Raw genomic sequence first — 72,089 nt, 5'->3', positions numbered from 1 at the left:
TCTTGTGTTCAGAATACTTTTTTCTTGGTGCACATATGAACGTTAACTGACTTTTAAATTCAGCCAGCTTGTCTTTTATCAGAGTGCATCCTATTTGCTCAGACAGTGGAGCTGGAGTTTAGCCAAGGACATCCGTCCGCTCCAACAAGCTCCAGTCGCAGTACAAGTCTAACTCCCACAGGACAAAAACAACCCCTGTTGTTCTTATTGCTCCGAGTGTGAAATGACCTTGGACTTTCAGTGCACGGAGAATTGGAAACAAAGCTTTTTAATGCTTGCTGTCAACATTCAGGTGTAGCAAAGACTCCTCAGAGAGCCCGACATCCACCGTCTTTTTCAGCTTTAACTTTTGAGATGCAGGTGTGGTGTTTAGTACTTGGGTGAAACAGCTGCTCCATTAGCTGCCAATCATGCTCCCTAACGACATCATTATCAGCTTAACAGATAATGGGAGGCAGGTGATAGTTAATAATGGCGTCAGCTCTGTCTCTGTCCATGGTGCTGAAGCGTCTCAGAAATCTGCTTAGACTCACAACCCCCAGAGTATGTGTAAGTGACAATGGCGCAGTTAAACTATATTAAAATATATGCAGTTTCATTCTGGGAATTTACATAGAGTTTGGAATGAAATCAAAAAAGGAAAGCATGCAAAAACATACACAGAAGACCATTTTCTGGTATAATACTATAAAGTTTAGGTATTTTCCAAAAAAGACTATGAAAGGGGGGGTCCAGACTGTTGCCTTTGTAACAGCCAGCAGTGCATTGACCCTCATTTGTTGAATAGGCATGAATCTTAAACGCTTTAGCGTCCTGTCCACTCTACTGTTGCACAGCTTTAATTATTAGCAATGCCCATATGTAGCATCACTTTAAGCAAAGCTTTGTACAATACAGCTCCCCAAGTCACCGCATGCTGGACACAAATATTTAAATGCTGAAAAAGATGATAAAATAATACTGCTAAATTTTCCAATTTATTCAAAACGATTTGGCCCAGGTCAGTCAACAGATTCATCTTCTGACCCACCACTTTCCATGACACAACCTTTCGACACCATGTTTTATCACATCCCTTTATGGCCAGGGCCTTTGGAATTATTTTATCCTGGCTTCACCTTCATCCATTTGCCTTGCATAACTGCCACCTATTACTGCCTGCTTCCTGGAGTCATACGTTTTGTGCTACAAAAATCTCAACTTTTATCATATCACTATTAAATGAGTGTATTACCATTGTATTTGATGTCACCCACATATTAATAACACCACAGCCTGCGATCGAACCACCAACCTTCCAGTTAGTGCACTACCATGTTTCCAAAAGTCTCCTGAGTTAGCCATACATGCACTGTAGTTGACCTTTGACCTTAATACAGTTAGAAACAGCATTCTAAGAGCTGCTGGGAGGAAATGATAAGCTTTCTGGTCTTCTTTTTTTATTTGTTTGGTGTCTTTGTGTCCAGCTGACATATGTAAGCCCTAAACCTTTAAACCCTCCCTTTTAACACTTTGTTTGGTCTCTAGCCATGTGAGAAATGTGTCTCTATAATGGCTTTTATTCGCCAGTTGGCCCCTGATAGTGTCTGTCTGACATTTGATACTGAGCAGGTTGTATTTTAGGGCTTTTACTCTAAAAGCAGCTGCCTGCTGGGGCAGCAATACGACATGAGCAAAAACTGTTGCGTTTCCACACAGCTGAAACGTGGGGAGGAGCGGATTTAGGTAATAATTACGCCGGTAGGTGACTTCACACAACATCGTTACACTGTCATTTTATAGGGTATTGTAAAAAATATTTATTAAAGCCACTTTAAAAGGCCACCATCTCAAGAATCCTTACAGGTACAACCCTCAAAAGCTGCGAACCTAAAATCACAAATACTTGTCAAAAAATACCTGCTGAGCTTGTTCAGCACGCTCTCACTTTGATTGCCCAGAGTGACTGTGACTGTAGAGTGAGATAAAAAGTGTAAAACTGATTTACTTGAGGATCAGAGAGAGTTTATTAGTTGCCATTAATTATCCTAAATTACACTCTTAATGAGCTCATATTATTTTAGCCTCTACACTGCGGGAGTGGCAGCTTTGATCCAATCAGCCTATACTCACACCCAACTGGGTGGGTTGCTAATAGTCTCTCTGTGTTGGATAATAAGAGCCTTCTGTCTGTCCTCTGAAGTGATTCACTGACTTTCCCCGGCTGAGAAGTTTCTAAGCTTCTCCACGTGGGGTCTGAAATCTGCACATTTATGTTTCTGTGGATGTATTCCTGCAGAAAATGAGGAGTGGCTCTGCAACACATGGAGCATATCTTTATTCAGATTAGTATTATACAAGAATGCCTTTTGAGTTTCTTGAGAGTTTTGGAGGAAACATCAAATTGATACACTATGACTGTAAAGACACAAAATGGCAAAAAGAAAAGAAAATCTCATTAAACATCCAGCCTTCTCCTTTAGAGCCTGAGGCAACTTTTAGGCATCCACCTCTGCCTCATTTTGGATCTCATTTCTTCTTCTTAAATCTGAATGTTGTTTTTAGTTTAATTTGTATTTTAAATGCTTGCTTATACATTATGTAGACCACATAAAACTGCCTTTGGGTAAGTAATGTGTGATTCATTCTTTCCATGTGTTTGTGTATAGACTAATTCTCTGTTTTGTCTCATTGAGCTGCATCAACTTTAAATACCGTGAGCAAATCCTCTTAGATCATATTTCTGAAAACTTTATTTCATTGTGTAATTAGGAGCCTTTCAAATCTCTTTGGTCCTTTGGAGTAATTATAAGTATTCATCTGGAAATGGCTTAACGCCACCAAGTCATCAAAGTACATGGTCCTCTGCACAATGCCTGAGTAAACTGAACTTATTTGGTCAGGAGGATTTTCTTTTAAAACCACTGATTAAAGCATGTTGGATTAAAGAAATGACTGAAGAGGAGACTCTGAGGATGCTGTGGTTCACTGTTCAGTGTGAATTAAATACAGGTTAATTAACTTTCTTTCATTAACGTTTTCAATTTGTTTGAGCTAGGTTTATTATGCACATTAGAGCATGCAAGTCCCTCAATGTGAACATTTGGCCTTGCTTCTATATATACTACATATGTACATATAACAAGAACAAGAGAAACACCTTCTACATTAGTGAAAGCAACGATGGCAGAACGCAGCCTTAGCTGGACCTGGGCTTTCTGATTTTCCCTCAACCAGAGAAACCAAATTCTTTAGTTATAAAGACCTTTGACAAAGACATGTACCAGCGACGGGAGCATTTCCAAGTCAACTCTGGTTATGGCATTGTGTGTTTTGGTCAGGTTGTCAATGTTCTCCAGTAGTTCAGAATGCTTTCAATAGCCAACCTGTTCTTATCTTGGGGCACTTCTCTTTCATAAGACGCATTGGCTGTGGTTAAACGGTTGGAGGTTGCAGGTTTGGTATCTATCCTGTCGAGACCTCTGTGTTTTTTTACTTTGTTTTGCTTTTTTACCACTTGCTCATGTTACGGGTCCCAAAACTGGTTGTATCACAGTAAAATTTCCTCATATTACAAAGACTCATAAAAACTAAATGAATGCACAAATATTCCCTTTCCCTGTGTTTTCACTTGCTGTACGTCAATGACAGGTTTTACTCGTCTTCAGTTTCAAACTGTATGAATTAAATGATCATTGACATCAATTCAGGTGAGTCAAAACTTCAAGGTATCATGGCTTCAGTCACACAAAACAATTCAGCCAGTTAGAAATTATTTATCTCACTTAAAGGCATAAATCACACCCTCGCAAACTGGAGATATTTTGGTAACCTATTACTTTTCTAATCAGAGATTATTAACCACATCACAACAAGACTGCTTATGAATTTAGACATTACAAAGATCTGAATCACATGTTAAACCTTGGGCCTCAACACATTTCAAAGCCTAGAAAAAAAAATGCATTGTTCATAACACAGTGATGATGATGCCAAAACTAAACTAAAATAAACAATCATGTCCATAAAAGTGAAACTGAAATAGTGGTGTTCGAAATTTAGCATACACTGATAGATTTTTGTGTAGTTTCATAGTGTACTAACCTGAAATCACAGATGAAACAGAAGACATGAAACACTTATGTTGCTTCCCAAATTTCATCTGAGGGGAGGGCGGGGTCCTTCACCTTAAGAAGTCCAGGTGCAACACTTTAGAGTACTTTGGTTCCACTTGGTTGGCTCCACTCAAGATTTGCATCATGAATTACAAGATTTACCTTCTGTTATCACTACAGGTATAATTGGCACTTCCCTTTAATAACTTCAAAAATACAGTTTTTCACTACATGCATGTTTTACTAATGTTAAACAACCTATACAACATAATTATTTGTCCACATTTTGACACATTTGGGAGCCAAACGTTAGGTAGCTTTATTAGCAGATTATGGTTATGGTTGTTATGGTCTCAGTCCATAAACATACTGCCCATGGTTGACACTGGGATAAAAAACCATCAACGTTGCATCCACCTGAGATTTCAACCATGTGAACTTTAAGGATTTTTTGTTTTGTTTATATATTTCATTTATCGTATCATCTAAAATGTTCCAGAACGACACTGTAAGAATAAATAAGGATTCATTAGCATTTCTAAATATATATATTTGTAACATTTACATTTTGTAAACACAATGACGGCAGGTCACTTTTTAGAAGACCAGATGGCCAAACTTTGAGGACTCTGCATGGACTGAAACTGCCTCAGTAGTCCACTTTAAATGTCACATTGTTCTTCGTTGTATATGATAAATTCTCTAATTAGGTCATAATGATGTAAGGCTCACTTTCACCTATGATCACTGCGTGGGGGCAAAAGGGACCACTTAAACTAAAATCATAACCGGTGACAAGGCAGCAGTCATCATTTTGTCTCTCTCTTGGCAAATTTCAGGCGTGATTGTCGAGTTTAATGACACTTAAAAAAATTATGTTCTTTGGCAGACAAATAAATGTGTTTTCATTGCCATGCCTCCTTAGATTCCAAAAACACATACTTACTTACATAAATATGCTGGAAATAAGGCTACTGTATTTAAATAAAATATTGCAGAAGTAACGATAGTGATGGAAAACATCCATGCACAGAACATGATGATGCAATATGCAAATACTCATTTTAAATTAAAACAGGAAAATTATTCAATAAGTAAACATACAAAGACATTTTTGTTTTTCTAACTTTTTAAAATTAATTAAACTTTTCCATAAAATATTATTATTTGGAGCTCTGGACTCGTGAATCAGTGGACAGCTGCTATAAAAAATGATTTAAAAATGCAGTTCTGACAGATGAACTTCATTGGTGAGAGTTTCTCCCAAACTCCCGACCGCTGAGTGGACAAAGATTGTATGCACATAATGGGCATAAAGAAGCTGCTATTTGTTAATGCTTGTACAGATACTGTTCGTGCTTTATTGATCCCATTTCAAAGGTTTCTTTCAATAAATCTTAGAAAATCTTTTTGGTTTCGATGCTTGGTTTATTTTTCCACAACAATCGTGGGGACGAGGATGGGTTTTCTCAAGTTATTTCTTCTCTGCTTTCATGTTGATTCAGGAAAACCTGCAGGTAGACCCACTGAGTCTGAAAGAGTGGTTACCTAAAAGTAAATTATTGAAGAGACAAGTGCCTGACAACTGAGAGCAGATAGATTCACAGCTGAAATCCAGATTAATAAAGAGCCCCGAATGGAGAGCAGCTAAGACCAACGTGAATTTCTAATTGTATTGTATATTTTTAGGGACACGTTTTAGGAATTTGAAATAATTCTGTTTTCACCATTCTCAGAAAATTTCTGTGAGCACAGTTGGTTTGGACTGACAGCCAGAAGGCAGACGAAAATCAGCACTGTTAACTGGAGCTGATCGCCACCGGCAGACACAAATTAAGACAGTTAGTTTAGACTGATCACCACAGGCAGACACAGGTTATTGTGGGTTACATAAGTGATGACTTACTGAGTCTGAATTCACAAATACACATTGGTTGTCAGTGAGAATATTAGAAATAACTGGGTCTCTAAGATTAAACGTCATTACCAGCAGGAACTAATATGAGGAGGTCAAGTCCAAAACAGAAAGCTGTTTAAAATTAACGATCTAAAAAAGTCAAAATGTCCAGTTTATTTGAAAAACATAGCAGCCTTAAAATCTGTGAATAAATGAACTTATATTTCCAAAAAAGTGTGTATTTCTGTATGTATAAGAGAAATTAATGTGAAAAGAAAAAGAAAGTGTTGACAGGCAGGGATGAAAAGTGATACTAATCAAATTTCTCAGTGTGTCAAAAGCAGGTAGAACAACAGCCTCCATGAGCACAGAGGCCAGAGCAAAGTGCCTAACACTATCAAAATCATCAGCCCTATATCCAGGGCCAGTATTGGCTAAATATTACAAAGCTTCACCTTCACCCTACTCTGACCCTGAAAAAAATGCTTCATCAAGCAACCTCCTCCAGCCTGCACAAGACGCTTCCAGAGAAACTGCCTTGACATTAATATCCCAGACTGGGACTGTCTACCTGTGTGGAATAGGAAAATGAGACAGACATGGACTATTTAAACTGTCTGATAGAAAATAGAGTCAAAGCATGGATGAGGAGATGCCTCTCAAATCACCAAACTTGGAAGTTCAACTTCAAGAAAGAGCAGTGAAAGGGCTTCCACGCTGGAAAAATAACAGACAAAACTGAAGCAAAACTCCCCATGGCACAGCTGACAATGTACGTGTCACAAACATTAACTACTGCAGGATGTGAGAGAGGAAGACAGCAGGACAGGTGGAGGGAGAAGTGAACATGGAGGGACAATGAATGAAGGCTGTTTTTAGTTTAGGACACAGAACACTGAGTAATAATTGTCCTGAAAAAGCAAAAAACTGAGGCTGTCTGACTCAGGGCAGAGGTCGAGAAGCGGTAAAAGAACAGAGACACACAGACAGAGAGGGGATTAACCAGCCTACTAGCACACACACAAACAGGCAATGAAGGCCATTTTGACAAAACACGCACACACCAGCCTGGCTGTTGTCTGCGTTTCATCTTTGATTCCTCATGGGTGACACAGAGCCTCACTCTGCCGTCACTTAGTCGAGGGTTGGCACGCTCTTTTTGGAGGAGGGTGCTTTTTCACCCTCACTCTTCCGTTCCAACGCAGCTGTAGGTTGAAAGGACAGAGCACGCCGTACACCTTTGTTGTCTCCCTCAGTGTCAACTTTTTTTTCCTCTTGTAATGGCTGGCATGAATCTAAGTGATGTGACCTTTGATCTTAACCTCTGTCTTAGGTGTTAGTAGGAGCTGGCATTGTCACTCACTAGTTGCATTACATCAAATATAGCATACAACTCTTGAGCAATGTGCGAATGATAGGGATGGGTATCGCTTAGGTTTTATCTGATACCAGTACCAAACCGGCACTTTTGAAACGGTGCCGGTGCTTAAAGAATGGAGAACACAAAATTGGTCCAAAAACCTCCCATGTTTAGCTGTTTTTTTGTAAAAAGATAACAATTTTAGCCTTTTCTGCAGCTATAGGGGATTTATGGTATCACTCTTGGCTGGAAGCAGTGCTTAAACAATGGAAAAAACAAACTTTGTCCAAAAACCTCTCATGTTTAACTGTTTTCCACTTTTTTCTTTGGTCATTTTAGCCTTTTTGGCCAGGGTGAAGGGAGCATCTGCCATCAAACAAGAAGACAGCCGCATGTAGCTATGATGGTGTTTGCTAGTTCACCTTACATGTAATAACGTGGTTAGCCTACTCAACGTAAATTACACACGAACAACATTAAGCTACTCACGCAGAGAAGAACGGCTGCTGCTGCATCATCATCCGTCATCATTTCTGCTACACTGGCAGGGCTAGGGGCCAGGACTCTCCTGTTCGGGTTTTTGGGGGATGTTGCTAACTCCGGGTCCGATAACAGGAAACCCACGCGCAGTAGATGTGCACGGTGTGAGGTCTCGCAGCAAGCTATCAAATACGGCGCATTTCTCGGCTTTTAACAAAATGCTATACGTCGCCAGGTGTTTCATCGGATTCGAGGAGTTACCTCCTTTGCACAGTATCACCTTAAAGCACTTGTTGCAGGCTGCGGAGTTTGCATCTTTTGCTGTGAAGTACAGCCAGACTTTGACCGCTTCGCCTTGGGCATTTTTAATCTGTAGTTCTGCTCCAAAAGAACTACGAACCTGGGCCCGCCTACTACGCTCGCAAAGGTAAAACGATTGGCTGGAATCCAAAGTGTGTGACATCTCAGGGAAAAAAAAAGCACCGAAATATGCGCTGCTTTTCGGTCTGGTTAACCAGACAGATTAACAAGGATATAATTAAACCTGGAATGCAGGATTCTTCTATAACCATAAATGATAAATGATAAACCATAAGTGATGCAAGAGCAATAATACTGAGTGTGAATAATACCACAGAGACACTGAAATAATATTCCACCTGATACTACCGTTTATGTCAGATACCGGTACCCATCCCTAGCGCATGATGTTGCATAAAAATCCGTTATAAGATTTGTTTTGTTTTTTCCTACAGGGAGCAATGCAACAAGTTTTAATTATAAAACTGGCAAATTTTACAAAGTTGATGGCAAAACATTCTGGAAACTGCTTGTAAGACATCAAACGGATATAGAGCAACATCAGAATTCACATCTCTCCAGGTAATCTGCCTTTCTCACGTAGTCCAAAGACATATGTAACCAACTTTAAGGTATAAAGGTGAATTACAGCGCAATAATTACTTGGGCTCGTAATAAGACCCTGGCCAGAATCAGAAGACACCAAATTCGTATGGAGCCAAAGTATTGAGCAGCAATAATGACCTGGACACAATGTTAACTTTTGAGTAGCCACTCTTGTATTGTTACAAAGTATAACAGGTATTTGTCCAATTTGTACAGATAAAAGTATAAAATAAAATAAATAGTGTGCACACTCAACAAAATAAAAGTACTCGTTGGGGCCCTTTAAGAATTTAGAGTTAAGCTGGCAATAGCCAACTTCAAAGGTCCTTGTGAGTGTAACTGGAATGTATGAGTGTGTGGTATGTATCTTCTTTGGGGTAGATCGTCCTCAAAGTGGTTGGCTCGCCATCTATCACAACCAGAATATCGTCCTGGTCCTTGGACTTTTCCGTCCTCTCCAAAAAACCTGACCGTTACTCTGTTTCACAAAAGCCCAACACACACTGGCGTTGGAATTGCAGCAGCTCTCCGGATGAAAGGTGAGTGGTTAGCCGACGTTGCCTCTCTCCTTCATCCAGCCACTCGACTCCGGACTTCCAGCAGGTAAGTAGGCTGGCTTTCCTTCCTCTCAATCCTGAGTTTTCCTCTCTTTTGTCCGTGGATTTCTCGGTTTGAGTAGCAGATGCCTCCACTCCTCTTGCTGAGATAAGAAAAACCCGGGACACCATGCACCTCCACCTCACTTCCTGGCTGACAGGGTCAATGCGGCCTGGGTAGGCTCTGATTGGTTGCTGAGCTAGGTGCCCTCACGTGGGGTGAACTGAGAGGTGCATTCAATGGTCATAGGAAATACGACGCTTGTTGATGTGGACAGTTAATATAAAGAGAATAAGTATGATTTTTTTCATCTGGGCTACACATACATCGGATTAATTTAATTGATTTAAAGGTGTGAATGTGAGTTCGAATGGTCATCTGTCACTTTGTGTTATGCCATTGCTGAGGGAAATATCCAGCTTATATGCATGAAATAGCTAATAATGAGAAGAATTTCAATGAATTGTTAGTTATTATAGTTTCATATATAATAAATACATTTAAATTTTGTCCCAACTTTGCCTCTTCTATCTCCTCAGTGTTGATGAGTGACTGCTGGGCAAACTGTCAAAAAAGTTTTTGACGTGGCTACGGACAGCAGAGAAACACAAACAGAAGTCCTGCGAAGTTCATCGAGTGGAGAAGCTGCTCCACAGTCAGTGGTTTTATTTCCACTGGGACCATTCAAAGTGAGAGGCTGTGCACTCTCAGCACTGCCAGCTGCAGCAGATAAGAGCGTCCAGCGAGCTGCATGTGCATATGATGACACGGAGGTGTCGATGTTCGTCTCCGTCTGCTGCTTCTGTCTTCTCTTTACATGCTGCATCATTTTCCTGTTGCTGAGACAAAGAGTAAAAGCTACTGCTACCCAAAATAAACGCCCTGTGCTGCCTGGTGCAGCCAACACTTTCTGTCTGACAGCCCTCGATAGAATCCAGTGGAGACAGGACTCTTCCAAAGGTTTATCAGCAGTAAACAGCAGCACAGTTACACCACAATCTACAATGGAAACGATTACTGGAAACAACTTCTGGAAATGTATATAACTCAGAGTGAAAGCCTGTCTCTCTCTTTCTACATCTCGGCTTTTTATTTTTCTCTCTTGGAATCCTGCAGCTGTTCCCAGCTTCAGTGAAACCTGTTAACTTGCATTATTGTTCCTGTTACTTTTATCACGGTAACTCACACTGAAGTGATTTCCAGGTCTCTTGATTTTTTTTGTTGCAGGTTTGAGTCAAGCAATAATTATTGGCGCAAACATGAAGACACATTTTTCTCTCCTTCCAAAGAAGCTCAACACAAACATTTCCTGTCCCTGCCAGCACACCTCCTCTCTCCTCACAGGCAACAGGTTTCACACTGGATTTCTCATTACCATATTTTTCGGACCATAAGGTGCACTGTCGATGAACGGGTCTGTTTTCATACATGAGGTGCATTAAGCGAAACAAAACAGGTAAAGTTTGACTAACTCATTCTTCTTGCTTCCTGCACTTCCGTACCATTAATTCATTTATGTTGAATTCTCTTGCAGCTGCTCTATTCCCATATTGTTGCAGTATATTAATGACTAACCTCGCATTGTGGATGGATTATCTCAGTTGTTCTCCTGACTGAAGTTTGGTCCGCGTACAGCATCCTGCCATGCGATTGCATTTGTCCCTAACCATCGGGAGCCCTCAGGTTAACTTTTAACCAGTGGAAAAAAGTTAGCTTTCATCCTCCAGCTTCACTGCGTTTGTGTTATGCTAACATAGCTGTGTCGCGATTACGTAGCACATCATTATATACCTGCTAGTCCAATTTCAGTACCCCTACAAAAGTCACTGCTGTTTAGTTTTCTGTCTTCATTTATGTTGGAAGTGACAGCAGAGCTGTACATTTTAATTTTTTCAGAAATCTCTCAGTCAGAACATGGTATATCATGTTTAGGTGGAAACTAGCGAGCTAACTTCCTGCTATCTTCTAACTCTCTTAAATTTAATAAATCTGTTTTCATGGATGCCTGGATGTTAAACTTAATTGTTACACCTGGTAAGGCAGCAACACTGATCATTTTATTAAAGATTAAAGAATTTAGACAGTTTTTAACTCTCAGTGGTGCCCCAGTTTTCGTTTGACATTTGGGACCTGAAGTGGACGGAGTTTTGGACCCAGATTACTCCGCGAGGCTCCTCACTACAGTAGCCGTAATGCTCCAACAATCCATCAAGCGGTGCGGCTTCATAGCTTACCAAAGTCGTACTAAAACATTTTTTAACAGATTTTTGAGTGCCGTGTAGCATAGAAAATCAATTCAAGGTCAGTAAGCACAACCAGAATTCACACATAAGGCACACTGCTGATTTTTGAGAAAATTGAAAACGATTTTAAATGCGCCTTAAAGTGCAGAAAAAAATGGTAGTTAAATTTATCAAATGTCCTTTCCTCTATTTCACTAAGTCTGAGGGCCTCAGAAATTACAGTAAAGAGAAAAGTGACAGAGAGGGCAGCTATTATGCAAATCAATCGAGAAATCAAAGCATGTGATGTTTTCCACTGGAACTTGTCAACATCAAATGACTGGAGAAGTGGAACTTGTTGAAAGTAATCAGGCATAGCAGAAAAGCTCAAAGCTGACACGGTGGACAAACCTAACTGAGCATGTAAAATTGCAACACGGCATTCGTCCTGCTTTTGTGCAACAGTGTCCCTGTGGAGCAGGAAGCTCACAGATCTAAACAAGCATGCTGTGTTCACAGATGTTGCCACAATCCACAGGTTTTAGTAACGAATACATTCAAATGGAGGGTTATCTGCTCCCAGTGTCTTAAAAAATAACAACAAAAAGAAAACAGCACATTCAACCTTAAAGCAAGTTTCAGGATGTGTTTTTCCTTGTGCTATTTTATGCACAGAATATCTAAATTTACTGCAAAGAGTGTGCAGGAGTTGTGTGGCAACAAATCCCTGAGCTCAGCCTGACACTTTATACAAATTTTGCTCCATTATTTGCCTCCATTCGTCCTTGATGGAGACAGCTGCACCCTCAGGCAAGCTGAAGAAATGCTAGCACTGATCTGATATTGTGACTTCTATTACTGATCTGTGTTTCAACACTACATTTATGAGCTCTGTCATCCAAAACTACAAAATAGTTTGGTACTAGAGATGGTCTCATTGATAGTTTCTGGGGTTTCTGTCAGTGTTTAAACTGTAGCTTGATTTTTTTTTTTCCCTTTTACGTCAAGTTATTGCACAAAAGGTGCAGAATACCACAGAGTGTCAACAGTGAACATCTTTTAACACAGGGGTTGACCTAGGATGTCTCAGTGACTTCCATCTGTCCTTTATCCAGTGTTAAGATTCAGTATTGAGGAAGGGTACAAGAGGTGATCGAAGAATAACCACACCGATCCGGCCGGGTGAAGTCAAACGAAGATTTTAATGAATACACGCGTGGGAAGACAACTCTGTACGCAGACAGGAAGTAGTCTTCGACTTAATCAAAGCATGAACAGATATTTTATAGCATCAGGGTTTGTTTACTGACGCCCCTTCATGCGTCACAGATACATTTTATACATAGATCAGATCAACATCATCATGACTTTTCACCTAGAAAATCATCTTCTATTTTCATGGCTAGTCCTTCCTGTCTACCTTTCAGTTCTTGTCTTGTTCCTCTTTCTTGCCGAGACACCAAGAAACAGTTCCTCTTTTACCAAGACAATTTTGCAGTTACAGCCAAACATAACTAACCTCTCCTCTAAATAAATCTAATTTAAAGTGTGTGTGTGTGTGTGTTGACCTCACATGCTCTTTGTGTCACCTCTTCACCTACTGTCTGTGTCTCGTCCTCAAATGCTCTTTCTCAATTCACCTGTTGCACTTCTGACCTTTTACCAGACCAGAAGCTCACTGAGACTATGTGTATGTCTTCTACTAAATAAATGTTTTAATCAAGAACCTCTACTAAAACCTTAATATAAAATGATCTGATATATAAGTGTTTTGTAAGCATGTATTGCAATTCCTTCTATGGCTCCAAGTCACTTGCACAATAGATTGTCCGAACATCGCGCCGAACAAAGCTTCCGACCCCCAATTAATTGACCGAGCTCCAACTCTTTAATAAGCACAGATATGCATTGTGTATAAAATAGTCATAGCTGCTTAAGGCCTTCTTAAAGCTATCTATTACATTGTTAAAGCCTCGTCTTAGCCTGCGGCTCAAAATAACTTCCTGCTTCTTTCTGCATACAACTTCCTGTCAGCCTGCAACTCAGTCTTTCTGAAAGAGACACTGTTTAAACCTTGGAATGCAATATCCATGCTGCAGATTATATTATTAATGCAATGACAATTATTTAACAATAGCAGTAAAATAATTTCCCTCCTCGACACTCCCCCTTTTGACCTCTGGAACACCAGAGGTCACAATACATTGTGTCCTCACGCAGACCCTTCTCTGGTGGTCTCGAACCTCGAGATCTCCAAGATCCTCGCCCCTCCTGTGGTCGCCGAGTTCGATCTTCTGCAAAGGAAACAAAACACCTTTTCTTGCATCTCCCTAACTTATCCTATCTGGGACTCTTTAATCAAAAGCCTGATCCTAATTATCTTCTTAACTTATTGACTTGTATTTATGTATACTCTTCAACGTTACTCATCACTTTAAAATTCTTTTAAGCGCTGGTTTCACGTCCAGTTGCTCGCTCTACTTTCCCTTATCTGATCATCAACATCCTGTGCACAAGTTGTCGCTGCTGCAAGTTAATCTACTCCAAAAGAAAACAACCACTTTAATCAATTAAGTTTAAGCATATAAGCAATTACTCCTGTATACATTTCATCATAGCTAAATGCTGCCTTGAAACAACTCCTATGTGTTAACACTAACTTCATTTTAAAACCTCACATTTCCTATGTTATCACCTGTTTTGGTATAACCTTTTTATTTCATTTTGCTCCCTTAATGTAACAATACCTTCTAATTCTAATGTATCAGACTTAACCAAAATATATGCTTTCCTACCTCTTTGGTCCTTCTTTAAGTTCCGTTAAAAGCTAAATGAATTTAGGGCCTTTTGCCTGGAATCAATACTGTCATGTGTGTTTCTTAACTCTGTGTCTGTAAGCGTGTGCAATCCTTCATGAACTCATATTATCCTCACAGTAGATTGGCTAATCATAGCGCTAGCCAAAGGCTCGTGACCCTCCAGAGACAAATTTGAGCCACAAGTCCTTTAAAAGCACAAAATGCAATATGTATAAAATAGTTATAACTGCACCTGAAATACAAAGTTAACATCATCATAAACATCTTATGGTCATCAAAGCAATGGGCAGGGCTGCGACCCAATTTAGCCCTGTCTGCGCACAAATTTTAGCCAACTTGTTTTTCAAATTTAGGTTCATCCTCTCTACCTTTCCTTGAGATTGAGGATGAAAGACCGTCCCGAACTTATGTTGCACTCCCAACATCCTCTCTACCTCTTGCAAATCTTTATTCTTGAAGTGAGTACCATTGTCTGATCTAATTCTCTTGGGAAACCCAAGCCTTGGAATATAATGATTGATTAAGCACTTAATCACGCTTTTCGCATCTTCACATTTGGTCGCCCATGCTTCGGGCCATCCAGTCAGAACATCCACACACACCAACAAATACCTCACCCCACCTGGGCCTGTATCAATCATGTCGGTATAATCAATCACGACCTCTTCTCCTGGCCTTCCTGGCATGAGAAACTTACCAGCTTCAGGTTTTACTGCTGGCTTTGGGTTGTGTGCCCCACAAATTAGGCACGTTCTGGCCTTTTCCAGTATCATCCTTCTCAAATCAGGATGCCACCATCGGCACAAATTTCTCTCCATCTGTTCCACTCCCACGTGACCAAGCCCGTGAGCCTCATTCACCTTCTGTTCCGCCATTTTGGCCGTTAAAGCGGGACGCCCATCTGGCCCCCTCCACAAACCGCCATCTTGCCAGGCTCCTTTGTTTTCCCACACCCCCTTTTCCTCTGGGGATGTCTCCTCCTGAGCCTGTCTAACTTCTTCCATGCTGTTAGTGCTAACCTCCTCTTCTGGGGTTACCTGCACCAGTTGTCTCTGTCCTTTGTAGCCCGCTGCTTCCTTTGCGGCTTCGTCAGCTTTCTGATTTCCTCTTGCCACCATACTGTCTGCTTGTGAGTGCCCTGTGCATTTTATAATACTTACCTCGTCTGGGTCCTCCAGGGCCTTTTCCAGTTCCTCCATTTCCTTTTTGTGACAGATGGGTGCATTAGTGGCCGTCCTGAACCCGGCTCTCTTCCACTGAGCCAGTTCCACATGAGCTGCTCCAAACGCATATGCTGAGTCAGTGTAGATGTTCACTCTCATGTTTTTAGCCAACCTCAGGGCTCGAGTTAGGGCTATCACTTCAGCTCTCTGGGCCGACTGTTGTCCCTCAATTTTTCCTTCAACCTGGGCTTTCTTAATACAGTCATGTGGTTCTCCTGACCCCATTAGGTCTGCCATATTTATTCCTTCATGTGTGAATATCAGATTTGGCGCCTCTAAAATTTTGCTGAACCTTTGTTGCGTCAGTGGAGTCATTGTGAATGCCTGTGAGTTCACATAGGCCACTACACTGTGTGTAGTAAGCACTTTCAGTGGGTGTTCCCTCACTATATGTGCTGTTTTCTGAATTATCTTTGCTACTCCTGCTGCGTGTTGTGTGCATGTGGGATGCCTTGCTTCTGTTGAATTTAATCTTATGCTAACATACATAAGTACATCCCTACCTCCCCCTTTTTTCTGAAACAACACACCATTCACAACTCCCTTTGTTTCTGAAACATCAAGATAAAATGCCTCATCATAGTTAGGTGTGGCCAGATCTGTGGCTCTTGACAAATCCTGTTTTAGTGAAATGAACGCTGTCTCTGTGTCCGGCGTCCAAGGCAATTCAGCCTTCAGATTTCGAACACCAACTTTCTTGATCAGGTCCCTTAAAGGGGCCGTTTTACCCGCATAGTTCGGAATGAACTGCCTACTGTAACCTGTCAAGCCAAGAAAGGAAAGCAACTCCTTCACAGTTCTTGGTTTTGGATGTGTCAGAATTTGGTCTCTGTGTGTGTTCATTAACCCCACTGATCTGTGTGCAATCACCCGGCCCAGGAATGTTACCTCTGGCCGGACCAACTGCAGTTTTTCTTTGCTCACTTTGAAGCCACACTCCGCCAATCTGTTCAACACCACAAGCGATGCTGCCGTACAGGCCGCTGCTGACGGGGCTGCAATAAGAAGATCATCAACATACTGTATTAATTTACAGCCCCCTGGCAGTTGACATGGGGACAATGCCTCTTTCAACACCTGATTAAAAATTCCTGGTGAGAGTGCAAAGCCTTGTGGTAGGCGTGTGTACCTAAATTTGCGGCCTCTGTATGTAAATGAGAAAATGTCTCTGAGTGACTCGTGCAGTGGGAGACAAAAGAATGCATTCGCTAGGTCAATACATGTGAACCACTTTTGGTCTTCAGTTTTGTGCTTCTATTATGGTCTGTTAAATGGTATGTCAGACTTCAGCTGGAACAGGACAGGCGAACAGTTAGCTAGACCTACATCTGTGGGCCCTGCGGACCACAAAGTACCAGGCAATTTTGAGAGCTCAGCTACTGCATCAGGATGATCCATTCTTTCCCTGCCATGTATTCTGGAGATTTCTTTATGTTCTAAGATCACTGCATCGTTGGACAAACAAGTTATGCGATATATTTTACATTTTGGTGCATACCAAACGTTTGGAATTTGGGTGCTTTGCCAGCATGCGTTGTCCAGCGCCCGCTTGACCATTGGTCCCAGATCTCTTGGCCCATGACCCTCGTGGACCGCCAATGTAATGTGAGGGGCTGAATCCTCTCCCACATTGTACCAAGGCAGTTGTTCATCAGTAAATTTCACAGCCGCGGCCACACCTTCTGGTCCAACATAAATGTTATGTGTTTGCACATTCCACGTCTGTCCCTCAAGATCAGACTGGAACTGTTCCCGATAGATATCGTTATCTTCCCTATCATAAAAGAGTGTAACGTGGAAGGATCTCGCGGTGGGGAATAGACGGCCAGGCTCATTATCCAGGGTTTCCACAGCTGATAATGTCTCAGAATGCCTTCTTCCACTAGCCTCCCCCAGTAGATTTCGGCAGTGGGTTGTTCAGAGTTCTGGACTAAATATTGAGTCTTTGAAGGTGATCCCAGTTTCACAAGCAGGTCCCTGCCCATGAGATTTTCCAGGCACCTGTCAGGACACCACATATTGGTGCTTCAAAGTCTGTTTTCCCAGCTGTGTCAATGCTGGATCATCATCATTGACAGCATAGGTTCTGCCGTCCCCACGCTGTTCAGTTTCTCCGGGCTCCATCAGTATTGCTCCCCCTCCCAGCCCCAGTCGGCTACTGGGTACTGGGGGGCTGGTGCTGCATTCGGGTTTGGAGCCTGATGTGCTCCCCTGTAAGCAACTCTTTGTCTTGGGCCTCCTCGTGCCTGGGGTTGATAGCCTCGCCTCTGATAATTTCGCTGCGATTCAGGGCATTCTCGGGACCAGTGTCCTTCTGCTCCACAGCTGTAACAGCCAGTCCAAGACACATTATTAGGATTCCCTGGATTCCGAGCCCTTTGTCCTCCCCTCACGGATCCACCACGCCCTCTCTGCGGTCCACCGGTCCCCCAATTCCCTACGGGTTGACGCTGCCTTGGTGCATTGGCGGGCCAACGGTCATCAGGGTAGAGACCCGGATCCTAATCTGGCCAGTCAGGCACAGGATCGGGCTGAGGCCTTGCCACCATTATTTTCCTTGCGCTCTCTTTATCCTCTTTCTTTCTGTCTCCTGCTTTGTTTTTTGCTTCTGCCAGCTGCAACTTGACCAGCCACGCCTGGGCTTCCTCCAACTCTTTCTTTTGTTTGTTTGCCAAATCCTGTTCCTGCTGAAGTCTGTGGGTCATATGTCTGTCCCACTGCACCGAGTCTGCAACGGCAAAATCTGGGTTCTTTTCCAAGTCAACTGCAACCTGATTGGGCAGCCCTGCCAGCACTGCCGAACGAAACCACGCTCTACTTTCACCCTCCTTCCCCGGATGTATTCCTGTTTCTAACAACCATTGTTCCTTTGCTTTAGCTAAACACTCTCTGGGTTTCTTTTTGGGATCCCAAATAATTTTTGGAATGGCTCCAAAGTTAGGAGTTGGGTCCTTCTCCCGAACTGCATCTGCTAAGTCACTCTGCACCTCATGATATTTCAGGTCATTTGCATATCTGGTTGTTTGAGCTATCTGCTCTACATCTGCTAACCCACCACCCAGCATACAACGTCCGGCCAAAGCGCGAAAGTCGCCCAGCGCTAATTCTTCTCCTTCCCAATGTTCTCCCTTGGTTATTGGTGGAAGTTGTTTAACCAATGCTTCCAAATCTCTCACCTTATAGGCGCGATAAACTGGTTCGTTCTCTGGACCTGCTATTAGAGGCAGACTTAAACCAGGGTCAGGAGCTCCTTGTTCAAAACTCACTCTTCTACTCTTCCTCAACTTTCCTTTCCCCTTTGAGCTCTTAAATATGGGCCGTCTCTGTGCTTGGTCTCTCTTCACACTTCTTTTCCTCAAAATTAGGCTTGTACTTGGTTGAGGTTCAGCTCCTCCATCTTCGTCCTCCTCATCGTCTTCTTCTTCTGATGACGTCGCACGGTCTTCATTCTCCTCTTCTGGCCCTCCCTGCATTATTCTCTGCTTTATAACCTCCAATGCCGTTAATGCCTCTATGGACGCACGTAGGGCCTCATGCATTTGTCCGTACACTTCTCCTTCAGTTTTTAACACCAAGCTCAGCGGTATTTTAACACCCAGCCCTTTCTGTTGGGATGTAATAAGTTTACTTACCTCAACCTCCATCGCTTGGCACTCTTTCTCTGCTGATTTTAATACTCCAGGGGAAGCCAAACGAATAGCTTTCTTAAGCTGTTCAAGCTGATCCTTCAGAGGTTTGCATCCCCTTTTCCCACTAGGTGTCGCACCCGAGCTGTCAGCCATTCTCTGAAACACAGACTTACCTCTTCCAATGGCGTTGGTCGACTCCACCTTCTTGGTCTAGGTCACCCAGACACGCTTAACTTTCGGTTTCAGTCTTCGTCTCGCTGTTCTCGCAACCACTGGCTCCTCTTCCCCTGCTCGGTGATACACAAAGTTTAACCCAGCACTTTAGACGCTGTCCTCGCGTTCTCAAGCGTTGACACTCAATCAAAATTATTCGCCCTCAAAGTGTTAATATATGACACCAGCAACCCTTATGCGCAACGCGCTCACCTCCGTATACTTACCTCTCCAATAGTTCCTCGGATTAGTGTTTTTTCATTTATTTTAAACCCATTAACGGCGCTGCGCGTCCCTTATATACTTTACAGCAACACACCCTCAAGGGTCCCTCAACTTGTCCCGTACTAATAAGTCTAAAACCAAGAAATCACCTTTATGACATTATGTCAAAGCTTTCTCCATGTTGCACAGCCTGCCACAGGTTTAACAAAAAAATCGCTGCCCGAGAAGGCTCCCACATATCAAGGTGGTCGTTTTCACAAACTTCCAGCAGACCCTCAAATAAACAAAAACAACGACCCAGGCAGGCTTCCAGTTCAGCCTCCTCAATTTCTATGCACACTGAAAACTCATGGGGAGATTCTTCTGTCTCCCCGTGTCCTACACAATTCACCTCCAAATGATCCCCTACAATTGAAATTTCAGTGTGGAATGACGCAGAGATTAACATTTCCTTATTTATTCACTATATGTAACCTGAATTTTCTCTCTCTTATCAAATAACAAAGGTTATCTTTACCATTTGTTATTGAACTACTAATTAAGTTGCTTTTTATTGTGTCAGTGATAAACTGCCCCTAAAAAGTCCACTTTATTGCGTGCTCATTGAGTTACTCCTATCAAAGCTATTTAACAAGTTCAATTTACACATACTCATTAATTTGTCACGCTTATTAGTGGCTCATGGTTGCTTAAAGCCTATGCCCGACTTGACCACAGAGTTAGAGCATCATTCAATCCTCTCAAATAGCTCCACTTACTCTGCATCCAGTCAGCTCATGAATTAACAACCCTTGCAGACTGTAACCCTTTTATTTTTTGTTTATGCCTTCAAATCCACCTTAAATCTTCTTTACCTAAACGTTGGTTTTAAACACAAACAATTCTTATATTCTATTTTGAAACGCTGTCACCATTCATATATTTACAATGTTGTTATTTACTAAGCCAGCATTTTAATTGCAGACATTTATCCACATTTGCAAACAATAGTTACAGAGCTGAATGACACACAAAACCGAAAGCATAGTCCTCTCATGCGCTCTGCATCAGCTGCCTCATTTGCATGCACACACACTCTTCATCTAAGAATAGCAGCAGGCAGTCAGTGCATTGCTGACTCGACCCACAGAAATCTTTTTATTACAGAGACGTCTTATATTTACAACTGCACAGATTTTAAACCTTTTAACACCTATCGAATTTCGACAAATTTAACATAACCGTTTTTTGCGATCAATTAACCAGTATCAAGACTTTAACTGTTTCTGGCCTCATTTCTAAAATCCCTAACTCAATTTAAAAGCGTCAACCAACCCAAACTTTTTTGAAGTTTTAGGTTAAAGTTACACGCCCGAAGTCCACTTCTGCTGGCCAAAAAAGCGCAGATACCGTTTCAAACGGTAAGGAGACTCTAACTCCTAGCTATTTTGGAGGTTCCCAAGTTCTCCCCGGTTGCCAACCGTACTAACCCTATTCGCCGATAGGTCAGGGCCAAGCGTCCTTGGCCGGGAGGGAGCGTTACCTCCGAGAACTGCGCTTCCTAGCAGACTCTAACTGCCGTTCTAGAATAATTTATAATACTTTGAAACAACAATCAACACCCGAAACAAGTGTATAACTGAGGCAGGTGCAACCTAGTGGTCAAATGGAGACTCCAACTCACAAAATGACCGCTCAGGTCCACTCTTATGACCAAATTTGGACTCTAACCAACACAATAACCAATTCCCTACCAAACTACTTGAGACTCTAACTCAATTTCTTTGGGACTTCAACCCAGTATTTAAACTTTTCTTATCAGACTCTTAACTACTTTCATTTCTTCTTAGCAGAACTCTAACTGCTTCAACTCATGAGATTTTCATCAAAATCAAAACAGACATCCACCAGTAACTTCAGTGAGTAGACTTAAATTTTATCATATCCAATTTGGCACACTTTGGAAATAATTCAACAGGTAGTGCCTTACCTTTTGGATAAGCCGGCTTATGCCCACTCACTTAGACCACTGGAATTCATGTCTGCCCGTCAGACCACCCAAGACCCCGGATTTCTCCGTCCAAACCTCCAACTCTCCCTCCTCAATAACCGGACGAAGCCCCCAAATGTTAAGATTCAGTATTGAGGAAGGGTACAAGAGGTGATCGAAGAATAACCACACCGATCCGGCCGGGTGAAGTCAAACGAAGATTTTAATGAATACACGCGTGGGAAGACAACTCTGTACGCAGACAGGAAGTAGTCTTCGACTTAATCAAAGCATGAACAGATATTTTATAGCATCAGGGTTTGTTTACTGACGCCCCTTCATGCGTCACAGATACATTTTATACATAGATCAGATCAACATCATCATGACTTTTCACCTAGAAAATCATCTTCTATTTTCATGGCTAGTCCTTCCTGTCTACCTTTCAGTTCTTGTCTTGTTCCTCTTTCTTGCCGAGACACCAAGAAACAGTTCCTCTTTTACCAAGACAATTTTGCAGTTACAGCCAAACATAACTAACCTCTCCTCTAAATAAATCTAATTTAAAGTGTGTGTGTGTGTGTGTTGACCTCACATGCTCTTTGTGTCACCTCTTCACCTACTGTCTGTGTCTCGTCCTCAAATGCTCTTTCTCAATTCACCTGTTGCACTTCTGACCTTTTACCAGACCAGAAGCTCACTGAGACTATGTGTATGTCTTCTACTAAATAAATGTTTTAATCAAGAACCTCTACTAAAACCTTAATATAAAATGATCTGATATATAAGTGTTTTGTAAGCATGTATTGCAATTCCTTCTATGGCTCCAAGTCACTTGCACAATAGATTGTCCGAACATCGCGCCGAACAAAGCTTCCGACCCCCAATTAATTGACCGAGCTCCAACTCTTTAATAAGCACAGATATGCATTGTGTATAAAATAGTCATAGCTGCTTAAGGCCTTCTTAAAGCTATCTATTACATTGTTAAAGCCTCGTCTTAGCCTGCGGCTCAAAATAACTTCCTGCTTCTTTCTGCATACAACTTCCTGTCAGCCTGCAACTCAGTCTTTCTGAAAGAGACACTGTTTAAACCTTGGAATGCAATATCCATGCTGCAGATTATATTATTAATGCAATGACAATTATTTAACAATAGCAGTAAAATAATTTCCCTCCTCGACACTAGTGACAGGCACTGACTTTTACAGAGCAACTGTTTGTGAAGCGACAAAAAGAAGTCAGATCCTACAGCTTTCAATGGAATCGGAGTCAAGCAGAGTCAAACCTGCTTTCAGAGACAATAGCCAAGTGTGACCACAAGACGGCACTAATTTACAGAATTCTGTTTGACATCCAAATAGAGGGAATACTTTAACTTTTGTAATGTTGAGTTGATGTTTTAATTGCTTACATTTTAGATTTCACTGGACAAGCACTGCTTGCCTCAATGGAATGCCGCTATCTGAACGTGATATTGTTCAGATAGTGGCTCCAGTAAGAGCATTTTATGCTCATATTGGACCTCAGAGCCTTCAGGCTCTCAGGCTCCTCTCCTGTGAACCAACTCTTAGTTTTGTTTTCAGCACACATTACTTCAGATTAGGCTTCAAGTTTTCCTTTTTAAATAATCCTTGCAGTAAGCTCTATAACATTTATATACCACTATTGCATCGTGTCATATTGAAGTCATGTTTTGCAAAGCAGTTTTAGCCATTAGCCATTATTTAACAGCATAACATTGGGATTGTGACTATTTTTCTTTTTGGCTTGGTTTTTGATTGTGATTTTGATTGGATGACGACGTGTGTAAAGTATTCATATTTTTGCTGGTTGATTGAACTGTACAAACACACAGTGGTAATTCTAGTTAATCTGTTGGCCCCAACAGGTCCAGGATCACTAAAGACCTGTCTCTCTTTTTGGTCTGTCAAACAAAATATCTTTCTTTGTCATAACCAAATTTTCTGCTGTGTTTACCAGTTCATTACTGACTGTCAGTCTGCTGTTTGGAGATAAGCAGGTCATGTGCAATTTCTTATTCTTTTTTATTTGGCTTGTTTTTGTTCATTTTTTGAAGTGAAAAATTAACTGGACATCAATCCACAAAACCTCAAGTGCAGTATGGTGCATATAAAGCTGCAGTATCTATATAAGAAACCTAGGTTAGATGATAGGTGATTATTTATTATAAAACACAAACTCTGTTTTTATTTCTATGATTTATTCATCTGTCATTCTGAATAATGAAAGGCAGGAGTATCCATGTGTATCATGAAACGAGAGAACAGGTGGTGTGCTTGTGGATTTAAGCATCAGGTGTAAAAACTTGAGACTGATGTCTCTTTATTTTCTGTGTATTAGATTACTGAACAGAACCAAGCCAGGGAAAGACAAAGGCAATACAAATAAATAAATGTATAAATAAGATCAGGCAACTTAATAACTAGGCCATCACTCTCTGTCATTTTGTCAAAGCCAGTGATGCTGCAAATTTATACACATAATCTGGCATCTGTGCCAGGTTACGCTGTTAGTGAGATGGATCTGTCACTCTCCAGTCTTCTTGTTTTTTGCAAGTGTTACTGATGCAAAAGGATGTTTGTTTGTTTGTTTGTTTGTTTGTTTGTTTGTTTGTTTGTTTGTTTGTTTGTTTGTTTGTTTGTTTGTTTGTTTGTTTGTTTGTTTGTTTGTTTGTTTGTTTGAATCAAATGCCAGTGAAGGCAAAAGTAAAAAGCAAGTGGGGGGAAAAGCAAAACACAAAGATGTCATGGTGCTGGTCGCATCTAGCCTACCTCCTCCTACCTTACCTCTTTCTCCTCCTCAGTGGTGCAAACAAGACAAGTGATTAAAGGTACAGTAAGTATTTTTTGTAATAGATAAACAAATATACTAATAAATATATATTGATTAGTATCCAATTATTTTTTCCAACAAATTGATACATTCTCAAAAACATTGAATTAATTCATTAAAAACATTTCCAGTTTGTGGAAACTGCCATATTGCCCTGCCATCTTGAATATAATGGCCAATATGGACATCGTCATTTCACCTAGTCCCATTATGTGACTAGAGACCAGCCACCAGGCCCGGCCCTAACCAATCTGGCGCCCTAGGCAAGATTTTAGGTGGCGCCCCCCTACATCGGCAGTGTAGTGTATGTACTCACAAGAAACCGAATAGCTTTGTCTTTGACCTTTTTTGTTTTACTTAAAGAAAGCAAATTCACAATCAGAATAATTAACAAGATAAAAAAATATATGAATAAATAAATGAATACAAAAAATAAAAAATTAATATATGAAATACAATAAATTTTACATACATAAACACAATAAAACGTGTCAACAAGTTGGATAAAATAAATTAAAAATACAATATAAATAAGGCACTGCACAAAACAAGATATTAAATAAACCAGTATGACTTTAACAACTATATTACAAAAAAGGGGATCCTACAGAGTTCTCTAGTTGTGCTTTTTAATACTGCATTAACTAGAATGACTTACAAATTACTGTACACCACCCCCTCATCAACCTCACATCACCTGCTACAGCCTTACTCTCCTAGTCTTTCTTGCAGCAAAGTCATCTACAACATCATCATATGACAACTGATTTGAGACCACATGATTTATGCTTATGATGGAAAGTCCACTGAGACGTTCTTGCATCATAGTAGATCTCAGGTAGGTTTTAATGAGTTTGAGCTCAGAGAAGCTTCTTTCAGCAGCAGCTACTGTAACAGGAAGAGTGGCAAAGATTCTCAGAGCAACCCACATGTTGGGGTAAATTACCTACCTCTGTCTTTTTCTCGTTTCTCCTCCTCTTCTTTTCTCTTTTTTCTTCCCTGGGCACCTGACAGTTTTGGCCGTTTTGACATCTTGTGTTGATTTTTTGATGTGGTGACGTCCAAAAGGAACCATGATACGGGAAGGGAGGGGGCGCACCGTGCGGGGGGGGGGGGGGGGGGGGGGGGGGTAATGTTGTAACAAATAATATTTCTATTAAATAAGCTTTACTTTGCATTTTAATTAACGTGGGATTATTTTTTGTATTTAGAAATAATAGTACCAACTTTTTTCTTTTTTTTTTCAACATTTGTGGCACTGGCGTGGCGCCCCCTGATGGACGGCGCCCTTAGCATTTGCCTATACGGCCTATGCCACAGGCCGGCCCTGCCGGCCACATATGTAGTACGACTAGTACTCCTCCTCCACCAGAGCACGTTCTCTTCCCCCTTTTCTATGTCATCATCACCTTAAGCCTCATCTCCTGCACAGAAGTCAGGGCTCTAACACAAAAAAGTGCATAAACATGCATCCGTTATCACTGGACAGAAGTGAGTTTCACTGACTCTTACACTGGTATCAGGCTCATTTTACAAAGCTTTACTGTCTCCTCCAGAATAAATAGAGATGGACATCAACTGAGATAAATGGCAGGCTGACAGCCTACACTCACAGGATTCTTTGAATTGGGAGAGGTGAAAAAAAAAACACAATATAGTTGAATCCAATCTGCAATCTACTGACAGAGGTGATATTTTATGTTCTGTTGCTTTAATACTGCAGAAAATCATTAATCTTGCAATTTAACACACAAGGCTGTAAAATAAACATTTTAATTAATGTTAATTAATATAATGCCGAGCACACACTCTTGGTGCTGTATTTCTAAGGTGAGAGCTGCACATTGGAGCTCTGAAACTTTAAATTGAATACATTTAAACATTAAATGGTAGTTTCCGTAGCCTATTCAAGGAGACGTGGAAATCACTTTAGTTTACTGCAGATTGAAGTGAAATCAATTCATTTACTGATGGAAAAGGTATTCCTGGTGTCGGTTTAGTGTCCAGTAGCTACAAAAAGAGACTTAGCAGCAGATTGTAATCAATTGTAACAACATTTCTATATTTTCTGCATCACCACATGAACAGATTAGATGCACGTTCCAGTGATAATACTTGCACTGCTATAACTTTACAAGTTTCTCACACTGAAAGCTCTTACTCTAAGCTCAACGTAGTTCACTAACCCATTAATCTTGCTTCAAAGTACACCACTCAGGTGCGAGACCTGCCTGGAATAGTCCCCGATTGACATCCTGGCCAATTTGCCCATTCTCGCCCACCATACTTGCCTGTCTGCCCACTCTCTGCTGGTCTCTCTTCTTTCAGCTTTCACGAGCTTTTGTTTTAAATAAATACCTTAAATGTGTGTCTGCCTCTGACTCTACTACATACAGTATACAGGATAAGAAGCACAGTCTTGACTGCCCCCCACAAACATCCAATTTTGGATTGGATTGTTCTCTCTCTCAGCACTGTGCATCAAGGAACCCAAACCGGAGGGGAAATGTGTGTGTAACGGGGAGGTGCACAAGGCATTTTACAAAACTGCATTAAATTACACTCAAGGAGGTAAAGGCTTTACTCTAATATTGAGAATACTGCTGAGAAAAACTGTCTCAATTGCTACATGTGAGAACTTTTCCTAACATTTTCCAGAGCTCGTGTGTGATAACAGTTCACAGCTGGATCCTGTTAAATCCATGCCACTCTACTGAAGGGTCATGTTGTGTAGCTGATCATTTAATTCAAAGAATCAGTGTAAATGCATCTAAAGGTGGTTAAATGTCACAAAAGGGAAAATGTTTCTTAGTTTTAAAAGGAATTAAAAGGAAAGATTTAAGGTGAAGGAGTTAATAGACTTTCCTGACTTTTTTTTTCTGTGATTAGCCCTCTATTCCTGGAAGCAAATCCTTCTGAAAACAAAAGTTACTACCAAGAGCATTGACACACACACAAATGGTAATTCCGCTAATGAATCAGAGGTCACCGGATTTCACGGTGAAGTAAGTTCAGTTAGCAAAGATGGGAGAGCGGAGCTACACTGAGCATTAAATTTCCATTCATTAACGAGTGAATTGAGACCATGAATTTCAAACACTCTGGGTCACTTTAGTCAGGGTCAATTTAGTTTTCATTAATCCCTTCAGAAAATGAATATTCAAACAGGCAAACTGCATTCAAGTTAAATACCTCTAATACCAAGTTCTTTGTGAAAATAATCGAAGCACAGCAGACCTGTCAACCTGGCCCAGCTTCCCTGAGAAACATTTAGCATATTAGACTTTGTAGTATTCAACAGAATTGCAGTTCTTGTATGTATTTTCTGCAGACAGTGGGCCAACCCATTCCTGTGATTCTTCAAAATCTTCTTTACTTCCAAAAATACCCATCTTACTTTAAAACATAAAAGCATCATACTCTTCTGGTAAGAAAACTACACCTGTCATCAGCTATAAACACTTGCAGGACGTTTAGGAATACTTAAGTAAATTTTGAGCTTGTTAGACAAATGAAAAGTAGAGTAATTTGAGGCTTTGTTGGATGTGAAATGCTCCTGAATCATCAGAACTGGTTGAGGAGTCACCCAACTCCCTTTGAAATTGACTCGTAGCTAATAAAATGTGAAATGTGTAGGCAGGAAGTCAACTGAGACTTCCAAGGAACATTTATTTATTAAATTTATTTATCCAACGCACATGTACAATGACCCAGTTAGAGTGAGCTGAAACCCAACAATCAATCAGAAGGTTACATTTCCTTCAGCTTTCAGTCAGTTTATCGTGGTTTTGAGTTCCTATTTAAAATCATTTCTTGTTTATTTTGTACTTTCAAGTCACTTAGCACTACTGTGAATTTGACTTCCTGTTGTCACCAATTTTTCCTCCTTTTTCATTTTCGGTCCCACCCTCATTTGTTCCACCAGTGTTGAATTTGTCTCGCACGTGTTCAATTATCCAGGCGCTGTTCCGGCTCCTGTGTTTCTTTCTGTCACCTGCTAGATTGTCTTGTTACCTAATGCAGTCAAGCCTTGCAGCCATCCTCCTCGTTCACTTTCCCTGGTTATAGTACATGTATACTTCTTGTATAGTTTGTGATCCTTTCTGTGAATAGTAACACAGTTTCGGATTAATTAACTGAATGGCTGCGCAGTTAGTTGAGCAACAAACTGGCAGAAGAAAATAAAATTTATCTTCAATCAGTCTGAGAGAAAGAGTCAGTAGAGATTTCTGTGATTTTATTAACGGATACTTTCTCTTTCATTTTGAGTCAATCGTAAATATTCAGTCCCTGTAATATTCTGGATATTCATAATTGAGCTATTTGTATCTATTAGAGCTATTTCTTATATTTTGTAACTTTGTAATATATTGTATTATTGAATATAGTTCAGCCTGTTACTGTTCTTATTGTCTTGGAGCAATTGTAACCACATAATTTCCTTAGGGATTAATGGGAAAAGTGCAGTCCCCTTTTATCACTCTGTTACAAGCAACAATCAATTAATAATCTTCGGTAAACTCTGCATTAAAAGAGTTGCAAAGGTACCTATCTAACTCTAAAAGATTATATGTAAAAGCGTGCTACACTGAAGTGTTTTCCTCTTGGAGAAAAGGACCACAGAGCTGTCAATAAACTGCAATCACCGGAAGATTTAAAAATAAAAGCCATGCTGATGCTTGGTCTTAAGCACAGCTTGGTATTCAGAGCCTTAATAAGTAACACCAGTTCCCCTATCGAGACATGAGCCTTCTTCTTCAAACCGGCACAGATTTCATGAGAAAGAAGTCAGTTCAATTCAGTTTTATTTTTACAGCACCAGTTCACAAAATCTAGGTAATTTCTGAATAGCTTGTGGCCATGTATTACAGTTTTTCTCAGTCGCTTTGGTGCGTTTCTCAGATCAGAATTGAAATTCTCATAACTATTAGTTCAACCTCCACAGCACTCAGTCATTTGTGCACATCATAGTAGCAATTTCTCCTCTCTCTGAACAAACTGCAAATGATTTTGGACATGAATCAGTTGCTTCCATACATTTCCCTGCTGCTTTCTGACATTTCCATTTGCTTATGTCATGTCAGTCAAAAGTAATCATACCTATGGATGCTGAATAGTCATTCCCAATAAAACTAATAGTCATACATCCATTGCTTAAGTCATCACACACAAAATTGTTGAACTAGTTATCACATGCCAAATATTGGCCATCTGTCAAGCAAATCCTATACCTTTCTGTATCATTGTTCCTGGAAATGTCTCCGAAATTGAACAATTGATCTCAGGTGAATTACAGCTGTCACTCATGAGGAGGCTCTACCAAATGGGTGATTTTATGTTTACATGTATTCTACAGTGAACAAGTGACTGTAGCATATTTTTCTTTTGCACAATTCTGTAGGATTACAAACACTTCTACACAATGGAAATGTGAAACGTACGTATTCAGTGTCTCAGTTACTCCCAAGACTCCCATAACATCTACAGTGACTTTACTGCACATTTCAGATGGCTGTACAGGTAGGCCATAGTGCTGTCGTCAGCATTTTCAGGTGTCACCAATTGTTTTTGCAATGGGAAACACTGAAATTATAAACTGTCATAGTGGAAACATGACAATGCCATTTGACTATCTTGTTCATAAAGATGGTGTCAAGACTTTTCATTTTGATGGCACTGACTGTTTCGTTGACATGGATACTTGCTTTTGAGGTATGGATAATCAATTCTGTGCATGTGACGTGCTTTTGCAGGCTATCCACTAGGTTTTGCAGTTTGCACTAATTGTTTTGGGAAATGCACTAACTGCTGTGCAAATGTTAATGGTGTTCTGAGGAACGCACCAAAGCGACTGAGAAAAACTGTAAGTTGTTAAATGGGAGGGACTGAAAGCAATCAGCTCAACATGTCAGACAGCAGGGAGCTTATTGAAATTTAGCAACATATTTTTAAACTTAGAAAAGAGCTATCCCAACACATTAGGTCAGCTCACCCCATCCACATTTTTTTGGGAAGGTCACTTTGTTCTTTAACTATATATATATATATATATATATATATATATATATATATATATATATATATATATATATATATATATAGATAGATAGATGGGATTATATATACATAATTCCAGTGGCCTTTTTGAGGTTAGCTCAACTGTTTTGTTTTGTTTTGTTTTTCTTAGTGTTTTTTTTCTTAGTGTTCAGAATATCTTTGTTGGTAATTAAAAATTATAATTACCACTTATACATGCAGACATTTGAAGTTGCTGGCTGGCATTAACATATGAAGTTTTAACTCTGAGATCTTATTCATCATTAGCTTACCTCACAGATGTAAATGCCACAAAAGAGCTCCATAAACACAGAAAAGAGCACACATGACAGATTTATGCTGCACAGCCTCCTCCCACCCCCCACAGTGCAGTGGAAGTAGTTAAAGCCACCCTGTGCCCTGTGCAGACAGATCTAAGCATCAGATTCTCAGTTTTTCATTTGATGTGGTTTCTGGATGAGTGAGCCACACGACGACATGCAGAGAGTTGATATGCAGCTCACTCTGAGGAGGATAATCGTCATGCAGATCTGGCTGCAGAAATCCGCAAAGAAGCCTGTTGGGCTCTAAGAGTGTGTGATTACCATGCAGACCTAGTAACCAGAGTCAGAGAAGAGGTCGTGTGGCTGTGGGGCAGCTCCTGAGTGGGTGAGAACATATCCACAGCCCTGAGAAGTCTGTGTTTCCTGTCCACTATTAAAATTATATGAGCGCTCCTCTGTCTGAAGATTTCTGCACGCAGCCGCTTAATGAAAACCAAACAAATGCGGAAATATTTCTATTAAAGTTGAGCAGACTGACAGACGGCCAACTTCATTAGAAGAAACTATTAGCATTCATAGAAGAGGAGATGTTAATAATGACTTTGTGCGAGTCAGTGGAGCTGGAGACTGAACCTTCATGGTTGGAGGAATCAGAGGTAATGACATGAAGGAAATATCTGCTAGAGATCTACCAATTATGACCCTTTTTAGCTGTAAACAAATCGTTGGGGGACTCTTTAATTTCTCACAAATATTTAAATCTAATCAAGTGTGTGATTCCAAAATTTTATTTTTTCTTCATTTAATTTCAAAGTGCAACTAGTGGGACAAAGAAACGTGTGTTATTCACACTGCAGGGTTTTTCATCCCTTAAATGTAGTTTAAAGTTGACCTATAGTATGTGTGTTTTTCTTTTTTTTATGTCATATGCTGTCAAAAGTGCTGAAAGCTCATTGTAGACATGGCTGGCGCTCCAAATAATAAGGTTGGCCAATGTAATTATTTCCTGTGAGCTGCAGACTCTTCAAACATTGAAATTCAAACACTAAATTTAAACACGTGTCACTGGAATCCTTAAAATTTAAAACCTACTCAACAGAAACTTACATGTCAGTTCAAAAATTAGCTTCTAATTGTAACACTGATTTTAAGGGATTTAGTCCTACAATAACAATATTGTTTTGTTTGTTATTTTTTAATTTCAGTAAGTAAATTATTTACTAATGTGAGATTTATTTCTGTTTACTTCTGTTTCTGTTCATAAATACACACTACATATCTTCCACCAATTTGTGTTTTTACAGTGATGTGGAAAAAGTATTTGGCCCTGTCTTGAATTTTCTATTTGTTATGCTTATATGTTTCAAACAAATTAGAATATTATGCAAAGATAACATGCAGTTTTTTAAATGATGATTTCATTTATTAAAGGCACAATGCTATCCAGACCTACCTGACCCTGTGTGAAACCTTCACTGCCCTCTAAACCTTATAATTGGTTGTGTTACTCTTCTCTTACTTCTCTTTCGCTTACTCTTGTCAATCTTCTTTGTAGTGTTGTTTTACTTCAGTCACACTGGAGGCCATTCAAGCATGAACAGCCTGTATAAGTTCATGCCACAGCATCTCAGATGGATTTTAATCCAGACTTCGGTTACAGGAAACACTTAGAAACACTAAGTTTCAGGGTGTGAACTGATGGCCAGAAGCAGACTTCACAGTTCCATCAATTATGGCAAGTCGTCCAGGTCCTGAAGCAGCAAAGGAGTCCCAGACCATCACACTACCACCACCATGTTTGACTGTTGGTAAGATATCCTTTTAATTAAATGCGGTGCAAGATTTATGCTAGATGTAAAAGGACTTCATCAAGCTGTATATGTAATAATAGACGAGGCATTGCGTTGGAGGCATGTCTGTAGGCCACCACTGTTCCAAGAATTTGGAGAGACAAGGAATCACTTACATTCACATCCAAATAATTAAAATGACAAAACAAGACTTTATTTTTGGTGTTTGCTAAATGAGAGTGAGGAAATAATGCACAAGGTTTTTAAATTCTTTGCAAAGAGGCAAAACTGTCTTATCAGAGCTCACACAAATGATTTTTCTGAATGATATGCACCATCTTCTTTGGAAATTGCACCATTCTTGCTAAAATGGTAATGAGTTGTTTGTACAAATATGAAAAGCAATTTCAGAACTCCTGCACTGATGAATGCAACAATGCAACAACAACAACAAATCCTTGTATCCTATTCTGCCTCTTCCTTCCTCAGCACCCCCTCACCCTAAATCCCTTTCTTAGCCAGGAATATTTGATCGGGATTATTTTCCAAGTGATTTTTTCCCTCTGATTTTCCCTCCTGTTTACATTTTGTTAAGGCTGTACAATTTTTTAATACACTTATCTGAACAATAGCTTGGCTTAGCCCATCAAATACACCTGTACTGGAGTCAGATCCTAGAGCTTATTAAATTGTTTGTATTTCTGATACTGATTTTTTTTTGTTTGTTTGTTTTAGTTTTTTGATGGGCAAGCCAAAACACACTTTAGAATTTAATATGCTGTTATGATGTGGCTATACTATGATTCTCAGGGCCCTGTTGAGATTGTGGACACCGGGCTGAAATCGTGACATTTTGTTTTTGACACAGCCATTGTAAGTGCTGAGTCTATCTGTCACCCTTTCACCATCTCATGTTTTGTGTAAACCACCTGGCCAGGGTTTTGGCTGTGCATACGCCATCCTCTGCGAGAATAACAATAGCCTAGGGGCTAGAATCCGGTGTCTATTGTCCTGATGTTGTGGACGGCAGCTCAGCCGGCGTTTATCATTTTCTATGCAGCGAGCGGCCGAGCAGATATTAGCTTGGCCTTATCAGCAGGCACCACAAAGGGCTGAGGGTGAAGTGGAGCGGATGCTGAGAGGGGACACAAAGCTCCTCGGGGAGGCGGCTAATGATTGTCCCCGTTGACAGAGCCTGACACTGGGCCTGGGGCGCAGCCACAACAGCCTCTCTGCGGAGGAACCGCCAGGAACAGTTACTGTGTAATTTCAATGTTAGCAGCAAAATCTCATCAAGAAAATCCCGGGTACATAAAATCTGTGACATCAGAATGGTTAATTATAATTCAGAGTTGAAGCAGCTGGTTGTTTGGAAAACAAGACTAATAACTACAAGGTCACTGGATCAGATTGAGTGGGGGAGCTATGAGATGCAGACATGAATTATTTCTACTGCTTCATATTGAATGGACTGAAGTGAGTTTGAATATGTGCAGTTTTTCTCTGAGGTTGCAATCAAATACCTGAAAACATCCTTCCTATTTGTTTGGGAGTTTTATCCGTTTTCCTTGAACTCAATGAAGTCAAGGAAATATGAGCAGGAGAATTCATAAGGACTTTGGAAAACAGAACCAAACATCACTTTCAGAAGGCTCCTTAATAATACAGTATCAGACGTTGCTGCTATGGGTCTACTATAGTGAAACTACACTGGCCTGAAAATGACCAACCAAAAGTTCATCCTAGATTATTTGCACCGTCTGTTATTACTGTGATGTTTTATGCTGGCTGAACCAACATGCACAACCTGTTGAAAATTATCCCTTTATTACCAAAGGATGGAACTGGTGACCAAACACTAATAACACCTAATGTACCAAATAAGGGCATAAGCAATGCAAACTGACTGACTGACCAACCCACACATCTAATCCCTCAAACTAGAAAACAACATTATAACAGGATTAAATAGATAGAGTAAATAAATTACTAAATAAAATAGAGGTGCATTCAGAGTTCAACTGTGGGTTTAGCAAACTGTTTAAAACATATCAGCAGGTTATTGTTTGGTATGGTCATGCAAGCAATAATTTAGACTATCCAGTCACGCTTTTGTGGACATCACAGTGAATTGTGTGATCACTATTTCCTTTCCTTATTTAAAGGATGATACATCATTTCTTAAAGTGCATTTCTTTAACATTTGGAGAATTTGACCAGCTCTTATTTTCCTTCCTTTCCTGGGTCCTGTCACTGTGTTAGGAACCTTCCAAAGCTAAATTAACTATCCTGTCACCACCATCCAGTCCTGCTTTTGTTTCCTGCATTTCACCCCATCAACACCAGATATCTCCAGTCTTCCCAATCACCTGTTTGCACACAACCACCTGATAGGTTGCCAGTCCTCCCAGTCAGCTTATCTGCGGCCCCCCTCCCCACTTGGCTTCCTCTGTGCATATTCTGCAAATACATCCTTCCCAACTGGCTGGGTTTTCTGTAAGTGTTGTGCCATTATGTTCCACCGTGTTTATGTCTATATCCAAGTTTTGGGCATGTTTTGAATATATGAACTCATTTTTGGTTGCTTCTCGTATTTTTCCCTGCCATGGAGGTTATATGATTAGCTTGGTTTGACTGTTTGCAAGATTGACTGATCCAAGAAAGCTGGGTCAGTCATCAAAGCAAAGAAAGCTGCTCAGTCCCTAATAAACCGTCTCCTTCCTCAAGAAGCTGTTTTAAAGGGGATTAAACCCACAGGGTCGGCCTTCTATAGAGGTCTGGAGATGAATCAGAAAGGGATTAAAATCAGACAGCAGGTAACAATGACACAATAATTATATTCATTTATGACTATCTTGAATGATGAAGAAAATAATCAAAGCTAACCCTGTCAATGGTAACATTATGAAGCTGGCACTGTACCTTGTCCCTTCATCCCAGCCTGTACCTGGGGCCAACACACTATCTCCCCTGACTGATCTATTATAAATAATTGTGGCAGCATGATTATTCTGAGCATTACAGATTTTATTACATGATTCTGGGTTTTTTTTTTTCAGCGTTAAAAAAATTGCCAAAAAATATCATATTACACCTCCCTTAAAAAATGTTGCTGGTCTGTCTCGCTAACATAAAATCATAGATGACTTTAAACTTCTTGAACCTGAATAATCAAAAACCACAGTTGATGCTATTCAGACTTGCCGAGGCTCACTCCTCCTTTAATGGTGATGTTGTTGTTGTATTCCTTTTACTGTTTTGGTGCTTGCTGTTTTCAAATGTGCTTATAAATAGCTCAAACTTCATAATTTTACATTATACAAATGGTGCCTGTTGATTTTTATACAATATGTACCAACCTTACCAAATATATGCTTAAAGACATTCATAGTGGTTCTTCTCATATGAATGTTGTTGGTCTTATAGATAAACTGACTGTTGTTCTGCTAACTTTTAAAAGTGATAAACTTCCTGTCACCAAGTGTCATCAACTGTTTTGGTGTCTGGCAGGTCTTTATATGCACCAGTCTGTTTCTCCAGCTGAACTCTGTATGATATGATATTTTTGGCCTAAACCTCCACAAATGCAGCTCCTCGTTTCTGTCTTGTCGGTCCTGACCTTTTGATCTTTGTCTTCAACGAAGACCATTAGAGTCTATAACCTTTAAAACCCTCTCATTATTTTGTATTTCTCTTCCATGTTTTTCCGTCTCCGCATGTCACAGCGGCGTTTTTTTTTACCACAAAAATGTACAAAAAGTGTAAATTTGGCTGAATTCAGGAGACTTTAGCTCCTAAGTAAGAGGCACTTTGTTGAAGGCTGGATTAACCTACACGGTTTGTTGCCGGATTTAAAGTGCTATGTTTTTCTTTTTCTTCTGCACCTGCAGTGACAGCTGTAAGAACTTCAAGCAAATTTTCATCTACTTTTTTTCATTGTCCACATAAATCAGAAAGCAGAAAACATTGCAAAGAAGTTTTTTAGACTTTGCAACGCTGGGAAACAAAACCTCGATACAGGTTTTTATCCTGGATACAGACACAGATAAAATGACATGGACTTTGTGTCAAGTAAAGGCGTGTGACTTAAACAGACAAAATTGGGGAAACAAAATTATCAGTTACCTTCATCAGAACTGTGTACCGTAATGAGGACACTGTAAGTGCCATATATCTTTTTTTTGTGAAGGACTGCTGTTTTAATAATATCATCATAATATCATCTTCTTGTCATCTTCTTCACACACACACACACACACACACACACACACACACACACACACACCCTCTCACATCATCCATATGTGACTGAGACAGGACTCTCTTCTAGAAACTCTAAACCCACCGGCACAATGTACATTTCAAATGCCTTTAATTTTAAATATGTTCATATTGTCTATTTTGTAAAATAGTCAGATAGTCTATTCTTATTTAATTCACTTAATGTACAGAATTCACCTGCTTGCTGCATACATGCTACTACTGCATGTTCACCTAATGTATATATTATATATAATGTTCTTCCTCTCGTGTCAGGTTACATTTCACTGTGTGTTATACTTGTATAACTATGCATGTGACGAATAAAGAACCTTGAACCTTGTTTAGTATAATAGTTGTAGCAGTCAGTAAGCATTTCTTTTTGTGCTAAATCTGGCTGAAATCCCAGCTATTCTCTAGTAATGAAATATCCCCAGTGAAAAAAAAAATTCAAATTGGTGATACTGTATTTATTTTGGGTTTTTTTAGCCAAACATGTTTATGCAGTAATTTGAAATAAAATGCTCATTATGCAAAACTGTCTGTATCACATGAAAATGAGTCTCAACCTTATTAGACATTTATAAGCTACAGTTAGATGTGATTAAAAAAAAATACAAGTCTGTGTTTCTGTGTGTATATTTCAAACTCCTGTCTATGTTTAACACTACCACACGTCTCATGTCGATTCCCTTTTGTTTTCTCTCTCTTTTCATTGTTATATGCAACATAATCAGGGCATCCGTGTAAGGTCTTTAGTAGTAGTGCACAGATAATGTGCAATATATTTAATGTGTATTACACATAGAAATTCTGAAGCATTTAAACAGTTCTAATTTTATTGAAATAAAATCTCATAAATACCAGTTTCTGGTTTTATAAACTGTTTATCTAACTCAGTTTGCTCTGAGGCTGAAGTCTACATCAGCCTCAGAGCAAACTGACTCTGGGAAAGAGGTACGGTACACTCTAGATGCCAGTCCGCCACAGGACTAATACAGGGAGGCAGCTGCTCTCGCTCAAATCCACACCTACGTCTCGCATATTTTTGGGCTGTGTGACGAAACCAGAGGAGAAAACCCACGCTGGCTGGAAGGATTATATTTTCATACTGAGAAAAAATTATTAATAATAATTACTTATTGATTTCTGACAGAAGGATAGCAGCGTGAGTGAGAGGAATGGTTTACAAGATGGTAGTGAGACCTGCTATGAAGACTGGCACTAATTAAAAGACAGGAGGGTGAGCTGGAGGTGGCAGAGTTGGAGATGTTAAAGCCTTCACAAAAGACAAGATTAGAATTGAATACATGAGAGGGAAGCTCAGGTTAAGCATTTTGGAGACAAAGTTAGAGAGGCAAGGCTGAGATAGTTTGGACATGTGCAGAGAAGGGATTGTGGACATACTGACCATGTCACAGTCCTGGGTCTTAGTGTTTTGCGTTTTAGTTCATTTTGATGTTTATAGTATGTTAAGCTCATTAGATCTCCTATGTTCATTTGCTTATTAGTTCCCCCTCGTGTTTCCAACCCATGTTAAAGTCTCCCCTGCTCTTCATGTGTTTCACGTCTGTGTCTTACGTTGTCAAGTTCTGGTTGTCATGTCTGCGTCTCATTATGTTTCCTATTTTATTTGGAAGAGATCCTGTGCTTTTATATTATGGTTTATGTTTTGAGTCCTTTGATGTACTGTTTCTTGTTTCCCTAGATGGTTATCTTAGGTTTAGCTCTTTGGCTTTGTTATATGGCTTCCCTGTGTTCCATGTTATGTCTACTGTGATGTTTTGTACCACGTTTCAGGTTCCTATGTTCTGTCTCCCCAGTTGCTGTTAAGTTTGCGTGTTTTAGAATTCAGTCAGTGTGTTTCCTGTTTTACTTTGAAGGTCCATGCCTCATGTGAGTGTTTCTAGCGTTGCTTGTCTCGTCAGTCCTGATTTCTCCCAGCTGTGCCCTCCTTCTGTGTCTCATTCCCTCGTTATCCCTCTGTGTATTTAAGCCCTGTGTTTCTCTTTGTCAGTGTCGTAGTCTCCCTCATAGCTGTGTGATTTTTCCCCTGTGGCGCCTCGTGCTTTAGTCTCCCCAGTTTAAGTTTAGTACTGTTTTTGTGTTTCACTTTATGCCAGCATTAAAGCTGTGTTTTTGAGTTTACGTTTCGTCTCCGTGAGTTTGCGTTTGGGTCCTTCTCCTGCCTGCCACACAGCCGAAACATGACAGACCAAAGGTTGAAGATGGAGCTGTTTCTTCTTTTGTTGGTTATTTCCTTTGTAACATTTATATCTTTCAGAGGTCTCTGTATATCTGAGTATGTTATCCATCTCAGTAGTGTGTGTGTGTGCGTGTGCGCCCGCCCCCAAAAGACTATATTTTAAGTTCCTGCTCTGCAAATATTTTGATCTTTTCACATTCTTGTGACTGGTTTTTAGTTTACTTTTTGCAATCTGCCTGCCTCACAGTCAATTTGTGATCATTTGGCCTTTATTGCTGTTTATTGCTAAGCTTTTCAAAAAGACTGTAGACAAACCACATAAAGAATGTTCCTTTTTTGTGTCTGCTTGAAAAAGGTCAGGTCTTCTTGCACTTCTCTTGCCTACAGTGTGCAACAATGTTCTGTTTTGGCGTCTTTATTTTTTCTGTTATACCTGCTCTCTTTACAGCACATTTGTAAAAGAATTTACACTTTAAAGCTCTCAGATCCTTCTAAGTTAAGGATCTTGCGGAGATGTTTTGACCATTAAAAGGTAGATATCTGTCAGCTTTTTTCAACAGTGCGATAAACAGGTCCCTCTTGTGCCCTCTGATGAGATATGTCCCTAATATAATTGAAATCTTGCTAAATTATTTATCTGGGGCCTTAAGGTGATTTGGCTTTGACTTTGGATGCTCATGTGAAATCTCTGATACATTGTTCCAAGATTATTTGTCATGCCTTCATTCCTCCATTATTCACTTGTCTAAACAAAACCTCCTCGGATCATCTGCAGTTTGATCTGCTGCGATGCTTCTCACACGTCACACCGTTGCTGATTCTGTTGCAGTGCCACCCCATTAACTTCAGACTCCACTTTCAGAAGATTGTGGTTTTGACTTGTACAGCTTTGCATGGTCAAGCACCAACATATATCACAGAACTTTTACATCCAAGCATCGCCAGTGGGTTCCCTGAGGTCATGTGATCAAGGGCTACTGGCTGTGCATGATACAAGGCTGAAAATGAAAGGTGACAGAACTTTTGCAGCAGTGGCTCCCAGACTCTCCCCTACTGAGATTGAGAACTGTGGACTCAGTGGTGTCTTTTAAAAAGCAGCTAAAAACTCACTAAACCTGCTTTTGGTTAAGTCAGCTTACAGTTTTGTAAACTGGTAATGAAGAAAGTGGCTATGCCTTAAACAAAAACAAAAATGTGTTTTACATTTCAGCAGCCACCCTTTGTTATGGACCATTTACTGTATGACTAAAGTGGCATGTGCTTAAGAGGTTTCTTCTCAAGCTACAGTCCACTATTATTATTGTGATGTTTCTGAGCAGCATGCTGGGTGAATGTATAAAGCATGTTTTGTTGATAAATGTCATCACTCCCACTGTTACAGTACCTCCCCACCTGCAGCGAAGACAATTAGAATTCAGACTTAACATCTTATCTAATGACTACAATCCTCTCTGTAGGTGGCTGTGAGGAAAACATAACATAACACATAAGTGTGGGGTTCCTGACATGACAAGCAGTTGAAGCTTTTGAACCAGGCACCTGTAGGAGGCTGCACAGTGTGTCACTTGTTTGCTGTTGATGTGTGGAAATCTGTCTGATCTCTACATGTTGTTTCACACACATCTTCTTCCCTGGCAGTTGCAATGGGGTGTGTGACCGCTGTCAAACACTCCGAGGAGGTGTCGGCGTCTATGCATCCGCAGAGATATCGTCTCCTCTGAGCAATCAGTAATCGATTTTAGATCCTAAAACCAATCGGGGATTTGTGTTGAGTGAAACCTAAAACCTCGTGTAGAGGAAAGGCTTCAAAAATGAGCCTGCAGGCAGCATGATAGATATCTAATACATTCATTATGCATTTCTGAGAACAGATATCTTCCCTGTTGATCTGAAGGAACAGAGGAGTCAGAATGTGTTATCTGAGGGCATGAAAACAGCGGCAGAAAAAAAATCAAAAATGTTACCATCCTTTGAAACGTATATAAGATATTTCTTAGAGCTGAATAAAAGATTCCTTCTTATACCAGGATATTGCTAATAAAAGAATCCATTATCAAGGTTTAACCTTGGCCAGACAGAGAAGATCTCATCAGATTGATTTCTAAAGCTGCCATTTTACTGTCCACACATAAAAACAGGACTTTGTGCTTTGATACGATGTGTTTTGATTTTGGTTTTTTGTTGTAATTCTCCTTTGAAAATTGTGTTTGTTTTCTGCCTTTTGATGTTTGTCTGAACTGGGTCTTTAGATTTTAGATTTGATCAGATCCAAAAACCATACCAAAGCATGGGCTCTTTAAGCACACACACGCAAGTCAAATATTTTACACGTCCCTTTGAGTATCTGAGTGTGCTGAGACTAATGGATCGTGTTGCCGCTGCAGAGCACTGCAGAGATCTGTCTGCAAACTATTAGAGAGATCATTCCCTCTCTTCTTCACAGAGACTCAAAGAAGAAAAAACAGTGATAATGGGAAGACCAAAATTTGTTTAATTATGGGGGAACTAGACCTAGAAACATTAAAATAAAAAATACAATGTTGAGGCACGACTGCGGGGTTTTCAGGTCACATTTGAATAATTAATCCAGTTCTCAAACGTTTTCTGGCACGCCCCATTTCAGAAGCCAAGAAAAACTTCACTCCTTGCACAAAATTTTCCCATGATTAACACTGAAAAAGGATTCAAGTCAAACTTTAGTAAATTAACAGTAAATTATGTTTTAATCTCTTTTCCCCAATCCGCATACAGTCCGCCCCACAGTTTGATTAATGGATGAATAAATTACTCATCTTAGAGTAACTTTTCTGTTGATTTTGTGCAGATCTGCAAATACACTGAACTGCATTGGTGGTTCAGATTTGAATTCAGATTTTGTGGATGTGTAATCTGGTATGTGTGGTGTGATCCTGATCAAGGTTCTTGTTCAGGTGTTCCATAAATGTAAATATATATACATAAAAAAGAAACTGTGACCTCTGTGTGTTAACGCATCGTGTAGATACTGTATACTTTTAGTTTTCCAAAATAAACTCTAGGCCAGTCAAAGTTAAGATAAACATAAACTGATACGACTGTGATGATGTGAAAGCAATTTTAGTTTTTCCACTTTCTTTTATTCGGTGTGGTCGTTCTTTGTAGATTGGTAGATGTACATTTTATTGTTTTGTATTTGCTCATTTTTTATTTTTTTATTTGCATTCTTTTATTTTGAAAGCTGTTCAGTCACCTGTTAGGACCCAACAGGAGTTGGATTCGTGACAAAAGCGGACCAGCAAATCAAATTATATCACGGGAACTAGAAACAAATGAATTTAATTACATTTTGGGGGCCATGGCAGGGAGGTCAGGATGGGCTTGGTTTTTCATACACTTAAATGCTGTGAGAGTTGTGGGAGGAGACGGCCAAAAAGAGCATCCCAGTAATGGTGAGGCTAGTTTGACATTTTATCCTTTCTCCTCCGGTGTCTGGGAAATCATCCTGGTTTACCATCCTTCTTTCTTGCTGCAATCAAAAGTTCTTCTCTGTTTTCTTTCAATATTTAAAAGTTCTGAGGATCATTAAAAAGTTAAAATCATAGAAGCTTGTAGTATGTCATAGAGGAATGTTATGAAGATCACAGTCACATCAGTGACAAAACAAAACTTGTGTGATTGCACAACACCGCCCAAATAAACTGTTCAGCCACAACATTAAAACCACTGAAAGGTGTAAGAAACAAGAAAGATTTGATACCATCTAATGTTCTGCATGAGTTTCTGCAATGATGTGGAGCACTACATGTCAGGGTAGCATCTACACTGATGCCACTGCTGCAGGTCAAGTGTATCTAACGTCAAAGTCATCCCTGATAGCAATCATTCAAAGAACTTAACAAAATGGCCAAAGGCCCTGATCCAGATTTTAAACCTACCACATGTGAATCCTGCTGAGCATTCAGGACGCGCCTGAACAACCTCAGTTAAGGAAGCGCCCCCACAGGACCCAAAGCCAACATCCACTTCCTGGTGCCAGACATCACAGACCACCCTCAGCGGTACCTCGTGCACGCCCTGATGGATCAGAGATGTTTTGGCAGCACAGGAGGCAGCCACAGAGTGTCAGACACCTGCAGGTACCGCCGACACTTATCAACATTCCAGATGTTACAAGCATAAACGTATTTTTCTGTCCACGTGAACCAGCATGTTAAATATGGCACAGCCACTGCATCCCAAAGAGATTGCATCTGTAATGTAAAACTTTGGACTGAATTTCTTATCTAGAGTGACACGTCCAATATTGTTTGTTTGTTTTGCAAACAAAGTGTAAAATAAAACCAATAATAAACCCCTTGATCCACGCAAATACAGCCAGTCACGGTGTTGATGTAATCGGGGATTGAACAGTAACAAATGCAATATAAAAAGTATCATAAACACTTCAGCAAAAGGAGCAATAACACTGTATCAAACATTACCCCGATTCTGAAAGCAGCTGTGATGAGCATTGGCTTTTAGAGGTGCAACCAAAGGAGATCCAGATTTTCTTTCACGTGCAGGGCTGGATTACAGAGGTTTACTTTTGACCCATTAGTTCATAGCAGAGAGGCAGTTGAGCCAACCAGAGGGGGGCACTGGGACACTCAAGTGACATTCTGGTGTGACAAGAGGAGGGCTGCGGTTTGATATCAATTCACTGATTTTGCTTACAGTGAATCAGATCGGCTGACTGAATCTGAATCCTTTCATTAAAACAACAAACCTTGTTTAACCCGACCTGGTTTAGTGACCTGATTTTGTAAAATTGACTGGTGTTATGGAAACATCTATTTAAAAAAATAAATAAATACATCTTTCTTTGAAATACAGTGGATTGATTTATGATTTGACATCCAAGTGTGTATACCTTCATAGATTAGGATTTTTATGTAAAAGCACATTATATATAGACTAGTCATGTTCCACATGCTTGTGGACACAATTTTGCCTCTATACACCACTGCAGTGGAACTACATAATTCCAGCTATGATTTTTATTTAAAATCTTCAGACAATGAAATTTGTTTGTACAAAAATATAAGAATGAAAATACGGCAATAACTGACTGAAATCTAGAAGCTCATGGAAATTAACGAATGCTGTATTGTATCCTCAGGCCTTTACTCAAGCCATTTTCAGCTGCTGCATGTTTGCGCCTTAAGTTTTGTCTTCACTAACTAAAAAGCCTGGTCTGTTGCGTTAACATCAGTTGCCTTTGAACTTCTGCCTTTGGAATTCTGAGAATTCCAGTGAAAATGTCAACCTGGAATAAACAGAAGGTCTCTTATCTGTTTAATATTATCATGGACTAACAAGGGAACGGACCTCACATAAAACTTTTCAAATTACTATTATTAATCTCTGAAACTGGAGGACTATGTATAAAACTGGCTAAAAATCCTAAATAGCTACTGCAATACTTTTGTTCAACTTAAATTAAAGCTAAAAATCTGGACTTCAACTGCTTATTGATTCTTTGATTTAAAATCTGTGGTGCTGCACATGGGCAAAACTGCAAAAAAGGTCTTTGTCCAAATGTAAGTGTAGATTCCATCATCTTTAAGGGGATTTTAATTTCAGTTTTTCATATATTGTTTACGTTTTTGCACTCGTACCATTGCAAAGAAGTCCACAAAAAAAGCCAAAAAGGTAAACGTGCTTGTGTGCAGCACAATGAGAAGAAAGACAAAGAGGATCACAATGTTTCTTCATTTAAACCAAATCTGATCCACCTGAGGATTTCAGTGTTGCTCTCTGTCTTCAAGGTGAGACAATTATTCTTGTACTTTGTCATCATTATGGGAATATTTTTCCCTCCTCTGCTGCACGTCGCTGCCCTTCTGTTTGACATTTCTATTAGAAGTTACCGTGCAGGCTGACTCAGAGCTACTTCAGTCTAAATATTACATCAGATAGACTCTGAGAACACACCTCAGATAATCATATATACAGCGTGTCACTCAGATTTGACAGCTACATCTCATTAACAAGGCTTTTTGGACCAATAGGTTTGCATGTGCTAGAGTTGAAATCGAAATGGTCCGATAATAATATGGATTCGCTTGTTTAAAACCATTCTTACTTTTCTACTTGTTTAGCACATTTGTTCAGGGTTAGAAATGTTCCTCTGGTACATTATTTATTTATTTATTTATTTATTCAGCTTCTTAATTTTCTTGATTGATCCATAAGAGACAAAAAGTCTCGTTTTTTTTCCCCATCAACATGGGAGAGTCAGTAAACTTCATTCTGATTAAAGGAAATAAATAACTTTGAACTTTTTGAACCTACTCTTTCAGATTTGATACAACAGAAATGAAGCACACCAATGCTGTGTCGATCCAGAGGCCACATATATATCTGGTCGATGCATCTGTGAGATTCATATTTTTTGATTTCTCCAGTGCCTTTACTACAATCCTTCAATGGTCTTGTGTTTTTGGAGTATCTCTCCTGCCGACCACAATATGTGCATCTGCAGAAAAGTGTCTCTAACACAGTCCTGAGTGTACCATATACCTTGTCTACGGCAGGCTTCAGACATCAGCACAACAGTGACACTTTGTTCCTGAAACTTTTTGACGACACAGCAGTTGAGCACGAAGAGAAAAGAGGAACAGTTTTGGACCTCTTCATCATAATGTCACAAAAACCATTGTAGAGTACACTAGGGGTGGGAGAGGGAGCCAATCAACACCAATAACTATAAGGAGCACTGAGATGGAAGTGGTCTTCAACCACAGATACCCTGGTGTGCAGCCCAACAGTAAGTTGGACTGGAATAGCCATATACAGGCGATGTACAGTAAGGAAGAAAGATTAGATTAGATTAGATAGAACTTTATTAATCCCTCGGGTGGGTTCCTCTGGGAAATTCGATTTCCAAAAAAGCACAGCACCGACAGAAGTTACATTATTTCCTTACTTTATTTCCTAACGAGCCTAAGGTCATTTAACATATGATGTTATCACATCATATAATCCTATGTTTTGAGCACCATACCTTTTTTCTTGTGACCTGAGAAACTTGCCTGAAAGCTGAAGACACACTGGGCAAACCATTTTTGTTCTGTCATTTTCAAAAGAGTTTATTATTGCCTGAGTTAGAAATATCAAGCGGACTCCCCATGAGGAAAGAATGGACTTCTCTACTGAACAATCTGAGGCTGCTGCTGTTGTAGTTATTGCTCTTTGATATGATGGAGGTGCAAGAAGGTTGCTTTATTTTCTACAAACTGTTCCTTTGCCTCCCACATAGACGGTGAGGTAAAACTGAAGCACATTGTTGGGCTACTATAATAAGAGATAGCATTAAAGTGGCCCCTGGAGACCCATCATCATTATTGTTTTCCACATACATAGGTGCATTATAGTGCCCATAATGAACTGATGCTCTCTCAGCTCCACTGCATTCACATTGTGGATTTTGCTGTTTCAGAGAGTTTGCACTAATTTTTAACTGTCCCGTGTTGGTTTTGGGGTACAAAAAACCGTATTAATAGTGATAATGTATGTGGAATATAGTAAAAAATAAATGAATGAAGCTCCTGGTTTTTTTTGTTTGTTTGTTTGTTTTTTGGGTTTTTTTTTTTTACTTCTATCATTCATTTGATCCAGGGAGTGACTCACAGCCCCGTCTGGCCTGCAGAGGGCAGCCTAAAGCTTTTCACCTCACAGGAAGGACGGGCGGACACGTGACATGCAACAGGAAGTAAATAAACTGCTTTCCCGCGCAGTTAAATTGGAACAGCAAGTCGTCTGCTTTCAAGGAGAATAAAACAAAATGGATGAGCTTTATTTGGATAATATTGACGAATACGTCAATGACCATAATAAAATAGTAAGTGCCTTCTTAATTCGCGGTATTTCATTTTGTGCGATGAGGTTTTCTGGCTGAGCTCTGGCTTCGACATGATTGGCTGCTGAACTCCGCTCAAAAAAACTGCCGTTTTAACTTTGTCTGGTTTTCACGATAATTTATGTGTATCCAGGGGCATTTTTATCAATTTTGGAGATGTTCAGGGGTCTTCGTGTTAATTCGGCTCTGCTATGATGTAGTAAATGGCAGTTGAATTGAAGAAAAGCTTATTTTTAGTTGACCAATTTCAGTTACTGCTGGAAACCGCCAAGTGCGTGACAAACACTGCTGTAGTAAAGACATTTCAAACACTGACATGAAGTCGATATTTATTTATATCTGATAAGTATTAGATATTTCCCAGCTCATGTAGCTTAATGGAAAGCAACAATAATCGGTACCTTAAAGAACAAAGACAATATTTGGATAATATTTATTATCCGTCATATAGTCTCTGTGTAAATACAAGTGTCCTGTGTGCTTTCTCTACACCAGGTAACCTATAAATGGCTGAGTCTCACTCTTGGAGTTCATGTCAACACAGCAAAACAGTAAGTGGTTACTTTGACATGCCAGGAACTAATAAAATAATATATGATACATTTTTACTATCTTCAAAATGTCTTGTTTGTCCAAGCAACAATCGCAAATTTACATTAATTAGGGTTTACTGTATTTAGCGCCAAAGAAGCACTACATTTGACAGTAACAGTCCAATGGAACGTCGCTTGAGTTTTTCTGCACTTGAGTTGCACCGTTTTTGTTGTGGTAGTGAGATGAAGACATGCGCACGTTTGCATGTTTTGGCATGTGTGTGCATGCAAAAAAAAAAAAAAAGGTGCTGTGTGTTTTCTTTAAAAAAAAAGATCATTAACACTTTGTGTCATTGGCTGATAAATACATAAATGCCATAAACACAGATTTACCTAGGAAATACATTTAAGTTGTGTCTTGTGTTCAGAATGCTCTACCATTACCTGGATCACAAGAGGAAGGAGAGTTCAGCTCAGCTGCATGCCACCTACCTTGTGTCAGGGAAATTTGTGGACAACGGTCAAACGGTGAGACCTGTTGTAGCATTTTTTGTGATTTCTTTTCTTTTCTTTTTTTTCTACATGCCCAAAGCTGCAGCTTTAATGATTTTTTTTACACTGTGTTTGCTTTTCAGAGTCACAAGGTGTCTGTTGTGAGAGAGGACCAGCTGGAAGGTGTGTAAATATTAATTCACATGACATCATTCGGTTGTGTTGCTCTGTAACAGCAAGGTTGGCTCGTTGTTTGATTCTAATTTCGAAAGTAATATCCTCAGTTCATAATCATCACCATCAATAAATAGTATGCTTTTATGTCAGTGAGTCTTGATTTTCTTTGTATTTTGTTTTATTTAATGACATATTTGTTGTAAATGAAGCAGCAGTGTGTCACGTTTGCCGTTTTCTTCTGCAGATTTCAAAGCCAAGATGAGCTTGGTAGTCAGCGTGCACGTCTACAGCGTCCAGAGAGCGTTGCTTAGAGACAGCGGCCCACTTTACGCTGTGGACTACGACGCTGTGAAAGACAATCTTAAAAACTGCAGCAGGTATGCTAATCATGGTGTTTTTTGATTTGCAGTGACCAGTCATCAGCATTTTTACACCATCTGTGTAAAGATTAGTTTAGCCACTATTAGAATGAAAACATAATTAATGCATAATGTTATTTATATTATTTAATAGTTATTTTTCTTTTGCTTTTCAGATACAGCGCAATCCACTGTGCCAGCGCAGTGCCCATGTCTTCTGTGGAGCTGCAGCAGGCGAGGGAAGTCCAGCAAGCTCCTACACCTGAGGCTGAAAACAAAAAGGCTGGCATGAATGGAGACACCAGCCCAGTTTTAAAATCATCCGCCAAGCCTCCAAAAGGCATCATGGGAATGTTTGCTAACAAATCTGCTCCTAAGAGTCAGGATAACACCAAAGAGATGAAGCCTGAAAAGAAAGAGGATGTACGACTTTGTCCTTGTGCTGCAGTCAGTTGCTCTTCAGGGTACTCGAGTTTTTGCTCTGTTTGTTTATAATTGTGTTTTTTGTATTTTAGATCGAAGCACCCAAAAGCAAACCAGTCGCAAAAGCCAATCCAGTGGCAAACTTCTTTGGGACTCAAACATTAAGTGAGTAATAAGTAAAGTATTGTGTGTCTGGTGTGCTTTATTAAAAGGGGGATTAAAATTCATATGTTCCGTTTAGACTGCTGTTATTTTGTTTTAGGTTTCTATTTTAACCTTGAAACTGTTGTGCTCATAGTTTGTTTTTATTATTATTATTAGTAGTAGTAGTAGTACTATTTTGCTCTTTATTTGACACACGATCTGCCTTTCAGAGCAGTTGTACAAATCACATCATTATATAAATGAATGTTGTCTTTGTCATGTTCTTATTTCACATAAACCTAGTAAAAGCATCATAATTGAATGTGTTCCTCACCATGGTGAAAAATAATCAGCGAGTGAGCCAACAAGTTTTAAAAAAAGTACCAAAGTGCTGCAGGTTGTAATCAGCAAAAACGGTTTTGTCTTGCATAGAGTGTAAGGTTTTGAATGTAGAGGCTGTAAAGCAGAAGCCACTTGTGAACACGATCCAGAAACCCTGCCATCTTCTCCGCCAAAGCTCATTTAAAATGGTCTGAGGCAAAGTGGAAACCTTTCTGGTTAAAAATAAAAATGTTACCGGTAAGTTTTACTTGGAAAACATGGATGCCACGTCACAACTTTTTTTGCTGCAGTGATCTGATGTTTTCAGTGTTTTGTTGTGAGTAATTGAGTTTGTATTTTAAATCAAGTTTCCACGTTTATCGATGTGCATGCTGTTTTGCGACATACAAAAGTAACCCAGAAAGATGAGCAGTAATTATTTGATTTGAATATGTTTACTGAATAATTGTTCTTTTTCACTACTTCAGAGAAGCCAGAGAAACCTGTGAAGGAGGAGGAAGCACCTCAGTCATCTTCCAGAGCAGCGCAGCAGCATGAAAGGTCAAAACCAGAGGAAAAGCAAGAAACCGTTGCTCCAGTGGAGCCACAAATAGACACAAAGAAAGACTCCAGAAGGTGTGTGCTGGTATTCATGTGGGAAATGTGACAAATTGAATTAAATATTCCTTTCAGTACATGAGGAAATAGTTTTCTAATCATGAAAAGAATCTGCTTTCCTCAATCAAGTCCCACTTCCCTGTCTCTAATTGTTACTTAGAAATGTAATTTCAAAAGTTATAAAGGGTGTTTATTTCTGGCTTTAATCTAATTTAAATTCTTTAATTCCCTTTTTTTTTTTTTTTTTTTTTTTTTTTTTTTTTTTTGATAGCAAAACTAAGCGGCTAGAAGATTCTGACGGTGAAGAGGAGAAGATGGAGAAGAAAAAGAGGAGGAGGATTAAGAAACCGGAGCCAGACAGCAGTGATGAAGACGGTTATACTTTTATTTTATATTATTCTCTTATTCTGATGTTTTCTATTTTGAAAACCTATTTATTTTAAAAGTGAACAAACAGTGATATAATTGGATTAAAGATATAAATGTATATTTTGTATTAGTTTTGCTGCTGTAGGCACACTAAAAGCAATTCCAAACATTGTAATTAATTGGATTGGCAAACGGCTTGTGAGGACAAAACTTTTATTTCAGTTCATTTCAGTCTTTGGGAAAAGAAGAACTTATAAAAGTAGACATTTCAAAATTGATAAGATAATCTGTTTTCCCCCTTCCAGTTATTCCAGACTCTCCACAGCCAGTCGTGACAAGAGAACCATCATCACAAAGTCCTAAAAAGGAGGTTGAACCCGATAGACATTCCCATGTAAGTGTTTGATACTCTAGTTTTGATATAACTGGAAACTTTGGTAGTCTTTCATTCATTTTTTAATGTATTTTTTTTTATGTATTTAACTCGGAGCATGCGTCTTGTTATTCTACAGCCGAGCAGTTCTGAAATGAAAATAAGGAAGAGAAGACGAGTCATGAAGTCTCATACCTTTCTGGACGATGATGGATGCATGGGTATGAAAAACATACAACAGTGAAAATCCAACCAGTGCAGATAATAATCAAACACTTTTAATGTATTTATATATAGTGCTACAGTATATGTGACTGTTTTTAAATAAAGAGGTCAGGGTCTGTACAAGTAATCGATATGAGACAAAAGCTCAGGGCTGGGAGATTTCCGCTGCTGTTGTTAGTCCTGTCTGCATATAAAGGATATTCCTTATATGCTTATACTCAGGCGCACAGTCGCTTCACTTGTTTATACTTGTTTATGAGGAATCTATACATCCAGGGAAGAGCAGTAATATTCTGTGAGAAATGTGTACAATGCTCAACTTAATGTTTTTTCTCTGAGAGATTTAATAGCTGCTTTTATATTTTTACAGGTCTGACTTTTATTATTATAATAAAATCTAATCTAACTATTATATTTAATATGATTTAATTATATTTAATATTAATCTAAATCTACAAGCTAAGTTACTAAATCTTTTAGGTAAATCTATTTGAGTGCACCCCATCCATTACATTAACTCATCAATGCATGCAGCAGGCTTCAGTTCAACACTGAGATGACGGTTGTCAACCTGCAGCAAGCTGTGCAATTTAAAATCATAGATAACTAAGATCATAGTTTAGTATCATTTCTGCATACAGAGAGCTGTGTTTTATTTTGTTGAAGGTGGTAGATCAGAGCAAGCGCAAGGATCACTTTTTGTCCTTCACTCCACCTGAACTCTTTTTAACGGCAACGTGTCTTTGCTCTTTGACAGCATCATGTTCGCTGCTGCTGTTCCATCAGTCTTACCAAGAGAAACGCAGCAATCTAGGCTGAATCTGGCAGTGTCCTCTTGTCCACAGTAGATTGATTAGTTTGGTTGTTTTGTATGAATTTGTAACTCTGGGTTGTTTCTCATCCACAGTGACAGAAAAAGGCTACGTGAGTGAATCTTACTCTGAATCCGAAGATGATTTTAAACCCTCCAAACAAGCTTCAAGAGATCCCATTAAAGCAAAACCATCAAGTAGCAAAGAGGATGAGAAGAAAACTCAAAAGAAAGCATCAGCAAACTCAAATAAAGGAGCTAAACAAGCTTCCATAATGGGATTTTTCCAGAAGAAATAACAGATGGTGATGGATGCATTCACTAAGGACAAATGAGCACTGCTGTAGACTTCCTGTAATGAGACTGTGGCGTATCTGAAATCAGCTGAAACAAGTCAGAACACTTGACAAATGGACTTCAACACATGGACATTAAAAATTACATTTTAGTTTCTCTGTTTTATGAATACATGTCCAACTCAATAAACATTAAAAAATTAAATATGTGTTTTCACTTTCAGAAATGTAGAACCATCACAAGCCTGAAAATCTGAACACATTAACCAAACCACCACATTTTAATGGACCAATCCCGTCGTTTTTTTCTTCCTCTGTTCATGTCAAAGACTTCACCTATTGCTGCAGTAGCAAATTGAGTTGTTATTATTATGCCTCCCTTTTAATATATCATGTGACCAAACCAGGGAGCTACCAAAACCTCATCAGAAATGATCTCAAACAAAGGGTGGCTGTCAGGATGTCATTCTTACAGAAATCTGAAGAAAAGGCTTATGTATGGCAAATTACACAAGACCTGGACTGAAAATCAGTGGCTACAGGTCTTATGGAGTAATTCTTCCAAATTTGAGATTTTTGTTTCTAGTGAGTGGAGCTCAGGAGAGCGGTACGACAGTGAGTGTCTACAGCCATCTATAAAACAGGGTGGAGGCTCTGTCATGGTTCAGCCCATGGTGTGAGGAATCTTGATGAGCTGATGAAATTTAAACATTGAAAAGTAGAGTTCCAGAATAAAGGTGGTCGTATGAACTACAGACTTGCCAGCTGGTAACAAGTGCACCTAATAACTGCACCTATTTTGCATTTTCCTAATAATATAAAAAGAAATGAGGGACAGCTCATTACTTTTCCACAGTGCTATAGGCACATTGAAATGGGGGGGGGGGGGGGTCTTTAGCAGCTAGAATATATTACTTTACTGATCTTTATTTCAAGTTTTCCCTGATTTGTCTGCATTTTCTATGTGTATCCAAAAGATTTTTGGAAAGTTATTGAGTAAATTATTTGTCATCGTTTTTAAGTTAAGAACCTTAGATCTAGTTTACTGACCTTTTTTATTTCCCTCATTGTACGTCCTCGATTCTACTCCTCAGCTCCTCTCCTAATGGATGCTTCAGTAATTTTGTCAAATCACTGTTTAAAATCACTGTTTAAAATGAGCACCTTTCAGGCTCATTTTAAACCGATGTCAGTTAATATGACATTTGACACAACTGATCCTAAACTATTAAAACCACTACTTTTAATAAAACTTACTAATTAAGGTGCAACAAGTGTGACAAGAGTTAGTGCAAACAATGAAAAACAGAAAGGTTGATTATTCTAAATAGCTGTAACATGAGTCAAAACTGAAAAGGTAATTTTGGTTTCTTTAGTCCAGCTGTGCCACACCTCTGTTATCCCTTGAATGTAAAAGCACTTCTACACACCTGCACATCCTTGATCTCTTTAAGCAAGCTTCCCCTGTCCTCTTGACTCAGAGACTCAATGAAAATAACCTAGATGGGTTATATTCTTCTATTAAAAAATGATTATTAAAAAGTTTGAAAATACAACAACAACAATGGTCTGTCTTGTTTTTGCATTTGAATTTTATGTAATATTCAGCATGTGGAGTCACTTTTAGTTTCCATTAAGAAAATATATTAACATTTTCCTCAACGGGTTCCCAAAAAAATGAAAAGCCAAACATAAAAATGACAGTAAAAATACAAAAATTGTCTCAATGAAAAAGGAAATGTATGGATCCCTGGGATAAAATGATAAAAGATTTAAATAAATACCTCACCTCCAAAAATAAATGTCAGTAAAGATTAGACACATGAATCTGTCCAGTTACAAATTCAGTCACCTGCTTTGGTGCAAATGAAACTGGCAGCAGGCAACAAGACAGCCCTCAAAAAGAAGGAAATGTTTAATCCCTCCTGACTCATTTTTCTGCACTTTGCTTTGTGCTGCAGTGTTTTATGCTTCCTAATTAGAAAGACTGTTTTCCCTGAAGTTGGTCTGTCTGACTCTGTGTTACACTTTTGTGATCACAAGCAGTGCACATAAGTTATATAGAAAATATGGAAACAATGACGAAACTGAAACAGCAGTAAGAAAATAATCTGAGTAGATTCCACAAAAATCACAAGCATCTTAGACTTGACTAATATTAAATGAAAATAGTGGAGTCCTTAGAACTAGTTAGAAATTGTCAGCTATTGGACTGTTTCATGATGATCACAAAACTGAAGATCGAGATCAAAAGGTGGCAGCTTAGTGAGGACCAGTGACAGAACATTTAAAGGAATCAGATTCATACAAAATTCATACGAGACAAAGAAGCATTTGATATAAAATAAAATAAAGTAAAAACATATCTGTGATGGTTTAGGAGTGCTAGCTGATGCTAGTAGGTGCAAACTGAAGAGTTTAATGTTTTTGAGGCTCTTGAAGATATGCAACAAAGCATAAAAATAAATAAAATCTAGACTAAAATTGTAAACCCAGAAAAAAGAAAAAATATGCATACAAGATCTATTTTACTTGGCCATCTGCCCTTGTAGCATTTGGCTGAATAATCAGTTGATTAATTGGTAATGTGATTTTACAGGTTACATTAAGCTGTCACTGGTTAAGTCATCATTTCAGCAGCTGTTCCCTCCTGTCCCATTGGTCTCCTCTGCCAGGGCAGATGTTCAGTGGGGTGACGAAGAAAAGACAAACTCTGGAATGACTAGCTAGATATTTTGGCACCCAGGTGAAGTATAAGTAACTTAAAGTTATCATGATCTTGCAGATCACCGACTGGGGGGTGATCATGGAATAAAATAAGTGTGTTGATCTATTTGGAAGATACAGCAGAAAAGCATCGGTATAACACTAACCTGTCTGAAGGTACCAGCTGTCAAACGCATCTGTTCAAATACCAACATTGGCAGCAAGAAAACAGAGCACAAAGTCCTGATCCATCATAGTGCTTACACCCACTCAGGGTAAATGTACAAGTCATTAATCTTGAGGTGCTGCTAATCAACACAGAGAGGATGGAGGGAAGATGAAAAGGTGAGGAGGTTGTGTTACCCACAGTTATTCATCACTGGAATGAATTATTGCTGAAAACCAGCCAAATACTGAAGCTCCATCAGGAAAATGTTTAATGAAGCTGCAGATGAAATAAGGACAAGGCTCATTATGTCTTCTATAACACGAGTGTCAAACATGAAGACTTGGGGCTGAAGAGCAGGTCATCTACTAATTAACAGGTTGGTGGTTTGATCCCTGGCTGCTCCAGTCTGCATGACAAATATCCTTGGACAAGAGTTGCATCCATCAGAGTGTGAATGTGTGTGAGTGTTAGATAGAAAGCACTTACATAGAAACAGAATAGAAAAAGATGCTTCTGTGTTGCAAGTTGCATAAAGTGCTTTGAGAGCTCGGGAAGAGTAGAAAAGTGCTAAATAAGAACATAAATAAGAACCCTTTTTAACTGCCCTCGGTCTTGTTCGTCCTGCTGGATAACATTGCAAAGTGACATAATTGTATTGTTAATATACTGCATAAATATTCCGGGTGTGGTGATGCAAAGCCAGCATTACACCAAAGGATTGAAAAAGCATTGAAAAGAAGTTAAAAAAGGTAAAAATATTGAGTTAGGCAAGTTGCCAGCTGTTACATATAGTTTTACTGGTAAAGGCTCCACCCCCCTGTGACCCTGAAATGGATAAATAGTTAAAAACAAATGGATGGATGTTTGGGCTCTACTCGTCCAACTCACTAGAGAATAAATTAGGCTGTCTGTGGTTTTTTTTTGAACTAAAATGAGTTTGACACAATCATACGTCTTTTTTCCACAGAGGAGATGACCCTCACTGGTCATTAGATAGAATTCAGGGCACTTTAGATTGGCTTCAATTTTTTAAGATCTAAAGGCTCCTTGTTTTGACTCACCAGTGCCAGAACAGGAAGGATGTACTTCTGAAAAAGTTTGAAGAAAATAATTGGTCATGTGGTCAATAAAATCCATAACAAGGTCATAAGTTAGACTCTGAGTTTAGACAATGTAAGCTAAAATGAGCCAGTGAGCTCGGTAAAGCGAGGGATTAGTGGCTGTAGAGGGGTTCGACAATTTTGTATGTCATATTTGTTGTGAGCAAATGGCTGTGATGGGGGTGGATTAATTTAGTGCAGCTGTATTCGAATACTCTACTTATATCCCACACTACAAACACTGCTGTGATATTTTGTCTCTCTGCGCAGGTGTGTCATATGGCCAGATCTAAGATGACTTGATTTAAATATATTTATGGTGAACAGTTTTCTGCTCTGTGAATTGTATCATGGAGATGGGGTGATATTTTCTCTCTCTGTCAGGGCCTACTATATAGCAAAGCCTAAAGGCAAGTTTGGGTTGCTGAAGCCGGAGTGATTACTGGCCTTCTACTTACAGGGTGGTGGGTCTTGGAGGACAACCACTGATCCCTGTTTAAGTGGTTGACATGTAAAATGAAGCTGACTTGGGACACTGGACTGTTTTGTCCCTTCATATTTTTGGTCATTGTACTAATAAATTATCTTTTAGAATTGTATTGGTTGTCATCTTTTGCCAACGGCTGCAATGGCTGGTCAGACCTAGAGTCTCTGTGTGTTACAGTAGTTTTTGCTAATTTGCTGAGGAATGATGGTAAATCTGAGCCCCAGACAGATGGTTTGGGGAATAAACAGTGTTATTTGTGAAGGCAACGGGTGAAGGTACCTAGAAAGAAGTTAATATGAAACAGTATTATTCCCCAAATTAAACTCCATTATCTAATTTTACCCATGTTTCACGTGTTCTCAGAGCTGGCCCAGAGCAGCTGAGAGCTGAATGAGAACAGCAGGTAGACGAGAGCCCAGACTTGGATTATACTATAGCTGAAGTCATGAAGTTTAATGATTTGCATGCCTGATTATCAAAATAAATGCTTACTTTGTCTGTGGAGGTTGGTTAAAGATTTTTGGGAACAGTAGCTGGGTGAGCCATATTTGGCTCTTACTGACAATTTGAGAACATCTAGGACTGCCTCCAGCTTGTAGTTATCATAACACCTCACTTCAAAGTTTAGGTCCTTCAATCTTTTCTCCAAATTGTAATGATCAGCTTTGGTTCCATTTCAGTCACGTAAGACTAACCTTTAAAGTTGACACAGTTTCTTGTATTGTGTAACTAATCCTTCTTGGTGTACTGGCCAACTAAACTGAAACTGTGAAACGTGAAAACAACATTTTAGTTAACTAAAATAAAAATAACAAAACAATATAATATTGCCAAATATCCTTATTTTTCTGTTAGTTTGGTTAAAAATACAATTTGCCTGAGGGATCGGTGGTTTATTGAGACTCTGGATGTCTACAAGACTGTGAGTCAACTGCTTTAACAATCTGTGTTTTTATTGTAGCTGTACTGTTTGTTGTTTTGTTTTTCTAAATCTCGCCTCTGACATATACCCTCCTTCACGTTTATAATTAAAAAGATGAAAACTATCGCTGAAACGACTAAAAATAAACTAAAAATAAACAGTTTTAATCAAGAAACTAAACAAGAAAACTCTGGAAACTAACTGAAATTAAACCGAATTAAAAATAAAGACAAAATAAGAATAAAAAATTATAATAATTAGAAAATACAAAACTATAGTAACTGTAACAGATCATACGGCACCTTTAGTGAAAAAGAGACACGTGGTACAAAAATAAGCTGTTTCCCATCAACAGAACAAACATTTTGTGCAAAAATTAAATATGTTTCTGCTGGTCCGCCATCCTCTGTCTTTTGTTTTGATTCCTTGTTCTTCTTCCACTGTTCATCTTGATGTCAAAGACTTCACCTGGTACAATAAGGGGCTGGCTATGCAAGCTCATTCATTTACCAATCAAATCACACTGGGGGATGTGTGACACGATCAGACTCACACCAGGCAGTAACGGGCATAGCTGCTGCATTGTTTGATAAGCACTTTGACCGCTGACCTGCTGACTAAATACTTTGTCTAACAGTATCACATACAACAGAACCTCAGTGAGAACTAAAAAAAAACTCTGCATAAAGATGTGAAAAACTATGATTCTCATATATATTTACAGTATACAGTGCAGAGTATATTGAAAACATCCATTTAATAATATAATCAACTGTGTGTGCACTCATTCAATGTTATTTTAATTAACTAAAACCATTTAGTTAGCTGACATCTGTAGATATCTAAATGCCTCCCATGTAAATCTTTGGCGAATGGGAGGCTCAAAGGCTACTTTAACTCTGCTGTCGAAAATCTAATTAGTTCACTTTAATTACACTTTTGGTATCATCAACATTTGCTGTTATTTCAGACAATACTGAAACCCTGTTTGCTTATCGTCAATATTTTTACTGTCTTTTAAATGTAATTTTCTAATTTACAAAGTTTATAAAATGCTAACAACATGAGTATGTAACTGGTTCTTTGTATAGACAGTGTGCTAAAACAAAAGACTTGAGACATGTCCAAAATGAACAACCATTAAAGTTTGTTTTCATTTAATTGTGAATTTATTAATAAATCATTGCTGATTACTACAAAGTCATGAGAGCTGAAAAGGTTTTTAACCTTAAGTTTTAAGTGAACTGGAAACACGGTCCCCGCAAAGGGCTTCAGCTTTACAGTTGTCGCGACTTAGTTTCATTCCCTCATTTTCTGTCTGCTTCACTGTCTCCTCAGCAGGACGACAAAGGATGGGCAAACGCTGGAACACAGAAAAGGACGACTGATTAGTTAATACATTGAAAACTTGGCTGTGATTATATATTAAGCCATTCAGCCATGACTGCGGTAGGTTTATGTGATTGATTATGTAAGGTGTGAGTCATGAGTTTCTGGCTCTCTTCCACAGCATGTCTTTCATCCTGTCTTCCTTCTCTCACCCGAACCAGTTGCAGCAGATGGCTCCGCCCCTCCCTGAGCCTGGTTCTGCCAGAGGTTTCTTCCTGTTAAAAGGGAGTTTTTCCTTCCCACTGTCGCCACAGTGCTTGCTCATAGGGGGTCATATGATTGTTGGGTTTTTTCTCTGTATGAATTATTGTACGGTCTACCTTACAATATAAAGCACCTTGAGGCGACTGTTGTTGTGATTTGGCACTATATAAATAAAACTGAATTCAATTCAATTCAACAGTAATAAAGTTAACTGTCTAAAAGTCTATAATAAACTGCTAGCATATAATCATAGTGTACAGCTGTACATACAACTAAAAGTTACCAGATTTTCAGAGCCATGCTTTTTTAAGATCAAGCCTGCATCTTTACCTCTACAAAATATTGCAGTTTTATAAACTCCCAGTGCATACCTGTGCTAATTTGTGATAGAGGAGGGTCGAACCATCATAACATGAAATAATGAAGATAAATATTTACATTTTTCTAATTCTCAAGCCATGAAAAATAGGACAAAAGACCATCACTGAAAGACGAGCCTATTTGTCAGCTTTGTAAAATTAAACAATATTAATGGGTTAACAAGTTTTGTTGAACTTGCCTTTGAACTAAGCCACGCAGTGTCACACCTGTGAATTACCATAGCTGGCTGGCTTTATTCTTTTAAATGTTATGTATTGATTCTACTAAACGAAGAAGAAAAAGGTCGGTGTTAACAGTGTGTGGCAAAATAGCAGGAGTATCTTCACTGAGCACTGACCTGTCTGAAGGTGCCTGGTGTTAAATACATCTGTACAGCTGCAAACAGTGGTACCATGAGAACAGACGACAGAGTCATGGCCCATCCTAGTGTGTACGCCCAGTCTGGGTAAACGTACGAGTTGTTAATCTTGAGGTGTTGATAATCAACGAGGTACAAGATGAAGGAAGACTGGAAAGGTTGGGTGAATCACAAAATAAAATTTAGATACATAGTTCTTACATGGTTATATCCCATAATTACAATAATTACTGAAAGAGATGATGGCAACGTTAAAATCAGTAATGAGGATTAGACTAGTGAATAATTGCCATCTCACTTTGATGCAGTTAAATTTCGAAACTGTAACAAACATAAATTGTGATCAACTTGTTAAAATGTATCACCACCTATCCATCCGTTATCAATGTTTTGGACTCACAAGTGTCAGCAGAGGAATGATGTATCTCCAGCACAGATTAAAGAAGGCAGATGGTTTCTGTCCTGCCATGTCCTGAATAATGTTGGAAAAACGATCAGCACCTGTTGGAAGTTCAGAGGTTCATGTAAAAATATGGTATAAACCCTTTTCTTATTTTGCGCCATTTATGGAAAGCAGTTAACACCATTTTAAAAGCTTTGGGTTTCCAGTCAACCATGGGGGCAGACAATTTTAGAAATGGAGAAAACTTGAAAGAGTGGTGGACCTTCCCAGGAGTGGACAGCCTACCAAAAGTACCCCAGGAGCACACTGGTGACTCATGGAAGGTCACAAAAAAGCCTAGAGCAACCTCTACAGGAGCCACACGTCTCAGTTAAGCTCAGTATTTATAATTCAACAGTAAGAAAGACACTGAGTAAAAATGTCATCCTACTTTGCTCAGTGTGGCTTTTACTCATTTTGTCTGAAAATCAAATAAATTATGTGCTGCATTTGGGTTTTACGTCTATTTTTCTACTTGGCTACTCACTCAGCATTTGACCATCTGTGACCATCTGCTCATTACGGTAATGTCTTCTATATGTAGTCAAATACTCACCAAAAATCCAGGCTATAGCCACACACTGACAAACAGCCATACAATCCTGACAAGCTCTGGTGCAACCGTAGTAATCAATAAGCTGGAATATGTAAATTCCTCCCTGGCGGAGAATGAGAAAGTGTTTTAATAATTAACAAAGCTTAGAAAAACAACCAGCATTTTAAGCATTTATTTGGTTATTTTTTACCTCGGTGACCATGGTCAGATGGATGAGAAAGAAGGCTGAACAGAAGATAAAGACAAAGATCTCATGCCTCACTGGAGCACGAAACAATGTCGGAAACAAGTCACTGATGGAGGTGATGACACTCTCTACTGTCACAAACTGGAGACAGGATTATGAGTGACTGTTTTCAGGTTTATATTCAACTGAACAGTTGTTAGTTAATAAACAGTCAGTACAACATTCCTACATGTGTGTCGACACTGAGCAGAATGAGCATCAGGAAAAAGCAGACGGTCCAGAACTGTGGCAAAGGCATCATCGCTGTAGCCTGAGGGTAAGCAATGAAGGCCAGACCTGGACCTGTGAATCACAGTTAAACAAGAACGAAGTCTATACTCACCATAAAACATTAATACAAAACCTTGTTCGAATTAATACTTGCTTTCAGAACTCTTTTGCTTCAAAATACATCAACAGAGCTGAAAGAGCCTAAAACCCTGACTTCACTCTGAATCTTTATATGCACAAGAAGTTATACCTGACTCAGCCACAGCATCCACAGTTACACCCTGTTTCTCTGCCATGAATCCCAGTACAGAGAAGACGACAAACCCAGCAACAAAACTGGTTCCGCTGTTCAGCAGACACAGCCAAAAGCAGTCTCTGGGGGGCAAAGTAAAGCAATCATAAAGTCTGTATTTTTTCATATAATTGGATATATAATAGTTAAACCTATTTTTAAATCCAATAAAGGTGACAATTCATGTAACTTGTACCTACTTATAACAGTTATTGTTGTAATCATTGTAGCTGCCCAGAACATTTAGAGTCCCCATCGTCAGGCTGTAGGAGAAGAATATTTGAGAGCTTGCCTCAATCCAGACCTGTAACAGAAAAATATATATATCAGATGCATGTACCAGAAAAGGCTGTATTCTATTTGAAATTGGTTTTTATGGGAATATTTATATGTTGGTTAGCTCAATTAAAGGTCCTACAGCAGAGTCCAAAAAAAGAAAACAGTAGAAATCAGTATTTTTAAATTAATGGTATTTATTCAAGTTTGTCATGCTGGCAACCACGATGGTGTACATGAAATTAAGTAAGCAATATACCTCAAGGTTAGCCAGCTGGTTCACATCTGGATACAGGTAGAAGTAAATTCCTTCCCATGCTCCTGGTAAAGTGAGCCCTCTAATGAGCAGTATTAGGAGTATCACATAGGGAAATGGGGCTGTGAAATAGGCTACCTGAAAAGAAAAAAAATAAGTTTATTTAAAATCTTGTGATACAAAAAAAGAGTTCAGCTTAAAGTTATCAAAATACTTCCAGTGACCTTTCCAGAAGATCTGACACCTTTCCAAATGCTGAAGTAACAGAACACCCAGCTGCCCAGTAAACAAAGAGCCAGCTCCCACCTCACACCGCCCATTTCCTCGATACCTGCAGACATACCCAGCATCCGACGCCTCAGAGAGGGAAAATTAGGAAAAACAAAAATCATGTTTTTAATTCATTTATAATTTGTTATGTTCAATTAAAGTAATTAGTGGATTTATACAGAAACTTGCAGCGATTGCATCAGAATTCAAATTTTACTCATGAGAGCTCTTTAAATTATAAGTGAATTGAACTCACTCCCAGAACTCGACTGCAGCAGAGGTGGCGTTGGTTAGATTTGCAGTCCCGTTAGATGAGTAAAGACCAAGACAGTTAGCTGGATTGGGGTGAGATAAGTAACTTATAACAACAATAATAGTAATACATTTTATTTATAGGCACCTTTCAAAAGCCTCAAGGTCACCTTACATTAGTACAGAAATTTAAAAACACACACACACACACCACTAAATGGGAATAAAATACACAACTAAAACCCCAAAACTAAAGCATAAAAAAATTCTAGAATTCTAACCACAGAGAAGAGATTTACAGTAATCAAGCCGAGATATGACAAGAGCATTGACAAGTATGGCAGTATTGTTTGAGTAAGTGAGAAATGAAAGCAGTTAATATTGCGAAGATGAAGGTAGGCCGACTGGGTGATATTGATATAGTGATATTGAATCCAAAGTATTCAGAATACGTTACTCTCATTGAGTAACATAACGGAATACGTTACAAAATACATTTTGGGGCATGTATTCTGTAATCTGTAGTGGAATACATTTCAAAAGTAACCTTCCCAACACTGGTGCTGTGGAGGAGATAGTACTATCAATGATGAAATCCAGACTCAGGAAGGTATGCAAAGGGAATTATCGGTAGATAATGAAAAACTGTTAGGTTTAGACAGAGTAGATGTTGTAACAATAAGAAAACATTCAGATTTATTACCATTAATTTCAAACAAACATTCAAAAACAGATGTGGGTGGGGGAGTGGCAGTGGGTTTGGAATACAAATAGAGGTGGGTGTCATCTGCATAACAGTGAAATTAAATGAAATTATTGCAGAAAGGCAGAGATAAACTGAATTAATCAACTGGATTGTGATCTGTGTATGCAGTTGCACAAACTGTGAACAACTGGAGAGGTATCAGGGAAACCAAGCAAGTGCCATATTGTTGATGCCAATAGAGGCTGATCTATAGAGTAGGATATGATGGGAGATTGTATCGAAAGCTGCATTAAGATCAAGGAGAATGAGAATAGTGATGAGTCTGGAATCACCTACAGGTAAAAGATCATTTGTAACTTTCACAAGAGCTGTTTCTACACTGGAAATTAACATAAACCAGATTGAAACTCTTCATTTAAATTATTTCCAGTAAGGCGTTTATGAACCAATAAACCAACTGTTCAATAATTTTGGAAAGGAAAGGCAGATTCTAAATTTTTAAATTGTTTGTGTCTGAACCATTTTTTCAGCACTGGAGTAAGTATTTCAGTTTTTAAAAGTGCTGGAACAGAACCAGAGATAAGGACGGAGTGTACAACATTAGTAATAAGTGGGCCAAGAGAGGGGAAGGAAAGTTTAACAAGATTGGAAGGCAGTGGATCAAGTTGACATGTCATTGACTTTACCTTACTAATAATGGAAGATATTTGAAATACTGAAGTAAGCTCAAAACTGGATAAAGAAAATGACAGTCGGGTAGGTGAAAAGGTGCAAGCAGAACACGTCCCTGCATTGCAGGAAGAAGGCAATTGTTGATGAATATTCATAATTTGGTATAAAAAAAGTCCATATATTTATTACAGAGTGCACCAGAATGTGTTAAAGCTGTCTGAATGTGGAAAACAAACTACATATATTTCCTTCAGCAGACTGAATAATATTAGTGTAGTAAGCAGATGTGGCCACAGTTGTTCCAAGAGAGTAACAACAGTAACTAACTAAACTAAACTGAATAAACTGAACATATATATATCTATTTCTATCTATCTATCTATCTATCTATCTATCTATATATATATATATATATATATATATATATATATATATATATATATATATATATATATATATATATATTCAGTTTATTCAGTTGATGTATATTTATAGTTAAAGAATATAATTTGTTTATGACTAAAATACATGTCTGTATGAATAATAAGTTTAGTTTCCCTGAAGAGATGCTCCAGGTGGAACAGGAAAACAATCAATTTAACCATTAATGTGAGGTAAACTGTTATATACTGCTATATACTACTATATATACTATACTACAGTAATATACTATGCTATACTACAGTAATAGCCTGATAGATAAAAGAAGATGATAGATAAAAATATACAAAGCTGAAAATGGAAAGACTGATTTTGTGTTTATACTGTTTTCTTATGAGTGTTCACATCTATTTCGGGGGGGATTATGTTGTGATTACAGTCATTTCTTGCGACTTACTTTTATATATTTACAAATCTAAAACTGTTGCTAATATCATGCCTTTTTTGCTGATTGAATGTTGCCTTACCTGTATTCCAGGTGTTCTCACAGCTGACCCATGGCAGCTGGGAGCTGAATGAAAACACGAGGTAGAAGAGAGCCCAGACTTGTATTAAAATGTAGCTAAAGTCATAAAGTTTCATTATGAAAGCTCCATATCCAATTCCTATGATGGAAATAAAAATGATGGTTAAAATGTTGTAATCTGTGGAGCTAATACAACATGAGCATTTAAAACTTCAAATATAATTTCTTATTTTCCCTGCTGATTTAATATTTTAACTGAGCAAATATACCTTGTGCCAGTGGACACAGTTTCCTCCAGCAGGTGATAAATCCTTCTTGAGTGTACTGACCTAATGAAGTCTCCATTAGGAACAATGGTATCCCACACACCACAGCTAAGAGACAATATGGCACCAGAAAGGCACCTGAGAATATTCAAACCAAGATGATTATGTAGCATCGAATGTGATCTTTTTTATGCTACTCGGCAATGATCCTTTTAACTCACCTCCACCATTCTTGTAGCAGAGATAAGGAAATCTCCACACGTTGCCCAGACCCACCACATTTCCTGCAATGACCAGAAGATATTCTGTTTTGTTGGCCCACCGTCCTCTGTCTCCAGCAGTGTTCTGACTTCGCTTTACTCTTCCTTTGTTCATCTCAAGGCGAAGGATTTCGCCTGTTGTGCAGTAGAGAGCTTTAAGTGTTTTGGTGTAGTTTCATTAAGTTATGAACAATATAAATTATTATAAGGCTTTGGGAATGCACGTGGCAGTTGACCGGTAACAGTCTCCGCAGCGTGCACTCCAATTACGCGCGATGACCGAAATCTGTGTAGTTATCTCAAAAACAAGATTTTAGTAAGTCATTTGGGTCACAGTAATTTGGCCAAGTGTGATGAAAGGGTTAATATTGGAATATTAACAGTCCTGTGTTTTGCATAATCGGAGTTACCAGATATGTGTTCCTGCGTTGGCAAAACGTCCTACCATATGTACTTGATGCACATTCCTGCTGTCACACAATTCCAGCATAAATTTAAATAGTTAGGACGGTTTGCCACTTAACTTTACCCATCAGCGTATGCTTCTAGCTCATATTCATAAAGGTAGGACGGTTTGCGACTTAACTTTATTTTAAAATCGGGTTTTAAAATAAAGTTGCGCAGAAACAACGGGTAGGATGGTTTGTCAGGACGGATTACCAGAACACCCCGGTCGGGTTTTTTGTCCCAGGCTAGGACAAAAAACCCGACCCCGGTCAGGTGTTTGTGCTGACAATCATCATATTTGATGATTGTCAGCACAAAAGAGGGAGAGAGAGGAACAGAGAGGGAGATGGAGAATGAGGACAGAACAGAGATGGAACAAGAGCAGGTGAGACACACATGTTAGTCAAATGGTTGTTTACCAAAAGTATCACCGTATCATAGGTACTCATGTATCTCGTACCTAGTGTTTCTTTTTAGGTTTGCTATTTTTCTAATTCTACATTTATTAAGTTATGCAGGCTTGTTTGCACAACAAGGCTAAATAATTATATAAACTTTTCTCAATCTAAATAGTGGACTTTGGTAGAATTAAAAAAACAAGTGTAGTGCAGGTATATGATGATTTTTAGTGCTACTATCATCTAGTTCTGATTCTGGTTCTGTCTTGGTTAAGTCCTCAGTAGTCCTGATTTTGAACTGTTGTAGTCCTGTTTTAATTCCGGATCAGTTTTGGGTCTGGTTGAATTGGGGTTTAGTCCTCGTGTCTTGATACAGCCCCGACTTTGTTCTGCCTTGCTGCTTAATTAAAAAACTAGTTTAAGGTGTCCTGCATGTGATATATATTTTTCCCTATATGAAGCCATTCTTTTTTTAACAAAACTGAAAACAGAGACTATTAATCTTTCAGTCATTTCTAACCGCCCCCCCCCCCCAAAAAAAAAAAAAAAAAAAAAAAATCCCACATGCATACTACCCTTTAGGGCTAAGCCCCAGGTGTTTCAAATGTCTGGCTCCGCCTCTGGTCCCAGCCCGCCCCAGTTTGCAGATATCTTGTGTGGAAAATTCACACATGAAATCTGTTGCTTTTTATGGAGTTTTCGCAGTGAAGAGAACTGAAACCGTTAAACAGCAGCCGAGACTGCAGTTAGATCCTTCAGCATCCTGCGCAAAGATCGCCTGCAAACCGATGATTGGAGATGTTCGGGAGGTTCGAAACTCGTCTCGCCTTTCTACACAACTTAATTAAATCTGATTGGATCTAGAACATGTTTATCTCCTTTTTATTCTTTGACGAAAGTGTGAAATTTCATCACAGCTTTTTGTCCTGCACTTTCAAAATAATTGCATTTTCAGTAACCAAACAACAATACACATAGATAACTGAAACAATAATGTCACATAAACAAAGACGAAAAAGACAGTTACGTCCTTTGAAATTAAAGGTTTGGCTTTAAGTCTGATTTGATTCTATTTTCAAGACTTGCGGACTTTTCGACCACTTACAGACACTTACAGGAGGAAGCTAACCATGTTTTTTTAATGCTTGCAGACCTTGATGACGGTGAAAACTGAAACTGGTTGAATTGAGGAGCCAAACCATGTCATTTCTATTTTTTATTTAGTTGTCGTCTTGTTTTCGTCAGGAAAAAAAGGCCGCTGACAAAACTAATATTGGTCAACAAAAGTAACACTGCTTTAAAGAAGGAGCGGACCCGGAGAAAACGCGAGTGTTCACAGGTATTTGTGAAAGAGTGAATGAACCAAAAACATTTGCAGTGACACTTCCCTTTGTTAGTGTTGTCAAAACTCACTCTCAACAACTCTCAAAATATCTTCAGACTGTTTCAAGGTGTTTTCATTATTAATTCTATCATTATTTATCATTACCCAAAAAGATGAACATCAGTCAAGCGATCTTTGAACATTGTAAAGATTTTTCTGAAAGGATTAATTAGCGTTGTGGATGTATTCGCTGCTGGGGGGAAAGGCACCTATTATAAATACAGACACGTGGAATATTAAACATAAGTTGGTTTTCACAAACACACACACACAAAGAAAATTAAATTTCCTGAACTTTGTAACATCCAAGTTCTCACCTGTTCGTTAAGTGATGAAGTATTGACCCTGATTTCAACTCCAAGCGTCTACTGCTGATGAATTAGGCTCTCCTCTTTTTAAATGCCTTTTGGTGGCCCGTGTTTGGGCTGGAAGTCCAACATTTGATCTTTAGAATGTTTTAAAGTATTAATTAACAGACAGTTCTGCCTGAATATGTATGTTTAAACTAGTCGCCCTCAGGTCTGCTTTCAGTGTGAACATTAAACTTAAGGTCACATATTTGTCAGAGTGACCTAACCAGGCAGAGACATAAACAATAACCTATTGTGGATGTGGATTGTAGATGTACTTCTGTACTTTTTCTGTCTTCTTCCTGTTTTTGATTTTCTAAATGTTTTTAAGGTGGTTTTAGAAACTAGTTATTAGGGGACTGGGTAGGTTGAGATTGTTCTGCCTCATGCAGCAGGTGAATCGGTGGGCGCAGTCTACCCTTTCCTGTGCTGCCTCTAAATACAAATAAGGCAACATTTTTCATGACTTACAGTATCCCGCATATCATTCCTTCCCTCTAACTCTCCCTCTTCACGCAGACCACTCCAGTTACTCTCCTGCAGCAGTTCCACTCCGCAAGCCTAATTTAGTCAGACGTGCTATGTTACTTTGTAAATAAACCTTTTAATACACTCATCACGTGTCCGAGTCTGCTTTCCGGGTAACCGTGAGCATTGCTTATGACAGAACGATCTGGTCAACCCATTGACCCCACGTGCCCAATACATTTACGTCAATGCGCAATTTCAAGCAACATGAAAAGTCCTAGGCACCGTGGTTCAGCAGCTCCGAGAAACCCACCAGTTATTTGAGCGCTTCGGTGAGTTCCTTCGATCCGCTCATGCAAAATTGTTCTCAACTCAGCGTTTCACGGAATCAAGCCAGAACCGAGGTCGTCGTTCTGCAGCAACCCGCCACTAAGCCCCGGGGCTCAGCCCTGTTCCCCGCCTCACTGGATCTGTTCGGGAGGAGTTGAGAGCTGGGCCGCTGTGTTCTCGTGTTGAAAGTTTTTATTAGTTCTGACAGAGCATTTAAAGACACATAATGAAGGCATGGAAGAAAGCTTAAAAAAGAATCCGATCTGGCAGCATACAATAAAAGCGCAAAGCAAGGAAAAAAGAAAAATACGCACATAAGATGGATTCTTTTCAGCGTTTGGCTGAATAATCTAATGGTTTATTGATTGAAAGATATAGCCAGAGGTGGGACCAAGTCATTGTTTTGCAAGTCTCAAGTAAGTCTCAAGTCTTTATCCTCAAGTCTCAAGTCAAGTCTCAAGTAATGTCAGGCAAGTCAGAGTCGAGTCTCAAGTCACTGGTGTAAAAGTCCGAGTCAAGTCACAAGTCTGAAACTTTGAATTTCAAGTCCTTTCGAGTCTTTAAAAAAAAAACGAAAAAAAGCATGTTGCAGTTATGCTAAATGTAAATATTAGACCATGTAATTTTTTAATCTGTGTTTTTCTCAACACATGACAAAATAGTGAACTTAGAAAATATACACAAATTGTGAAATTGCACCTCTTTAAAATGCAGCTCAATTAAACTTAGCTCCAAGAATAATTTTCACCGACAGTTCTGAGATAAGCTGCATGTTATTCTTGGATGCGGTTGTAGGACCGGCTTTGAAATCGCATGACAAAAATATCATACATATTAAAAAAAACTGAATCACCAACGTAGCCTGGAAAACATTTGCTAGTTAGATGAAGTCAGCTATCTCATCGTAGCATATTTATATGCATATTTATAATCATACGGTTCTTGGAGTGAGTGCACACACTCATGAAGTTTAGTAACTTCCGGTCACTGCAACAAGCCCAGGTACAGTTTACCGACGGATGGGTGCAGGACCTTGAAATGCACCGTGTAGAACGAAAGACCATCGTACGTATCATAAGTTTACCAGTCTCACAAATCGTCGTCATAAATACACATTCGTTAACCGTTTATTAATAGAACCTTTGAGATCAACGGTAATTAATTAGTAGTGGAAATAATTTCTGGTACCTGAAGGAAACGGTTTCCAGGGCCTAATCCGTGGATCGACTTCCTTCGAGGCGTGGACGTCTATCAGCAGAGAATGTACCTTCACCTATCAGCAGAGATTGTCCCTTAGTCTGTAACACAGTCAAATATATTCTCAAGTAATATTCAAGCATGCCATTCAGCGTGTTAGTACGAGCTCGGGAGCAGCTTGGGAGAACAAGAAAACAGACTGCTTTAGATTGTCTTCCCAAAGTGACTCAACTTTATTCACAAGTACAACAGTTTATATAGAGGGTAAAATTCATGAGACAGCAGATTTATCAGTTTAAACCAGTACAGACCAAGATAAGGCAGCGTCTTCCTGCCCTTGGGTGAAGAAGCATCCTTTGTGTAGTTTATCAGTTCAGCTACAATTGTGATTATCTCAGCGACATATTTTCAAGGCACAAAACGAAGAGTTCTTTCATTAGTGAAATCTGAAACAAACCATTTGGCCTTCAACAGGCGTCTAAAAGATTAAGAAACTAATGTAGCTGAGGGAGTGATCTCTGTGGTATTTCAACCTTGTACCAGCCTGTGATTCTCACACATCAATTCTTGGGTCAAAGAGAAAAATAACTAAAACAAAGGGGCCTTATTGAATGACAGAGTTTTCCTGTATAATGTCACTATAAAACAATATCCAGTAAATGCTCCTATGGTACTAAAATACCTAACAGTACCCATCACAGAAATGTAGCAGTGACAATAATATTGTATGCTGTAATCGTACTGGACAATTAGTGATACAAAAAACCTGTTTTATCCTGTGAATAAAAGTATATGTTTTTGTCAATGTACCATAATAACAGAAGCGAAACGCAATATTGTGTCAGGACAATTCACTATTTATGCACAATAAACAAAGGAGCATAGCGCGACCATTTCTGTTCAGCGCCAGACTTGCTTGTAACCTATATCACTAATTATGTTATGAAAATGACGTATTAACTACTAAAAAACACTGACCTTTGTGTAAATGCTTGGAGCAGACTAACCTGTGAGCTGGAGTGTTCTGGGACGTTATATTTGATCTTTGAATGGCTGCAATCCAGGCCACCCATCGCGTCTTTGTCACTTCGGAAACATGGCTCGAACAATTTCTCTTCAACGAGGTAATCCGATAACAACCGATCTCTTTACCCGTCGGCTTCCCATGGCTGTCATGCGACCGGCTATTGCAGTTACAACAGCTTCTTGACATTTTTGTGTTTCTTTTTATCGCTGTGTGACTGATTTCAATTGAAAGCCTGCGTGCGCTAGTACCGCTTGCCACGAGTTCCCAGAATCCTTTGCGGTTCTACCCGTGAATGACGTCACATTTTCAATCTCTATATAATATGCATGTTAAATTTTATATTTGGGGTAAAATATCAAGTCTTTTCAAGTAAACCGGTTCAAGTCCAATTCAAGTCCCAGGTCATTGGTGTAAAAGTCCAAGTCAAGTCACAAGTCTTAGAACATTTTTTCAAGTCAAGTCTAAAGTCATAAAATTAATGACTCGAGTCTGACTCGAGTCCAAGTCATGTGACTCGAGTCCACACCTCTGGATATAGCTAATGTGACTTTACAGGTAACATTAAAGACGGGAGGGGGAAGTCATCATATTTTCTGTCATCATACCACAGATGTTCAGCAGGGTAATAAAGGACAGACACGGCTGGAGTGAAGCGAGAGGAACGGACCACGTTGAGCTTAGACGGTGAGAGATCTGAAATAAATTATTATACAAACAAATCTGTCTAACTGCCTTCATTCGGTCCAAGAGAACATAGGATAAAGTCCTGCGCCATCATAGTGCTTACGCCTAGGCAGCGTAAATGTACAAGTTGTTTCTAATCAACCAGGTAGAAGATGGAGGCTCTCTGAAAAGGTGAGGATGTTATGCCAACCACAGTTATTCAGCAATTAAGTGTATCATTGCTGAATAACAGGGGGAATCTTGACTCCTAGTAAGAAAAAGTGTTTAATCAATCTGAAGTATTTAGTTTTAGAGACAAAAACGAAACCTTTACACCCCAAAAAGTTGATTCTGTTCATCTGGACGTTTTGGGAATTCCTTACCTGGATGATTGAACTTGCATCAACACAT

At 39.1% G+C, this 72,089-nt stretch overlaps 2 protein-coding genes across 3 annotated transcripts; one reads left to right on the top strand and one right to left on the bottom strand.

The window, feature by feature from the left end:
- Positions 1-46,759: 46,759 nt before the first annotated feature.
- Positions 46,760-52,291, top strand: pold3 (polymerase (DNA-directed), delta 3, accessory subunit). The gene is made up of 12 exons (XM_085439453.1): positions 46,760-46,927; positions 47,441-47,496; positions 47,907-48,006; positions 48,114-48,153; positions 48,392-48,524; positions 48,683-48,929; positions 49,022-49,094; positions 49,883-50,030; positions 50,284-50,387; positions 50,687-50,775; positions 50,894-50,975; positions 51,887-52,291. Exons 1-12 carry the CDS (start codon positions 46,871-46,873, stop codon positions 52,087-52,089), a joined length of 1,332 nt encoding a protein of 443 aa, XP_085295579.1. The 5' UTR covers positions 46,760-46,870; the 3' UTR covers positions 52,090-52,291.
- Positions 52,292-58,248: 5,957 nt separating this feature from the next.
- Positions 58,249-71,162, bottom strand: LOC146687195 (sodium- and chloride-dependent GABA transporter 3-like). 2 transcript variants are annotated; one of them, XM_085439814.1, is made up of 16 exons: positions 70,996-71,162; positions 69,980-70,089; positions 65,376-65,549; positions 65,158-65,292; positions 64,890-65,027; positions 62,608-62,686; positions 62,306-62,438; positions 62,085-62,219; positions 61,750-61,853; positions 61,508-61,632; positions 61,217-61,329; positions 60,991-61,128; positions 60,801-60,903; positions 60,203-60,303; positions 59,782-59,952; positions 58,249-58,833 (listed from the first exon to the last, which is right to left on the bottom strand). In XM_085439814.1, the coding sequence occupies exons 3-16, from the start codon at positions 65,527-65,529 to the stop codon at positions 58,699-58,701; spliced, it is 1,764 nt and encodes a 587-aa protein (XP_085295940.1). In that variant the 5' UTR covers positions 65,530-65,549; positions 69,980-70,089; positions 70,996-71,162; the 3' UTR covers positions 58,249-58,698. The 2 variants fall into 2 exon arrangements, with proteins under 2 accessions (XP_085295940.1, XP_085295939.1); XM_085439813.1 differs by lacking the exon at positions 70,996-71,162 and having other exon boundaries at positions 69,980-70,667.
- Between the last annotated feature and the right edge of the window lie 927 nt (positions 71,163-72,089).

Source organism: Copadichromis virginalis, linkage group LG18, assembly GCF_057382275.1.
Source record: "Copadichromis virginalis isolate Kocher_CV1m ecotype Utaka linkage group LG18, C_Virginalis_male_GT1.1, whole genome shotgun sequence".
Taxonomy (NCBI): domain Eukaryota; kingdom Metazoa; phylum Chordata; class Actinopteri; order Cichliformes; family Cichlidae; genus Copadichromis; species Copadichromis virginalis.
The sequence above is the reverse complement of the archived record's forward strand: the minus strand, read 5'-3'. Positions and strand labels throughout refer to the sequence as shown.

Coding starts and splice junctions, on each gene's coding strand:
- pold3 (XM_085439453.1), top strand. CDS start 46,871: ATGGATGAGCTTTATTTGGATAATATTGACGAATACGTCAATGACCAT. Junction 48,154..48,391: donor GAGAGAGGACCAGCTGGAAG/GTGTGTAAATAT, acceptor TTTCTTCTGCAG/ATTTCAAAGCCAAGATGAGC. Junction 50,388..50,686: donor AGACAGCAGTGATGAAGACG/GTTATACTTTTA, acceptor TCCCCCTTCCAG/TTATTCCAGACTCTCCACAG.
- LOC146687195 (XM_085439814.1), bottom strand. CDS start 65,529: ATGAACAAAGGAAGAGTAAAGCGAAGTCAGAACACTGCTGGAGACAGA. Junction 59,953..60,202: donor TCATTCCTCTGCTGACACTT/GTGAGTCCAAAA, acceptor CAACCTTTCCAG/TCTTCCTTCATCTTGTACCT. Junction 58,834..59,781: donor CACCAGGCACCTTCAGACAG/GTCAGTGCTCAG, acceptor TCTGTGTTCCAG/CGTTTGCCCATCCTTTGTCG.